The sequence below is a fragment of the Mya arenaria genome, chromosome 12 (genome assembly GCF_026914265.1).
Source record: "Mya arenaria isolate MELC-2E11 chromosome 12, ASM2691426v1".
In the NCBI taxonomy this organism is placed as follows: domain Eukaryota; kingdom Metazoa; phylum Mollusca; class Bivalvia; order Myida; family Myidae; genus Mya; species Mya arenaria.
In genome coordinates, this window is record NC_069133.1 from 22,938,648 (window position 1) to 23,000,820 (window position 62,173).

The 62,173-nt window shown below is 35.2% G+C and overlaps 7 protein-coding genes across 7 annotated transcripts; 3 read left to right on the plus strand and 4 right to left on the minus strand.

Annotated features, from left to right (window-relative positions):
* Nucleotides 1–369: 369 nt before the first annotated feature.
* On the minus strand, nucleotides 370–3,410 carry LOC128210557 (uncharacterized). The gene is made up of 3 exons (XM_052914907.1): nucleotides 3,329–3,410; nucleotides 2,339–2,516; nucleotides 370–517 (listed from the first exon to the last, which is right to left on the minus strand). Exons 1-3 carry the CDS (start codon nucleotides 3,408–3,410, stop codon nucleotides 370–372), a joined length of 408 nt encoding a protein of 135 aa, XP_052770867.1.
* Nucleotides 3,411–15,050: 11,640 nt separating this feature from the next.
* On the minus strand, nucleotides 15,051–24,599 carry LOC128210252 (short-chain dehydrogenase/reductase 3-like). The gene is made up of 7 exons (XM_052914471.1): nucleotides 24,166–24,599; nucleotides 22,727–22,849; nucleotides 21,756–21,896; nucleotides 20,268–20,397; nucleotides 19,549–19,657; nucleotides 18,362–18,487; nucleotides 15,051–17,815 (listed from the first exon to the last, which is right to left on the minus strand). The coding sequence occupies exons 1-7, from the start codon at nucleotides 24,364–24,366 to the stop codon at nucleotides 17,728–17,730; spliced, it is 918 nt and encodes a 305-aa protein (XP_052770431.1). The 5' UTR covers nucleotides 24,367–24,599; the 3' UTR covers nucleotides 15,051–17,727.
* A 4,535-nt stretch (nucleotides 24,600–29,134) lies between these two features.
* On the plus strand, nucleotides 29,135–31,776 carry LOC128210558 (zinc finger protein 30-like). Its single transcript, XM_052914908.1, has 3 exons — nucleotides 29,135–29,545; nucleotides 29,895–30,896; nucleotides 31,168–31,776. Exons 1-3 carry the CDS (start codon nucleotides 29,135–29,137, stop codon nucleotides 31,774–31,776), a joined length of 2,022 nt encoding a protein of 673 aa, XP_052770868.1.
* A 2,352-nt stretch (nucleotides 31,777–34,128) lies between these two features.
* On the plus strand, nucleotides 34,129–41,476 carry LOC128211000 (perlucin-like protein). The gene is made up of 6 exons (XM_052915366.1): nucleotides 34,129–34,270; nucleotides 37,188–37,324; nucleotides 37,908–38,004; nucleotides 38,473–38,578; nucleotides 39,410–39,547; nucleotides 41,357–41,476. The coding sequence occupies exons 1-6, from the start codon at nucleotides 34,252–34,254 to the stop codon at nucleotides 41,391–41,393; spliced, it is 534 nt and encodes a 177-aa protein (XP_052771326.1). The 5' UTR covers nucleotides 34,129–34,251; the 3' UTR covers nucleotides 41,394–41,476.
* Nucleotides 41,477–42,792: 1,316 nt separating this feature from the next.
* Nucleotides 42,793–44,495, plus strand: LOC128210559 (uncharacterized). The gene is made up of 4 exons (XM_052914909.1): nucleotides 42,793–43,074; nucleotides 43,308–43,504; nucleotides 43,723–44,084; nucleotides 44,434–44,495. Exons 1-4 carry the CDS (start codon nucleotides 42,937–42,939, stop codon nucleotides 44,493–44,495), a joined length of 759 nt encoding a protein of 252 aa, XP_052770869.1. The 5' UTR covers nucleotides 42,793–42,936.
* A 2,808-nt stretch (nucleotides 44,496–47,303) lies between these two features.
* LOC128210560 (uncharacterized) lies at nucleotides 47,304–49,037 on the minus strand. Its single transcript, XM_052914910.1, has 3 exons — nucleotides 48,621–49,037; nucleotides 48,117–48,280; nucleotides 47,304–47,644 (listed from the first exon to the last, which is right to left on the minus strand). The coding sequence occupies exons 1-3, from the start codon at nucleotides 49,035–49,037 to the stop codon at nucleotides 47,317–47,319; spliced, it is 909 nt and encodes a 302-aa protein (XP_052770870.1). The 3' UTR covers nucleotides 47,304–47,316.
* Nucleotides 49,038–55,040: 6,003 nt separating this feature from the next.
* LOC128212159 (alpha-(1,3)-fucosyltransferase fut-6-like) lies at nucleotides 55,041–58,957 on the minus strand. Its single transcript, XM_052917455.1, has one exon. The coding sequence runs from the start codon at nucleotides 58,886–58,888 to the stop codon at nucleotides 57,587–57,589; it is 1,302 nt and encodes a 433-aa protein (XP_052773415.1). The 5' UTR covers nucleotides 58,889–58,957; the 3' UTR covers nucleotides 55,041–57,586.
* Nucleotides 58,958–62,173: the final 3,216 nt, after the last annotated feature.

Genomic DNA, 62,173 nt, shown 5'->3' on the forward strand with positions numbered 1-62,173 from the left:
GGTCCGCCTGCTGCCGCTCATCCGATACACACTCCCTGCGTCAGATTTTGCGTCGACAATGTATCAGCCAATGAGGTTGTATTCTAAGTCAGTTAGATGACATGAAGTGAATTCTTAATGATTAAGAAGGACTCGTTCGCTAAGTTACGCCGACCATTCTTAACCAATAAGTATTCAATTCAAGTCATGTAGCTTTTACATAAAAAATAATTATTTAAGTATAAGCTGAAAAATAAACTGTTGATATGTAATGGAATTTTATTATTTTCCTCGTCTATCGCCTTGGTTAATTTTCTTATGGTTCATATCACAGCACAATGAACAGATAATAAATAAATAGCTGTATAATATTGATCCAGTCTGTTTCGGTTAGCCGCGGCAGCAGCAGAAGTTCGGTCCACAATAGGATCCCTCACAGCTGTTGTACCGGTAAATCCGGCCACTCTGCTGTCCAGTAACGCCGGATGGTAGCGAAGTTTGGGGAGTGTATACATGAAGAGAGTTGAAACAAGTCAAGCTAAAACAAAAAGAAAGAACAAATTGACTTTCAAGAACACTGTTTACAAAATATCGTACAGTGGTTAGTACATACCCTTGTACCGCACACGTATTTAAACGTTTGTTTTTAAATTATGGGTAACTGTTAAGCATTTTTATACGGTATTGCAAATTATATTGATTACTGATATTGTTTTGGATTTAAATGTGTACCGCTATATTATCGCTTTTAAACCTTCTTTTCTATAAGGCTTGTTGTAATGTCAATAAAGGTTGTAAACAAGTGTTCACTTATATTCCATGCTTAACGAAATAAGACTAGTCGCAATGTCAACCAAGGTTGTTGGCAGGTGTACACTTATATTCCATGTTAAACAAAATTAGGCTCATTGCAATGTCAGCCAATGGTGTAAGGAAGAGTACACTTCTATTCCACGTTAAACCAAGGGTGTAAGCAAGTGTACACTTATATTCCATGCTAAACGAAATTAGGCTTATTGCAATGTCAGCCAAGGGTGAAAACAAGTGTACACTTATATACCATGCTAAACAAAATAAGGCTTGTTGCAATGTCAACCAACGGTGTAAGCAGATGTACACTTACTAGTATATTCCATGCTTAACAAAATAAGGCTCGTTGCAATGTCAACCAACAGTGTAAGGAAGTGTACATTTATATTCCATGCTAAACGAAATGAGGATTGTTGCAATGTCAGCCAAGGGTGTAAGGAAGTGTACACTGCTATTCCATGCTAAACGAAATAAGGATTGTTGCAATGTCAGCCAAGGGTGTAAGGAAGTGTACATTTATATTCCATGCTAAACGAAATAAGGATTGTTGCAATGTCAGCCAAGGGTGTAAGGAAGTGTACACTGCTTTTCCATGCTAAACGAAATAAGGATTGTTGGAATGCCAGCTAAGGGTGTAAGGAAGCGTACATTGCTATTCTATGCTAAACGATATAAGGTTTGTTGCAGTGCCAGCCAACGGTGTATGGAAGTGTACACTTCTATTCCATGCGAAACGAAATAAGACTTGTTGCAATGTCAACCAAGGGTGTAAGGAAGTGTACACTTCTACTCCATTTGAAACGAAATAAGGCTTGTTGCAATGTCAACCAAGGGTGTAAGGAAGTGTACACTTCTACTCCATTTGAAACGAAATAAGGCTTGTTGCAATGTCAACCAAAAAAGTAAGGAAGTTTACACTTATATTCCATGCTAAACGAAATAAGACTTTACCATGAACAATTTTGTTAGTTAACATTCTTTATTTGTTTTTTTATTTCTTCATTCTAGATGGAGACCTAGAAGTGTAATCAAAGTAGTGAGTATGCGTCTGACACTAATTACTTGCAAAAAGTTATATAACGACCACTGTTTAACACATTATTGTAACATAACAACTTCAGCCCTTAAACGAGGATCCTTCAAAAAGTTAAGTTAAAATGTTAATAACAAACAAATCCCAATAGATTCACAAATTCGATTTTATATAACCCAATAATGTCCCCTGTAATGGAAGCATTTCTGTAATCCTACTAGTCATCTATCAGAGACTAAGAGTGGTATTCCATTGATCTACTTTTATAGGGGGTTGTAGTCAAGGAGGGTGGAGGTGTTCAAACATGGAACGCCTTGCTTAGAACCGATAAATGTATCATGTTTAATGTTTTGTGACCGAAATAGACATCTGAGAGTTTAAGAAAAGGACAACAACTTTTGAAAAAGGACAAACTTTGTTCCTTTTCTAACTTTGAGCCAAAACTACAAGATTCCGTCTTTGCTTTGTGCATATATTTATCAAACATATTCAAAACACTTCAAACTAAAAACGTACTTTAGAGTTGTGCAGACTACTTCACACGGCACGATCATGTTGGAGCATGCGCGCCGAACGGCGTACACATGCGCACTGCTGGTGTCCAATAACGCGGTACATGTGGACTGAGCCATCTGGTCGCGGTAGTCATAAGCAACACCGTATTGGTCATCCGGGCCGTGCGATACCTCACAGCCTGAATAAATACAAAAACTTCATGTTTTATATTAGTTTGCACACGAAAATATAATGTTTTTAACCTATGTTGATTTCTATACCAAATATCTTAATAGATATAGTTTAATCGCGGACAAACCGATAACGATATAACTGTCCAGTCTAAATTAAAACTGAATAAAACCACTTGATTGTACCTTATGCTTTGATGGAGAGTATGCAAACCATGACTAAAACGTGTTTTGGTAGAAGGATCTAAAATTGTCAACCCAAATGATTTTTGGAAACACACACTATTAATTCTATAAAGACTTGGTATACAAAACAATCATTGTAATAATACTATCATTGAATTGTTTGAAAATGTTAACGAAAACTCAACAAATTGAAATATGTCCGGTTATTCCTTCGTTTTAAGATACAAAAATTGCAATCTTACGGACCTGCATATTGCACAGTGTTACATGGCCGTCGCTCTGTTTCATTTTGTTTGACGACATTGTCTTCAAATAGTAGCCTCGTTCTGGTTTGGGTGCGTCCATTATCTACGTCACTTTCACTACACTTGAATGTGCATGCGCTCCACGCCGACCAAGATCCCCATTGCCTCATAACATTGATAAGCAAATCTGGTGTTGAAAGTAGATATCATTTGAACATTGTAAGGCATACGTCTACATTTAACATTGAAACGTCTAAAAAGTAGCAGAATTTCTGTCTATCTGAAATACATTATTATATATACTGGTATTGTATTTTGAATAATTGATAGAGATGAAATCTACTTCGTCATTGTAATTTCAATGGAAGAGCATTGAAAGAAACGTTTACCATCGATTATTTGTTGTTGTCTGGATATTGTCTCTTGAAGGGATTTCTGTGTCGTTTCAAGAATAGCTATTCGTTCAACCATCTGCGTTAATTAGATTTTCTACTATGCGGGCGCATGGCTTCAATGATTTCATGTATACACCAGAGTGCAATTAGAAGCATACGGATAAATAAAAACGATATTCACTAACACTCGCAGTACTTATTAAACGCTGTTCCTGTGAATGTGTTACAAAACAGTTACTTCACCGACAAAACAAGCGACTTAAGATATTCAACGTTTTCCTTGATTACTATATTAATATGATATGGAGCGAAACAGTAACTTTACAAACAACCATCGTGACTGAACGTATTCAATGCTGTCCTTGATAATATGGTGCAAAACAGTAACTTTACAAACAATTCTCGTGACTGAAAGTATTCAATGCTGTCCTTGATAATATGTTGTAAAACAGTCACATTACAAACAACCCTCGAGACTGAAAGTATTCAACTTTGTCATTGATAATAAGGTGCAAAACAGTAACTTTACAAGCTATCCTCGTAACTCAAAGTATCCAACGCTGTCCTTAATAATTTGATGCAAAATAGTAACTTTACAAACAACCTTCGTGAAGGAAAGTATTCAACGCTGTCCTTGATAATATAATTATGGCAAAACAGTTACTTTACAAACAATCCTCGTGACTGAAAGTTTTCAATGCCGTCCTTGATAATATGGGACAATACAGTCAATTTAAAACTACCCGCGTGACTGAACGTATTCAATGTTGTCCTTAATAAAATAGGTGCAAAACAGTACCCTTTGCTGCTAACTCAATATTTGAGAGAGAAATATGTCGCCAGTTTTCAAATTTTTCTAGGTATCCTTTTTATATAATAGCGAAAATACACTTTGTTTTTGAGTAAAAGATAATTCACCTTTTTCATAACTCTAATTTAAAATAACTAGGTCTTCAATGAAATGCCAAAACGTTTGATAAAACTCTACCGTAAGACCATCGAATCCAGGACTTTTGTTGAGTTTCATATCATTAAGTACTCTTGTAGCTTCTTCATAAGAAATTTCTCCCTCACAATTATCGGCTATACAGTAACTTTACAAACAACCCTCATGACTGAAAGTATTCAACGCTGTCCTTGATAATATGGTGCAAAACAGTAACTTTACAAACAACCCTCGTGACTGAGAGTAGTAATGTTAAATAGACTAAATGTTGATCTTACTTATGGTTTGCATTGTCAAAATGTATTCAATTGTACTGTGATGCTTGTCGAGAATAAATGTGAGTAAAGCTTATGCAATCTAAAGTTATTACATTTGGTGACGAGGATAGTGGAAAATGGCTGTGTACCGAAGAATAAAAGAATTTACCTCTGGAAGAAGATTGGAATGAGTACAATGAAGGATTAGATTATTATTTTATTGCAAATAACATTACTGATGCGGACAATAAGAAAGCGATTTAAGTATTAGTGGTTGGTGCAAAAACATACAAACTGGTGTACAATTTAATACGCCAGTCAAACCAAGTGACAAATCTTTTGCTGAATTAAAAGAACTTGTTTAGAAACATCATCATCCTAAAACATCAGAAATAGTACAGAGGTTTAAGCTTAACAATCGTGCTCGAAAAAGTGGGGAAACTGTATCAAACTATGTGACAGAATTACGTAAATTGTCGGGGGATTGCAAATTTGGAGAGACACTAGAAGGGATGCTTCGTGATTGACTTGTGTGTGGCAATAATGAGGACAGGGTGCAGCGGAGATTAATTTCAGAACCAAAGTTGGACTATAAAAGGGCTTTGGAGATTGCGACAAGCTTAGAACTTGCGGTAAAAAGTGCTGACACTTCATATGCCCACCGTCGATTGTACCGATTGTCAAAGGTGATAAATCAATCAGAATATGCGGTGATTATATATACAATATACGGGGTGGAAGACGTGGATATCCCAGTGGAAGTTGGATGTAGAGACATTCCATCACAGTCAGTGTGGAAAATGCTGGGAGCTGTGGGCATCAGGGACGATTCAGAAAGACCGAAGTCCACGATCTTGGGAGAGCTGCAGAGAGAGAGCGTCCAGTTGGCTCTGGCTACGAAGCTGTGAACCAACTTGGAAGCCAAGGTAGACGGGGTAGTGACTGATCACCACTACCTGCCCCGCCAACTAGAGGGTGTACCGAGATAATAAACCAAACATATTACTTTTAGAACCAAAATTGGACATTAATTAAAAAAGCTTTAGAGACTGCGACAAGCATGGAACTTGCGACAAAAAGTGTTGTCACTTTACATGCCCAGCGCCGATTGTACCGTTTGTCAAAGGTGATAACTCAATCAAAATATGTGGCGATTACATAGTAACAACAAATCAGTGTTCACAGTTGGACAATTATCCAATTCTCCAAATTACAGATTTGTATGCTACGATTAATTGAGGGAAAAAAAAATTTCAATTTGGTACTGTTTAGGGATTTTCCAACGTAGCATGGAAAATATGCTACAGGGACTGCCGCATGTTGTTATGATAGTTTACGACATTTTAGTCGCAGGACGTACACGCAAAGAACATTTGCAAAATCTGGAATGTATGTTAGACCGGTTACAGAGGCATGGTGTCAGGCTGAACCGAAGTGTGTCTTCTTAGCAAACGAGGTTATCTATCTGGGGCATGGCTCACAGAAAAAGGAGTTGCACCCCTACCAGGACGGGTAAAGGCTTTACAGGAAATGCCAGCACCAAGCAACAAGAAACAGTTATAAAGTTATCTGCATATGATTAACTTTTATCATATTTTTCTCAAGAACATATCAAAGATTTTGACGCCATTACATGCGCTACTTGTAGAATGGGCAGCATGGCATTGGGCGAGAACGAAAGCCAGGCAACCTACAATCAAAGAAGCTGTTGGCATCTTTGTTAGCTCATTTTGACCCTAAACACAGCTACTGTTGGCCTGTGGCGCATCGCCATATGGAGTTGCAGCGGTTTTGTGGCACAATAACTAGAACGGTTCCGAGAGAACGATCGCGTATGCTTCTCGAACTCTAACAGATGCAGATAATAGCTAGTCAGTTATTGAAAAGGAGGCATTAACAATAGTATTTACTATTTAGAGTGAAAAGGTTTCACCAATATTTGTATGGAAACAAATTTGCGTTGCTTTCGTACCATAAACCGCTACTGGGTTTACTGAAGGAAAACAAACAAATTCCAACAACGGTAGCCGCAAGAATATAGCGATGGGCATTGACGTTGGCAGGTTACGAGTATGTTTTGCGGTGCAAGGCAGGACCAAGCATTTTCAATGTTGATGATCTAAGTCGATTGCCGAGACATAAAGATGTTTCCAACCACCATGATGAAACGTCGGTTATATCACAACAGGTCAGGCTATGGACACAACGAGATCCGGTTATGTCAAAAGTTGTTGTGTTTCTGCAAAAAGGATGGCAGGGGAAATTTCTAAATACGGATTTTATACCCTATTTTGCAGTTAGAAAGAATTTAAGCATGCATGATGGGTGCATTCTTCGAGGAAATCGTGTAATTACACCTCCACATGGACATAAAACAATGTTGGACACGTTGCACGAAGGACATCCAGAGGCAAACAGGATGAAATCCTTAGCCAGAATGTATGTATTGTGGCCTTTAATGGACACTGAAATTGAAAATCATGTGAAATACTGTCAGTCATGTCAGACAAACAGAAGCGAAATTGCATTCAAGGGAATAGCCGCAACGACCTTGGGTGAGACTGCATGTTGACTATGTAGGTCCATTCATGAGGAAAATCTTTTTGGTCATAAGCGATGCTCATTCGAAGTGGATCGATGCATTCAATACGACCAAAGCGACTTCAGCAGTGACAAATTAACAATTACAAAGGGCATTTGCTTCATATAGACTATGCCAGCAGCTGGTCACAGACAATGGAAGTGCATTCACTAGTTCAGATTTTGACCACTTCATGAAAAAGAAAGGCATAAAGCACATTCGAGTTTCGAGTTACCACGCAGCGAGCAATTGTCTGGGAGAGCGAGCTGTATGGATAATCAAAAATAGTTTTAAGAAGCAACGTCATTTGACTATTCGGCAAACGTTGATAAAGGTGTTACTAACGTATCGACTTATACCGCAAATCACACTTGGCGTGAGCCCGAGTTAACTCCTTTATGGAAGAAAATTAAGTTCAAGGTTAGATTTAGTGATGCCAAACTTCACTGAAAAAGTTCAAAATAAACAAACAAATATGAAAAACTATCACGATGCACATGCAAAAGGCACACGGTTTCAAACTGGAGAAAAGGTTGTTGTGTGGGAAAGTGTTAAAAAGTCATGGACACAGGTGACAGATTTTGATCAAACAGGCCCAGTTTTCTATGAAATTGAAGTCAATGATGGTCGTTTTAAAAAACAACAACATGTGGATCATTTATGTTTTTCATAAATTGACAGAATGTGGTACATGCTTTTTTTTTAATTTATAACCATGTATTTATGTGGATATGTCTATTATGCAAGTGAATGATTGTTTGAAAGAATCAATATTACTTTGTATATCTACTAAATGTTTAATTTTGGAAATTTGAAAGACTATTTTCACTCAAAAAGCTAATCTAGGACAGTGGGTTATTGTTTTTTATGTATATTTATATAGTGTTTGACATTTTAATCAGTCAACAACCGCATTAACTTGATAACGTTCTGTTGTTGGAGTATAAATGCTAAACTGGGAAACCATTATGCGGTTATTTAAAACGGGTTACTCAGCTGAGACAGCGACAAATTATCTTTTAATATTGTAAAGTGTATTATCGGCCACATACTAACTTGTATTGACAATTCTAGGCCTGCCTTGTGCAAATTATTTATGTGCCGATGTTGGGACCATCTGGTGTCAAGCCTATGTAATATTTATTTTGCATTAACACAGAACAGACGACATTCGCTTCTTACATTTCGCCCAAACAGTATGACGAGAATACGCCTTCCTAAATCGGGAGCGACTGAGTCGAAAGGGTTAAAATGAATTCAAACACAAATAACACCAAATAGGATAATGTTCAATCTTGGCTATCTACGGCGGGTTTTCCGGCCTGTTAACTCATCATCACCAAACTAGCTTGGAAGACGCATACTGTCAGATACAATACGCATACGTGTATACGTAGCAAATGCTGTAACTCAGACTCTAAACGGGCTAGACACCAGATGATAACATTGCAAGAAGTAAAGAAAATTGTCAAAATCTTACATAAAATTGATATCGTTGTGTACAAACGAGTGGATCTTACTTACTGATGTATCACATCGATGTATCTCACGCAGCTTTTGCGTATTTTTGCAATTCAAAAATTTACAGGGGTTGTCAACCACGTAAATCACAGTCAATTTTAAATAGCGTCAGTTTATGTATCTATACTAATTACGTGCCTTTCACATGCCAAATATACACACATTATGCGCCAACTTAAAACAGGTTACTCAGCTGAGAGTTGAATAGTAATTAGTAGTGTTATTTATGTATTTTCGTTCTGCAATTTATATGGATTATCTTTTGTTGAGTGATGTATAAACACTTACTTTGTAAGTTCTTTCTCTGTGTCTGTTTTTTTTAAGTAATACGTTTAATTTCAATCTTTTAATACAATGCAGTTTCAAAACTGGTGTTAAATGCTTTGAACACTTTCCATTTTGTCAGGTTTACGAAAACTATAATTTTGAACACTAATGTCAGATAATTAGAGTCTCCACTTGTTAGGTTTACAAAAACTTCAATTTCGAAAACTGGTGATAGATTATTAGAGTCTCCACTTGTCAGGTTTACAAAAACTTCAATTTCGAAAACTGGTGATAGATAATTAGAGTCTCCACTTGTTAGGTTTACAAACTTCAATTTCGAAAACTGGTGATAGATTATTAGAGTCTCCACTTGTCAGGTTTACAAAAACTTCAATTTCGAAAACTGGTGATAGATTATTAGAGTCTCCACTTGTTAGGTTTACAAAAACTTCAATTTCGAAAACTGGTGATAGATTATTAGTCTCCACTTGTTAGGTTTACAAAAACTTCAATTTCGAAAACTGGTGATAGATTATTAGAGTCTCCACTTGTCAGGTTTACAAAAACTTCAATTTCGAAAACTGGTGATAGATTATTAGAGTCTCCACTTGTTAGGTTTACAAAAACTTCAATTTCGAAAACTGGTGATAGATTATTAGAGTCTCCACTTGTTAGGTTTACAAAAACTTCAATTTCGAAAACTGGTGATAGATTATTAGAGTCTCCACTTGTCAGGTTTACAAAAACTTCAATTTCAAAAACTGGTGATAGATTATTAGTCTCCACTTGTTAGTTTACAAAAACTTCAATTTCGAAAACTGGTGATAGATTATTAGAGTCTCCACTTGTCAGGTTTACAAAAACTTCAATTTCGAAAACTGGTGATAGATTATTAGAGTCTCCACTTGTCAGGTTTACAAAAACTTCAATTGTGAACACATTCTGTGTTCCGAAGCTTAACACTTTGCCTTTAAATGTGTTCTAAGTGTTCAATATCTGTTGAATGCAATTTGAACGCGTTCGGTGTTAATTCATAAAACACATGGAGTGTTCAATTGTAAACACTGGGATGTTAAATGTTGTTAACGCGATGTTCATTTATTGAACAGAAGTGTTAATGTTTAGAACATCCTTTCAACGCAAAGACGCGTCCAATATCCGTTGCATTTGGGTGTTCAAATCATGTTCCAAAAATTAGCACTTGAATTTGCAGAGTGAACGGACGCGGTGATGGACGCTTATCCATATACCCTCCTAGGGATAACAAGTACTAAAAACAGTGTGTGTAAATCACGTGATAAATTACGTCATGTATGTTTCGTTTGAAGGCAACAATTTGCTTAAAATAAAGACTTAAAACCTAGAAAACTTTTCTATTTCTTCACAATTTTATATGAAATAACGAGATATGCCGCTTAAAATCCCACGCTTTCGTTTGATTACCGGAGTTTGATAATGTAATTATTTTCCTCAAACTCTTCGACAAACCTGTTTAAAAATATTGTTGCGACAGTGCTCCATCAGGCGGCGGTTTTGTGAAAAGGTTTGTCGGAGTGTTTTATGAAACTAAACTCTCAATCAAACTCTGGTAAAAGACTGTAGATGGGGCTCCGTAAGCGGCATAGGCTGAGCTATTTTTCATTTGAAATTGAGAAAAAAAGTTATCTTTGTTTAAAGACTTCACTCAAAGCAAAATATTGCCTTCCGGCGAACCATTTATAACGCCATTTATCACGTGGTATACATACACTGAAAAAGTATAGTAAACTTACCTTCAATGATATATCCTGCCACGTGCATGGACTCGGCTCCAAACTTTGGCCAAACCCAACACTTACAAGTCCCATGACTATCAATGTATACGTCCACATTACGAACTATGGTAATAATGGTATGCGCCTATTATAGTTTAATAATGATCTCACATATAAATCCAGCTTTCAAAATAATTCCCGTGGTAAGTATATGTTCTTGACTCATATTTAAAACAGTTGCTACAGTTAGCACGTAAGGGCTGTAACGTCTGAGCAGGTGCTCAAAACTGCATGGTGAAACATAAAAGACATACACCATACAGCCTATCAAATCAGTGCATGTTCACTAAAGAATAATTAATTCATTAATTTATGAGTTAATTAACGAGTTGAATAAAGCAGTTGCAAGCGTTGTTTTTTTTGCTTTTTGTAATAGCTGTTAGTTGGCTAATTTCTACCATATCGTGTTTTCGCATTTTGGCGGCGAAAGGACGAAAACGCGAAAATCCGCCACATGTCGAATGGAAAATGGACCAAATGCAAACGAAATCGGTTCGCCACTTGCCGAATTTTCGAAAGCATACTTTAGTATATTTCCAATAGATGTTTTCAATTTGTTTTGCAATAATGCAATGAAACCTACACCGATAAGTCCAGTCGACAAAACTTAACATATAAACCTTGTTTAGGGGCACAAGGTACGGACCTTAACTGGCCTTTAATTCTATATCTCAGTTGGGCTGGTATTCAATAGTGGTCATAATTGTACCTTTGACCGATGTAGCTAATCGGATTACTTGTTATTAATTTAATAACTGACCAATAGAGTGAATGACGTCAGTGATGTATGACCATAAGATTAACTTAATTTGAATACCTTTTAACAATAAATAAACACTTGACAAACCAATCATGTGCTACAAATCGAAGCACGCAGTATAATGATCACGTCTCATATGAACTAAATAGAGTATCCCTGCACACATGTTTTGAAATTTGTTTGAAGGCTTTACAAAAGTCGACGAAAAATGCAGATTTTAATATCATGATGCAATTTTTTAACCCGTTATATGAACTGTACTACCACTTTATTCATAACCGTCGTAGGAAATCGAAGGCAGTAAAGCTAAGACCTTGCCTTAGCCCTCTTCTTCTCGTCTCGGGTGATGCTGCTTTAAATCCGCTTCCCATACGGATCTTGCAGGCGAGCTGTCGCCAGCAGCCACAGACATGCTACTGGGAAGTATGCCAATTGTGGTGGCATATTAAATGCGCTAACATAACACCAATAACTTACTCAGAACTTGATCAATCCACATGTCTATGGCTTTGCAGAGACTGTGATGGTTTTGACATTTCATTTTTTTAGGATAGTATTACTTCTGGCCAACAAAATAGTAGTCATGTGCAAGATAATGAAAGCATGTTTGATATATTTTAAACACTCACTAACGCTAGAAGTAAACACCCAAATACATTTCTTTGTGGATATCTAAATATAAACAGTAACAGGTATAAATTCTCTCATGTAAAGGATTTGTTACAGAAAAATACAATAAGACTTTTTATTTATATCAGAAACTAAAATAGATGATTCCTTTGTTGATGCACAATTCAAAATTATCACCTTTTTAGAGCAGACAGATCAGCGTACGGTGGAGCTGTTCTTGCGTATTTACGTTCAGATTTGGCCGCGGACGGTTGGAAACAGATGGCGTTTAACGTGTTTGAATCTGTATGTATTTGAAGATGCACTCTTTCTCTCAGTAAGATTTACCACAATTAATAATATTGTTTAAACATACCAAACGGAATGAATGAATGTCGTAAATAATGGTTCTTATGAAGGATACCGAGTTTAATTTGAAAGAAATGAGCATAAACACGGTATATCTACCTTAGGAGACTATAGCAGACTACAGTAAAGTATTTAGCACTCACCAATCATTTAATATTGTTGCGCTTTCTACCATTAAATACAAGTTTATAATCTTGTAATCAGTAATTGATATTTTCCATAAATGCATTATTAATTTAGTAGTTAAATGTTTATCACTCAAAATTTAAGTTTGTTATACATGATTATGTATTGATTTTGAATAAGAGTGTCACATTAAGTGATTGTAAATGGTAGTAAATGGCTCATTTCAAGACGTTATAAACCACCATCTGCAATAGAATCTGACTGTTATAATGACTTTATTAAAACCATGGCCAAATTACTGTAAGTTATGAAAACTTTGTATTTCATGGAGATCTTAATTATGATATGCAACAGGTAGATAAATGTTAAAACCTCTTGGAAAACTATGATATTTTTGACCTGACCAACATGGTTAAGGAACCTAAGTGTTTTAAATCGGAACCAAGTCTTATTGATGTTATTTTAACCAACATGCCTGATAAATATGTACAAACTTTAAGTTTTAACTGTGGTCTTAGCGATTTTCATAACTTGTTATTTTTGTTTGTCTTGTGTTGTTGAACTCTGATGTTCCTCGAAGTAGGTCTTAATGGATTTCAAAGATACGATGCAGTCATTGTTTGAAACAATAAACATCACACACAGTCTGCCTTATAAAATAAAAGGTTTAAAACTGTGTGATCACAGAGTTTCATAATAAAAAGCATCATTGTACAAAAACTGGGAACAAATAAAGAAAACATTATTAAAAATAAAAGCGCCATGCATTAGCTAATTTTTCCTTCCAATGATTTGAAAATGTAAAATATTTGAAGAAAATGAAGTCACATGCCAAAACACTCCGTGTCAGCCAAAAAAGGTTTTAAAAAAAACATGAATTAGAAAAAGCTTCATAAAATCAAAGGACTGAAAGCTTAGTTATGTAAAGATACTTGATTCAACCCTATATTTTGTTTCAGAAATTCATCTTCAAAAACTAGAAGGCAAGTGCTCTTCAAAATATTGCCTTTATATCCACGGTTTAAATAAAGTCCAAGTAATGCATTGAGTCTATCTGCCCAACTACCTGATGGAAACATTTTCAATTTTACGATTTTTCTTTAAAACATCTCCATAAAAATCGAGATGAGCAATACTATTAGCAATCAGCGATTTAAGACTACTATTGTACTTTGATACGAGATTATAATGACCATTAACAAATATTGAGAAAGTTTTCCTTAATTTATAATATCTGAAACCCTGTTTTAGAAGTTTTTTCCGTCATAAGTTTACTGCGAGAGCTAATTGTTTTTACATCTGTACATATTCTAGCAGATCTTATCAACTGTGCAATAAAACACCATATGATGGTGAACTAGGAACATCTCCATCTAAAGAAGGGTAATTATTTTAAAATTAAAAATCATCGTGTTTATCCTTATAAAAAAGATAATTAATCAGTTTTGGGAGTAGGTTAATTATTAATATTCCAAGCTTTGAACAATTATGTTACAAAAGCTGCGAATATTAATACTATGATGTTGTTGTTTCCTGAAATAATCGTAATTAAGAGTAATTATGTTTACATATGCTGCAAATACTAATACGCTGTTGTTTTTCTGACATAATCGTAAACAAGAGTTAATGATTCAACATTTAATCAAACGAAAGTTAAAATCCTCATTTTTCAAATCATTCATAATTGTGAAGAGAGCATGCAAACCATGAAGACATTTTAGTTGTGTTTTATCGTTGATATCGATCATTGTTATCAGTGATTAAATCAAACGACGAAAGCATATTCAGACTGACTTAGGATTAAATACTTGATTTCTACTCCCTTTAATCCTTCTCCCAAAAGTTTCGGGATTTTTTTAAAAAGATCAAGCAAGAACAACAACATAAAGCATTTATAAATTGTACTTCTTTACTGAAACAAAAACAATAACAATCATGTTTTCATTTTTACCCTTCAGCTTAAACAATAAATTGTTGATAAAAAAAACGAATATTGAAGTTTTTATAGGGGTTCCATACATGCCATAAAAACAGTAATGGAAATACAATGTGGAAAGGACCATTGAACCACATGTTTGTGTATCATATATAACACTAAAATAACGTATATACAGTCGAACCCTTTTGGATCGAACTCGCTTGGCTCGAATTCCTCGTTGGCTCGAACTGTATGTAAAGGACCGATTTCTATATACTGAAGGCAAGCATTCCCGGCTGGGTATATTTTTTCAAGGCTTCAGGTATTTTCACCGGTCCCTTGGAGTTCGAGCCAATGCGGTGCGACTGTATATTTTAAGCCACAAATAAAAAAGAACCATGTTACTGCATTATTTCTTAAAAGTGACAAAATTGAGAAACAATAAAATTACATAATCAATTTTCCATACACAATTTCCAATAATCAAGTTTTGGAAATCAGAATATTAATAATAAAATATTAATAATAAAATTTAAAAAAGACCATCATGATTTTAATAAAGTCTTTAAATCAATTTATTTTCATTCTTATTGCATGAAGTGACAGTCTATTGAAAATAAAACAACAAACATGAAATTTATAAAAACATACATATGAACATCTCGATTAAAATATAGTATGCACCAACCGAGTTCAGCTGCTTACAATAAACAAGCATTAAACAATGAAACCTGCAATGCCACAACAAACAAAATACAGTAAAACTGCGATCGCTCGAGGACGCCGGGGTCCGAGCTAAAACCTGCACTTGCAAACTGAATTGGTAATAAAACAAGTGCTCCGCCGTTTTTCGATCATAATACTTTAAACTTCATTTATTTTACAATGATTGTAATGAAATTTATATAAACGTGTGCTAAGTCACTCTCATTGGCACGATTTTATGCAGAAGTGTGAACTTGTGTTGTGGGAATACCGGAGAAACGGCTATTAGATTAAACTTTTTTTGTTTTACAACGTTTGTGATGAGATTTATATTATCTTGTGCTTAGTCACACCTGTTGCCACGAAGTTACGTGGGAGTGTTGTCTTGTGTTGGGGGGGAAACCGAAGTACCCATAAAACCCCCACTTGTCAGCCTTGGTGACGACCAACCAACCTCACACCAGGCCGCCTTCATGAGAAGCAAGCTCTATTCATTGTGCTAACCAGGGCTGGTATTCAATATTGATCTAAGAACGATGTAGCTAATCAGATTTCTTGTAATTAATTAATGACCAATAGAGTGAATGAAGTCAGTGATGTATGGCCATTAGATGTACTTAAGTTGTATATTGAATACCATCCCTAACGGGTGGGTATCACCTGATGGCGAAGGTAAATATGCTTATCCTCTCCCCCACCCCTGACACTGATGAATATGTTAACTGTCATAGCACACATGTGAATAACAGATTCATGTTTATATGTTTGAGCTGTAAATGAGTTGAAGCCAACAATAAAGCTTTTTTTGACAACACCGAGGATATGACAATAGCATGTATATTTTTTTCTCAGAAAAACATGGTTATACAATTTGCTCTTAGATCAGGAGAAAATAAAAAATATATACTAAAATATGTTCAATAGACTGCACATATACATCTGACATGTTCAGACTCTATACCAAAAACAATGAGACATCAGTATCACCAAAATAAGCTGACCTTCTGCTCAAGGTCAGCCAATATATTGCAAAAAATAAAAGCAATGTTAAAATTACAACCATGCAAAAATATATAATAATTTCATCTGATTTAGAGTGATATTTTAAGTTAATACTAAATACTTGCATTTAATTCTTACAAATATCATCTTTAAGTAAGGTTTATCTGTACTTAGGAACCATGCCAACTTATTTTAATCCTGGGCTGTATTCAAAATAAATATCATCTTTTTCCGTAGACATGACTCAGTGATTCGTTTCAGTGTATTGTTCAGTTATTTTTACAGTCCAATCAAAACACTCATATCCTTAGATATACCTCAGTGATTCCGTTCAGTTTATTAGGCAGTTATTTTTACAGTCCAATCTAAACACACAGTTTCTACTCTAAAATTTAAGTTAAAGTCTGATATTGAATACGGACCTCGTAGCTTAAAACCCAATATATATATAGATAATTTTAAAATACATGTATTGCACAAATGGGGAAAAACATCTTGATTATTCAAACACAAGGTTAATCAATACACCATATTAACATTGTACAAAATACACCAGCAACTATTACAGAACAACAATTGGGACAACTTAATTAAACTATTCTCTTATTGCAAAAGAGCATGTCTTGTGGTCCTTAAACACAAGCACAATATTTATAACACAATATTTAGTATCCAAGTTAAACAGTGCGAGCAGTGTATTTGTTGTTTTCAAAGGCTTTGATTCTAAAATAAAAGGCATCTTACCAGATGCCAAAGAATAATACCAAATAAAACTGAAAATTGGCAAAGTAAAAGTGCATAGTAATATTTTAAAATACAGAATATGACGAGACTTAATCACATGGACAGAACTACTTGCATACTTGAACACAATTATAATTATCAAAAATATAAACTGCAATTCTTCAATAGTCTAACCCTAAACCAGAATATCAAACCGAATACATTGCAGTTCAGATTTTGTTGGCATATCTGCAATTATGCCTTGGGTAATTAACAAGTACATAACAAAAAAGCATGGCCAAGATGCAAAAAGGTCTGACTGGTTTCAGAATTGTGCAGCATAGAATTTTCGATCACAATGTTCTGAAATGGGGCAGACTGGTTAAGGAATTGTGCCCTAAAAAGAATTCCATCCTAATGTTTTGAAATGGGGCAGGCTGGTTTAAGAATTGTGTCCTTTAACGATTCCCATCATAATGTTGCGCACGGGGGTAGACTGGTATAGGAATCGTGTCTGTAAGGTTTTCCATCATAATGTTCCCAAATGGGGCAGACTGGTTTAGGAAGTATGCCCTATAAAGTTGTCCATGATAATGTTCCAAAATGGGACAGACTGGTTTAGCAAGTGTGCCCTATAAAGTTGTCCATCATAATGTTATGAAATGGGGCAGACTGGTTTAGCAACTGTGCCCTATAAAGTTGTCCATGATAATGTTCCCAAATGGGACAGACTGGTTTAAAAAGTGTGCCCTATAAAGTTTTCCATCAAAATGTTCCAAAATAGGGCAGACTGGTTTAGGAATTGTGTCCTTTAAAGTTTTCCATCAATCTATGGAGCCCGAGGAACTTGTAACAAGGCACCATGCAGGCTACTGGGAGGACACTGAAATATATAGAGAAGGAAGTCATGGTACTATTTGTCAATCGATTTCACAGGTGTTAGTCTGTATACTCAAAATTGCCATACAATAGTACTACAAGCATAAACATCTACCTGTAAGTTGTTCATGCTCATTTCAATTGGCATGGAAAATGTCCTATATTTTTTAAACAAATTTTTGGTTCAGGTTATTTTTGTGATATGTAAGTTGTTATTTAAATAATTTGTATTTAATAAACAATACATTCTAAAAAAAATTAAAAGAATTTTAATGTGTAGAATTGAATGCATTAAGTTTTATACTGTATGGCACAAATAAAATTAAATGGAAGGGTATTATGCAGATTCCCATGTTAATATTTCAGTATGGAATTAGATAGCTTGTGTTTGAAATACTTCAATTTTGAAATAGCTCTCCTGATATTGTTCAGCATTATCCTAGGTCAAAATATTTGCATATATCTATATATAAACTCAACAACCTGTGAATTCCACTATTGACATGCATACAATGCATTTTATTTTTTTCAAATTGTTTACAAAACATACCTTCTGAGAAACAGAACCAGGTGGAAGTAAGCAGGCAGAACAACCTGCCGTTTGCCGTACTGGATGGCTGACAACGTCTCCCGAATGACGCAAGCCTCTGTCAGTGGTGGAAACAGCTTCGGAAATCTGGAGTACGGGAAAGAAAAATCACTTATTGCTTTTTAAGGTGACTAGAATACAACCTTGATTTAAAACCAATGAAATAGCAGATAGGCGATAATTAAAAACTAACTTTCGCAGGTGTTTAAAGGTCCGCCAACTGCCACTCATCAGAGACACAATCCCTGCATCAGATTTTGCTTTTGACAATTTGTCAGCCAATAAACTTATGTTCTAAATCAGTTGGATGACCTGAATTAAATCTTAATGATTAAGAAGGGCGTGTTCACTATGCTCACTATAGCTATTCTTAATCATTAAGATTTTAATTCATGTCATCTTACTATTACCTGGTATAATTTTATAAGTGATAAATCATGCATATAAAATCCTCATGAATTTTCACCGATATAGTATTTTAAGATAATCCATCTATCATAAATACAAAAAACTTCTACTCGTTGAGTTTCATTTTGTAGTTACAAAATGTTCAGTTTAAATATTTTAAAGTTTTCACCGAGCAATTTTTAAAATCAACATAATCTTATTTATGTAACAAATTTATAAAATTGTTATATTAACAATTTATCATAGTAAAAAAAGTTTTTATTATCTCCCTTAAATTTACCTCTTCATAATAGTAGCATCATTATGGTGTTATTCAAAAATGTTATTTATTCATGCAAAAATACTATAATGGTTAATGAGTTGGAAAATACTTCGAGATAACCAACATTCGATATAACCAAAATACAAACATGTCTAACTTAACCCAAATTATTCGAAAAGAAGTTTGACATAACCGAAACATCGAGATAACCGAATTTGACATAACTGAAAAATCGAGATAACAGAGTTTGACATAACCAAAACATCAAGATAACTGAGTTTGACATAAATGAAACATCGACATAACAGAGTTTGACATAACTGAAACATCGACATAGCAGAGTTTGACATAATGAGTTTCGACTTTATGACATTCTTACCACAATTATACAAAATGCTATTTATGAATTTCAAAAATGTTGTCTTATATGTTCGAAAGAGGAACTTTTAGAATCAAAGTATGAGCTGTATTCCACTACCTGACCGTCATCCCAGCAAACATGTCGTTCTGGACCTGGTAGGGATGGACAGTGGTCATCATGATCCCCGGATACATGGACAACTCTCGGCGTACGGTCTCCATTAAACCTGATATAGTCATAGTAATTCAATTAGAAATTTCATGACTTCCTATCATTTGTTTTAAATCTGTTATTTAAGTATAGCCAGCATCAGTATATAATATTTGAGACAAATAGAATTCAGCGAATTGGATGTGCAGCCTGTAGGGAGGGCACATCATTTCAAAAGGGTCATAACTAGAGGGACAATGGTGGTCTGAAGGTTATCAAATTTAGTCAAGATACTATGCCAATCATCATTTGTGCCAAGTTTTATAAAGATTGATGATGAAATGAGTTTGAGAGCATGATGCCGCAGAAGCAGATGAGGACACACAAACTAGTATTTTTATGTTAGTTATATAAGTCTTATCTAATTAAAGTTGAAACTCGCTATGTCAAACTCTGTTATGTAAATGTTCTGGTTATATCGAACTTTTTTCGATTTTTTGGGTAAGGCTATACACCTTTTGTATTTCGGTTATATCGAATGTTCGTTATCTCGAAATATTCCCAAAGGTCCCAACGTCCTTGACATTTGCGAGTTTTGACTGTAGTACTGTAAAAGCTGTAGACATGTAAACATTATTTTTTTCATCACAAAGAATGTAAAACATTCTGATAAATAAATAATTTACCAGTGAGGGCAAACTTTGTGGTGGAGTAATCCCCCAGTCCTTTCAATCCCATCAGCCCAAGTACGGAGTTTATGCATACAATGTGTCCAGACCCCTGTTCTATCATGGGTGGAAGAAAGGCTTTAATTGTCTGAAATACATGTATATGATGTTACACAGTATTTAAAAAAAAGGAAGTGGTTTCTTAGTAATGTGTAAACTTTATAATAAGCCTAATATAAAACAGTCTCAAAATTAAAACCTTAAAACTTTTCAATAAACATTTATTTCTAAACTAAAACAATATTACATTTTACAAAATAAGTTTAAATAAATTGCTTTGAATAAACAGAATTGTAAAAAAAAACAAATTTGTTATGCTGACCTAGAATTGACATATTTGACACTAAGGCAGTGCTTACCCAGAATTAAGCAAGGATGTTGACTTTAAAGCAGTGCTTAACCAGAATTAAGCAAGAATGTTGACTTTAAAGCAGTGCTTAACCAGAATTAAGCAAGGATGTTTACTTTAAAGCAGTGCTTAACCAGAATAAAGCAAGGGTTTTTACTTTAAAGCAGTGCTTACCCAGAATTAAGCATGGGTGTTGACTTTAAAGCAGCGCTTACCCAGAATTAAGCATGGGTGTTGACTTTAAAGCAGCGCTTATCCAGAATAAAGCAAAGGTGTTGACTGTAAAGCAGTGCTTACCCAGAATGAAGAAAAATAGTTGACTTTAAAGGAGTGTTTATACAGAATAAAGCAATGGAAATGCCTATAAAGCAGTGCTTAACCAGAATTAAGCAAGGGTGTTGACTTTAAAGCAGTGCTTAACCAGAATTAAGCAAGGGTGTTGACTTTAAAGCAGTGCTTAACCAGAATTAAGCAAGGGTGTTGACTTTAAGCCAGTGCTTACCCAGAATTAGTTTATACTTTATTTATTTGACAAATAACATACAAACAATGAAACATACATACATTATATGTATAGAAATGAAATACATCACAATGTTTTCGAAGATTAGAAAACAAGATATAACTTAAATTAAATCTGCTCCTCTACTTAGATAAAGTGCATAAAAAACAGATGAGACATAGCATATGCTACGTTGACAAAAGCATATTTTTTTCTTCTTAATATTATCTAAAAATGATAAGAAATAAAAATGTTGGTCGTACACCGATGAAGGGGTAGGCGTGTTCAGCCCAATATGTCAAGAAGGGTTGGTCTTCATTTGTTGTTTGTTGCTGCTCATTGCTAACCGAACCGCTTAGAGGCAGTTATGTATGATTGCACAAGTGAAATAATTACTTTGTTTTGCTCAAATGGAAGAGTTTAATTTCCGTAGAGAAGATTTTACACAGAATTAAGCAAGGGTGAGTGCTTACCCAGAATTAAGCAAGGATGATGACTTTAAAGCAGTGCTTACCCAGAATTAAGCAAGGATAATTACCTTAAAGCAGTTCTTATCAAGAATTAGGGAAGATGGTTGACTTTAGGCAATGTTTACCCAGAATTGAGCAAGAGTGTTGACTTTAAGGCAGTGCTGAAGTTCATGGGGGTTGAGCTCCAGAATGGCTTTACCACACACTGTGCCGGCATTGTTCACAAGCAGTGTCACATTGCCCACCTCCCTCTGTACCGCTGCAGCCTGGTATCAATAATGACAATGAAATGGTGTCTTGACAAGATTTGCAGAATAAATCATGAACAAAAATTGTATTCTAAATTCAAGGCTGTGCTCAAAATATTTGAATTATTTTCCATAAGAAATGTAATAGGAGATTTGAATAATAAATCAACTGACCACCTTTTTTAAATCCCGAGAGATAAATATGGCTATCATCTATGTGATGTTTATATATATGGGGTTTTTTTATTACTGTCAGTTTATTACAAATACATAATTAATTTAGTCATACAGTTGAAATGTTATCCTTAAAAATCAATATTCACAAATGCCATAGAGTTAGCCTTTGATTATATGATATATGAATTACAATTTTTCAATCATTATTTTAAAGCTGTCAGGGCTCTATTATTATTAAGAATAAGATGGGATTTCCATAAGACAAATGCCTATAGTGCACAGTTTCAGTAGCAGTGTTTATTAAAAAGTATCTCAAAATACAGCATCCAAAAACTTTTTTGAAAAAGGGTGAAAGGCTAAAAATGGTCAAATTTAGACTGAATGGAATGCAAAGTTTCAACTTACAGCTCCTTTCAATATGTTTTTGCAATGTAATGTTCAAAGATATCTTTTTTTTCATTTTTCACCATTAAATATAACAGAAAAGTACTAACTTAGAGCAAAAACAAGACAAACTCCAAAATACACTTGATTCAAAAGGGTCACAGAGCTAATCTGAGAATGAGTTTGCGCTCCAAATCATGACCCTCTCCCTGAATACATAAGACTTCACCAGTTATTCTTTCACTGAATCATTTATGATAACTTCTGTAGCTACAGTTAGGTCATACCTGTGTATATACTTGCTCCCTTAAGCTGACATCGCACTGGTAGAAGGAGGCCTCAACACCCTTGGCCTGGATGTCCCGACTAGTTAGCTCCAGCCAATCTCTGTCTCTACCCCAAAGGATTATCTGTATTTTAAATGCAGAAAGAATATAAATATCATGTATTGTAAAGACTACCTCTGAAATTCTATCATTGATTTGGCAACTTTTTTTTTATAAAAATCTATTTTTAAATGGGAAGGCCAAAGCCATTGAAAAAATTCACTGCAGTGTTTGGAATGAAGTAGTCCATATGGACATATACCCACATAAACGCTAGGAGTGTTTTAACATTTTTTTTTGGTATTGGCACATCCTTTGCATCCATATCCCTAGTCACTAACTCACTGGTCAATGCAATGCAGCACCTTTGGTCTCAATATTTACAATATCAGTAGCTTTACTTTAATACATGTCTGTGAGAGCATGCTTAATCTAAAGAAATAGATGTTCAAAACATTCTTCTAATCTCTGAAGGAATTATTTGCCATATGAAATATTTTTAAAAATCTGTTCACATTCAATCATTTGTTTCATTACAATGCATCTATGTTGGGTGTGTGATAACTCTGGTAGTCGGGGTAAACAAGACATAACATATTTATTTGATGGCCTCAGTTCCAAATGTGGAAGCTACAACATCCCATGTATTCAGTAGCAACGATTTTAGTATTTAATCTTAGTAATTTTGATTTTTTACAAAATGCCACAGTTGAAAATTTTGTAGTTACAATTTCTGAAGATTCGGCATTTTTGCTTCTCAGTGAGATGTCCAATCATTGGTCGACATTTTGATCACATGATGCAACAGCATGTTTTCATTGGACTATTTACTTGGCATATTGCATTTAGATGCAGCTTGCACTCATGAATTTAATGATGTGAGACCATTGTTATTACTTTCGTGCTAAATATTATTCATAATGACCTAAGCAATATCCCCTTGGGCACTTCCAACAGCCTAGCTGTTGAGGTAGCTTTTGTGGCACTGCGGTTGTGGTGTCGGCTGTAGGTCTCTGTAAGGGATACGCTCTTCCTTTCAGAATAATGGTGTCAGAAGTAATTTGTTAGCGCCTGAATGTAATGGGGCGGTATCGGGTGGTAACGGAACCTGTACAGGTCTGAACATCAAGGTTTAGGGGGTTCCGGTCCGGTCCCCCAAAAAAGGTAAAAAAGTGGAGAGTGTAGAATCAGCCATATAGGGAACTTCCAACAGCCTCACTGTTAAGCTAGCTTTTATGACAATGCGGTTGCGATGTCGGCTGTAGGTTGTAAGGTACAGGGTTCAAACCCCCATTGGGCATACACTATTTCTTTCACAATACAAGTTTTACCAGCTGTTGATACAATTTAATTAATTTTGATAACTGTTAACAGAGACATGTACAGCTAATAACACCTACATGTTTTGGTCGATGAGCAGCAAGTGCGAGAGACAGCTTCCTTCCAATGCCCTTGCCGCCTCCAGTGACCAAAATAATTTCGCCACTGAGGCATTTCTTCTTTGCAAATAAATATCTAAATATACCATGACATGTCTCATAAAATATCATAAACGTCAATCGTATTGCATCGAATGTGACTTTGCATAATGCTACTAACATATTTTATTTTAAAAGCAGATAGTTTCGGTGTCATTGCGATGTGTTCTGTAGTATTTTTTTTTTTGGTTTGTTGACATTTGTACAGCCGCTTATGCTCTTGGATTTAAGATGCATTAATTGTACAAGGTGTGCTTAACTAGAAAATACCGACATTTAATTTATAATTTGATATTTTGTCTAGCGTAAATACAAGATTTGTCCTTTTTAACAAGTAAGAGAAATACGCAGTATAAGTATAAATTTATTTCATGCTGCCAATGATGTAAGAACAATTTTATTTTAACCGAAAGAAATATTATCGGAACGTAAATGCTTTTTCCCGTACCCTTCCGTAGTTTTATGCCTATCGGTTAAAATATCATTTGCTTTATGCCAAAGCCCAAACTTCGCGTTGTGGTTTCTTCCCTTTTTTCACTGATGGAATGTTGGAGGTAGGTCAAACACCTTATGGGAATGTAGAAATCAGCAGATTTAAAGGAACAGTGTGGGATAAATCTCTTGGATCACCAGAAAGTTTGTCCAACCTCATGGATCCATCTAGCGTCAGTTATGTACAGTAAAATAAATGTACAATTTGGTTAGTCGAATATATTAAGACACGTTAAAATGAATAATAGAATAAGATCTTCTACCCCTAGCACGTACACTTTTCCTTTGTTATTGTTCGCTCTGGTGAATTGACCTAGTGCAGTGTTATTCTCGGAGTTTGGTAACATAACCATGCTGCAGAATTACACGAGCATAATTCTCGAGCTCACTAACCATGAATTATCCCAGAGTGTATTTGCCGGTAAAGATAACTGGCCATCGACAATTTTGAGATACCGGACAAGAACGTGTTTCCGTTCATGTTACTAGTGCTGGAATATAAGCATGATTTTCCGCTACAAATGAAATAATCCGACCCGAGGGCACGTGGTAAAGTCGGAACCGGCTCTTGCCGAGCTACCGGCTTCGCAACAGTGCCCTATGGTCGGATTATTTTATGGATGTGAAATTCGTCTTGCATACCGTACTAGTGTTTCCGGTCATATGACCAGTGCTGCAATATTCGATCTTCCAAACTGACCCAACCAACCACCCTCAACCTCCATGGAAGATGAGTCACTCGCACCACCATGATGCTTGAAACTATTTGAATGAGCATTGTTATGATATTAAGTTAAAGAAAGTTTTAAACGTGAAATTCAGATGTATAATTATTTGATAAAAACACTTTACAAACTATTTGGCGTCAACAGTGATTTCATATTACTGCGCATAATTGACGTCAGTAAACAATGACGCGCGCGCGTTTTGGTGAATTGTACAAAAACAACAGTTATTTGAACTTATTTCTCACGTCAAATATGATAACATTTGAAAGCGAAGACTGGGTATGAAAGAATACGTCATGTTTCCGGTTCGGACGGGAAAACCCGACCCCTGGGCACGCTGCGCTCTAAGTATAACTTAGCAAGCTAAGTCTTATTTCATACAATGAAAAAAAGTAATGCATTTATTATAATCAATTTTATTTTTATTAGAGAAAGAACTATTGCCCGGAACACTTGTGTTGGTACACGTGTGTATTTTCTGTAGTACAAAGTTAAACTTGATGAATTCTAAAGGTATTACAAGGACAATCCCGCCATGTTTTATTGCAGTATTCATAAAACATTTATGGTGTCTGGTGCTTTCTGTTCTTTTAACCTCATTATATTTCAATGGGAGTGTCACTTACACCGTATTTGTTATATCATATGTATACATGTAGTAATTTTGGTTGTCTGTTTAACTTTTTTATATCATTCCCCTAGAAATAATCCTTACGTCCATTTAACTAATTTTTCTCCCTTCTGTTATATATAATAAAATGAATAATACTGTAGAGCTAGTTTAAACTTTACGATACGGTAGTGTATATCAGTATAATATATAATGTTAAACATTATACAATGTTCAAAACATATTTAAACATACAACGAATGGAGAACGTATACATCTAACAAATATATTTGTTATATTTTATAAAAAAATAATAAGTTAACCTCAGCACACTTTTTTGTGTTAAAGTGTCATGATTATTTTTTTTTTTTTAACTTTTAACGGAATTTATTTTTACGAATATCATAATCAGCTATTTTATACCTTGTTAAATCAAGTTTTTTTAAGTATTTATACAAATGAAATAAGTGACATAAACTTGTTACGCTTAAGATTTTTTGAGAAATTTGGCCCATATCCATAAATCATGTTATTAAACCACAAGTGTACATTGGTATGTTTTCACGACAGAAAACAAACCAAAGTTTACATGAGCGCAGTCACCTTATACTCCTAAATTTAGTGTGTTTTTTTTATCCCCGTGGAACTTTAGTTTCCACAAATCTAGAAGTCTGGGAAAAGTATTGTACTGTCACCTTGCCATTCTTGCTGTAATCATTGATATTAAATTGTCCGAAATGCTTTAATAAAAGGTGTTGATTAAGAGTAATCTGGGATTATAAACAAACAGGCGGCTTGATTATGTTTCCCTTTGTTGAGATAATTAATGCCCATTAGCATATACCTAACTGATGAATTGGTATTAATTGGATGGTGATAATTGTGAGACATCTCCAACATCTAATAGCTGTGCCATCCGAAAAGAGAGTAGTCTTTCTGATGTCAAAGGTGTTCGTGTATATGTACAATGTAATTTTTCGAAACTTCACAATATTACTGACTGTTTGTATGATATCAGAGGAATAGATTGAAACATTGTGTTCCAGAATTATACAGGTATATATTTTACTCGTTTTTAAATTCAATACGTAACATCATGTAAAAATAATAACAGCAGTGTTTTAGGATAGGTAGACGATTTTGGGTTGAATTGGTACTCTTGGGAAAAAAACTGACATAAATTACCTGAATGTTTTTATCTGATTTAAATGTCAGAGTATATAAAACATGAATTTAGAAAAAAAATGTATCTTTTGTAAGTTTAACTTTGAGAAACCTCAGATTGATTTAACTCTAAAATAATTAAATAGGGAAAAATAACCAAATAAAAAGCACATATGTATAAATTTGATGAAAAATAGAGGCTTTTAAAAATATTGGTGGTTAAAAAAAAAATATATATATATATATATTAATAAACTTTATGAATATGGCCCCTTTAAGTATGTATTAGTTTTTATTTTAGTATTGTAATGATATGCGATACTTTTCACTTTTGTGGTCTCAATATAGCGTACAATAATTTCCTGGCTACTTGTGCAAAAGTGTCTGAAAGGCTAATAGTCTATAACAACAAACTAGTAATCATAACAATTTGCACCCTCAGTAGCATATGGAAGTTTAGTATCTGTATGGGCCCGGTGGCGGAACTAGCACGGCGCGTGCTGACATTTATTACCCTGCACGCGAGGTGTCAGATGGCACACTTTCCGTATAGTAGCACATCCGGCTACTGGTGACATCTTGTTTACACAATTATAGATAGTATATATCCGAATGATGACATTTTTCTTTTCAAGTGTTTTTAAGTGTCTTGGAAATTTCTTCCACATTTCATTAGGAAGACTTTGTTTGAATAGGACAGATTGGATTGGATAACTATTCGTTGGAGATTGTAGAAAAGTATGTTCAACATGGTTTTAATGATAATGATTATAGTACATTAATAATAAAAACGGATAACAATTCTATGCTCTTAATAATAATAATAATGTTTTAATATTTAATATTATTATTTTAATATTTAATATTTAATATTTAATATTTAATAATAATAATAATAATAATATAAAATCATCTCGAAAAAATTAAATTAATGAATTAACAAAATATATATACGCTTATAATGAAAATAAAAATAAAACCGAACATGTAAACAAAATGTATGATATAAGATTTGACCATTTACACAGAAATCTTAGCCGGCGGCTTATTGTTCATGGCCAAAGGAATAATTAACACCCTCTTTTGCCAATTAACTTTGAACTTGACATAATTGACACATTAATTACCCGGAATGCATAGCTAAAATTATAATTAAAGCTTTTCAAATCTTTTTTACTAATTTTGATTTTACATGTAGATACATTCGCCGATAACATTCAGCGAGCTTTGTAAAACTTTTTTATTATACTGAGAAATCCTTAAGGACATCAAATAGCTGATGACAGTCAAATTATCTTGTAAAATTGTAAAATGACACCCATGTATTTTTATGACATTGATCTTATACAGCGATTTAATTAGATAATAGTTTACATTGTATATTAAAGGAATAAAACATCTCAATATATATCCAGTCCCACTATTTCGAGTGGAAACATCACAGCATCCAGTTCACTCAAGACGCGTAATAAACGTAGGTTTTGTGATCCAAAATAAGAATTAATAAAATAAACTGCGATTTCATTATGTACAAACATGGATTTTATATCATTATATATCAATGTATTTTATTGCGGTATAAATCAAAGTTTTTATTTATTTAATATCGACTAGACATCTTAACTTAGAGGAACTAATAAAATAAACCGCGATTGCATTTCGTGTTAACACGAATTTTATATATCAATGTTTTTACTGCGGTACTAATTAAAGTCTCTTTTTCAAATAAATATCGAATACTATGACTAAATTCACATGTAAATCTTAAGAAAACATCAAGAATTTTGCTTTATTGCGGAAGTGGACGGGTATGAAAGGTGAACAATTAGTTAATGTGAAATTGATTAAGGTTTATTTTCTTTCAGCACGATACAGTTTCTCATCTTCATCTGTTACCATGGTGATTGCGGATATCGACCAATCAGGTGCGTCCCAGGGGGAAAGGCCCGGGCCCATTATCTCACGTCTTGACCCGGAGCGCGCGGCTGGCGACTCTTATCTGTGCATTGCGGGTAATGACAGCTGTTCCGATGATGATACACGGCCTCTGGATTTAGACATTGTCGACAGTTCATTACCTCTTGGATTTTTGTCATCTGATTTCGCGACTAGTGAAAACGGTGACTCTGTCGATTTCAACGCAGAAGAAGGGAGCGAGGCGGCCATGTTCACGTGTCCACAATGTGGGGAGCGAGCTAAGGACCGCGAGGGGATTTTCCGGCATGTGCGGGAGCGTCACCAGCGTCACAGCACCGCCCCAAGACGGAAGTTCCGCTGTGACGAGTGTATGAGGTCATTTAAAACAATGGTAAGACCTTTTTTGATGAGGTTTTTGTTATCCGTTAAGAAATACATGGATGTAATGTATTGAATTTACAAAAAAATGATTGTACTTTATAAAATAAGTCACTGTAAATTACTGACTAAAAGCCAGGAACCTATTAAGAGTATTTTCGACGACGACGACTCTGATGATGATAATGATGATGACGTTATCAGTCAATGTTTATGATACATGTATGTCATAGACAGAAAAATGACAGACATCATATGATTTTCCGTTTCTACAACATGAAATAATTCCAATTCAATTTGCCAATCTCTTTCAGACTGTGTTTTTTAGCGACAAAATTACACTTATATATTTTCATTCACAGACTGCTCTTCGAAACCACGCGAGAACTCACTCATCCTACTTCAGCTTCTCTGCGGAAACAGCTGCCTTGCTGTCGGCGAGCTACAACACTTCCGGTATGGGCGGCCTGAATGACACGCTGACGGTGACGGACACCACGTTCACCATCATGGACGCCTCCACGTCCACCGTTAACGCTTCCATGATCCGCTCCCCCCTCACCGACAGCGCGCTCAACGACGATCTTAACGTGACGTTGACCGATTCACCGAAGCACGAACAGGAAACGAAGCCTACAGACGGAGCGGGATTGACCGAGCGACGCAGGTCGTTGCGTTCGTCCACATCTAGGAGATGTAGCGGCATCCCCGTGGCTCTGACTAGACGCATGTCAGTGAGTTCTGGCTTGTTAGAAGCGAGAACCGTTAATTCTAACACTAATAATTGTGACAATGGGGCTGAGAGGCGTCAATCTGTTGGACTTTTTAAATCTCCACCTAGTGCAAAACACACACCAAACTTCACCACAGTTTCGAAAATGATTGTGAGACCCCGGACTCCTTTAAGTATAACACAGTGCAGAACTCCAATGAGAAGTCGAACTCCTGTGTCCGAGGCTAGAACACATGTAATCGAGGCTAGAACACCTGTCCGACTGAGGTCGAGACAGAACACACCCGTAGGCATCAGAAGCACTCCGAAACTTGGAAAGTCCACGCCTCTTAAAGCTGGAAAGACTCCAAAGAGCCAGAAAAGCACACCTAAAACACCAAAGACACCAAAAACTCCAAATGGCAACAAGCTCACACCGTGTAGCCGTAAGGATGTCCTCTGCAACGCGAAAACACCAACAGTTAAGTGTCCGAAGACCACAAACGGCACGAGGTTCGCGTGCGTAAAGTGCGGGAAATGCTTCGTGGACCAAGCGAAGCTCGAGGTCCATTTCGCCGTGCACGCACGAGAGACGCCTGAGAAATGTGGTATCCCCAGACAGACGCTGAAACGGACGCTGCTTAAGTCGAAGGTAAGTTTATTCTACTACATTGAAAATTTTCGGCTCTTTAACAATGACATGGTTTGTTTAGCGAGTTTTCATTTTAACTGTCAAAGTAGTGCATACAAGTCATATTCTTTGTAAAACAAAGTATAACACTGTCGACATCAAGGCGTTTTGGTAGACTTATTTAAATATGGTATGAGTGATATAAGATATACTGTTACAATACAGGTAGTGAATACTGCTTTAGTAGCCGTCATCGTTCAGGGTTTCTAAACGCGTCTATTACGTATTGCAGGCAGCCGCCGCTTCACCAGCGAAGATGGGATCAGAGCAGATCGCCATGAACCAGTTCAGCTGCAGCAAGTGCGGGCGCAGCTACGACAGTCAACACTTCCTGGAGGCGCACATGAAGATCCACGATGCGGAGGCGCCCCACGCATGCCCGTCCTGCGACAAGCGCTTCCGGTTCTTGTCATCGCTGAAGGCGCACAGTTTCGTGCACCTCGGAGAGGACACACCTGTAAAAAAGATCGAGGAAAATAATGTATATTCAGATGGATTGAAACATGACAACGTTGAAATCGCCAACGCGGTCTCTGTCAGCGGGAAGCTAGCAACGATGAACATTTTCTCAATTCTGATGGGTGACAGTTTGGAGCCGAGCGATTCTATGGACACTGACGCGCCGTTTGCGTGCAAATCTTGTGACTTCAAAACCATATCTCCCGCGGAGCTGTTACGTCACATGAAGACGCATTCACGTGTTGGGAAGTACACGTGCGCCACGTGCTCAAAGTCGTTCCGTGTACAGAGCAACCTAAGAACTCATGAGAAGGTACATTCCATACACAGATTGCGACAAATCCTCGTGGACAACAGCGCCAAACGGACCGTGCGCACGTGAAAAAGGACGCTCTAATAATGCACATATTTGCATACCAATGTGTAGTGCTGGACTGGATTGTATTTTATTTTGTTGAATTGTTGTTTCTTAGACCTATAACTTACATGTTTGTTACTGTCGGATTATCATCCGGTTTCTTGTTAAATAAGACAGTGTTTTGCAATTTTCATGGCTGTACCTTATTTTCCAGACGGCATAATTGATTATAATTTGTCCGGGCTCCAATTAAAATCTCCATGTTTGACGATCTATCATCTTATATGATCCTTTATTGATATTGTAATTTGATTGTAAAGCCGTTACTGCTTATTTAATTAATCTTAAACTAATCTTGTACACATAGATGATAAAATTGTTTATTTTAAATAATCCGTTTGTATACTAATATTTGTGTTCTTATTTATTTTTTGATACTTTTACTAATGAAATAAATACTTGAAAAAACAACGGTATTATTCTGTTATTTGATTAAACTGGCTGGTGCAATCGGAACACTCTCGGATGTTATCCAACGTCTAAGCTAACCGGAGATTGCCGATTAATTATGATTAAAGCTCGTATAGCCCTTTCTGTCGTATATTGTTGTTTTTAAAAGAATAAAACATAATGGTTTGACCATTCAGAACTCCTCTAACATTTTTATCGAAAACAACCTCGGATTTATGACGGTACATCAGTAGAAGTAGTTCGGTTTTTTTTTAATTATATCATTAATTAGAGGTAGTGTTTTAGCTTGTATTTATTGATCTAAGCTGAAATTGATTGCCTTTGACGGGTATTATTGCAAACATAATTAAGGTTCCAAAGAGTTAAGTCATTAAGTTTCAAATTTAATAACTGCTAAATTAAATTACTACGCGATCTACTTGCAGCGTTCTTAAAAAGACCCGATTCCTGACATTGTAAACCGTCCATATAACATCCGAGGTTTTTTCGATAAAAATGACCGAGGAGCTCCGAATGTGATTTGACTACCTCGTGTAGTCGGAAAGTCTCGGCTATAATCCAACATCCGAACTAACCGGAGATGGCCGATTATTTACGATCGAACATCGTGTAGCTCTTTCTGTCGTAATGTAGCATAACGATTTTACTAGGTGGTGAAGTCGGTTCAATCTAGGCTTTTATCATGATTATCCAACGTCTGAAATCACCGGAGGTGGCCGATTACGATTATGATTGTAGATGGTCTTCTTTCATATAGAATAAAACATAACGTGATTTGCACCAGTGCTGAAAAACACGTTTTTTCATTTTACGAAAACAAATGTAAATAAGGGGACATTAGTTAGCTGCAGGAGACATTGCGTCGAAAATATTTTGTGTTCGAATTAAAAGTTTGTCAAACAGGACAACAGTATTCTTTTAAATCGCTGTACATGTATAACTATTTTGCTAATATCAGCAGTCCATCGTTATTGAAAAGCTACGAAGTCACCAATCTGCAACAATACCTTCAAATTACGAGACACCCCCAAAACCCAAATTATGAGATCTCCAAACTGCGAGACCTCCAGAATAATTCAAGATTCAACTTTCAGTCGAACCCCGATGGCTCGAACTCGCTTGGCTCGATTTCATCGATGGCTCGAACTGGATGTAAAGGACCGATTTCTTTAAACTAAATGTAAGAGTTCCCGCTTGGCTTTAATTTTCCGAGGCTCGATGTATTTTCGCCGGTTCCAAAGAGTTCGAACCTTATTACAGGATAGATATAATACATTCAATTAAACATAGATACAACGATAACATGATAGCTTTGAAATCTCAGATATGAAAAAAAGAACTTATAATCAATATTTTAACTTTGCATTAGATACTTTTACATTACACTAACATTTCACTTACACTTCACAGTGAGGATGGACTAACAACTAATTAGTAAATATTTATATTTGTCATGATGAAAGCTAGATTTATTTTAAGATATATTATGGAATGCAAAATAGCTCAAATGGAAACCTTTAATAAAGATCATGAAACAATATTTACAATGTTATGACTGCGTTCAAATGCTTTACAAATTAAGCTGAACGGAATAATTTCCTATCTTTCATAAGATATCTTGAATAATGCGCCTCAGCAGCACCTACGGAATCAGTTGTTCAAAGTGAATGGTTTGTGATTTCAAAAACAGGTTGAACATGCTGGATCTACTTTGTTTACATTTTCCTCATATTGTTTGTAGTTTTTCGCCGAATGAGGTCTCTTGCTGGTAACGTTATGTAATGTTTAGTACACAACGGTGTAATTTTCTTCCCATATGTGGTATTGGCGGGTGTTAAGCACTAAAATCAGTGTTATTTCGCGTGCAGTTTGATCAATTGATCACCGATACATATATAGGAATTTAATATTTAGTTGTCTCTGACCTACTCCAACAGTGACTTAAATTATGTTCCATTGGACACAATTCGAACAAGCAGTGCAAGTGTCTCTTATCTTGACCTAAGATTGGGGAATTCACTGGTCGCAATGTTTACACTTTTTGTGTGTAAGTACAAACTTTTGATTACTGTTTGACTTGATTTTAATATACTGAAGATAATAACAAACCTGATTTATTAATGATGATAGATTTTGAAAAAGCCGTCGATTCGTTGTCTTTAAGTCAGTTGTATTGAAAACCACAACTTTATCATGGCCTTCAAAGTTAAACTTTGATCCTATGTTTAGACAATGGATTTCTTTGTTCCTCAGTAATACAGAAACTGCTGAGCAGATGAATGGTTTTCTTTCATAGTTCTTTAAAATTTGTAGTGGATGTAGACAAGGCGACCCGATAAGCCCATTTAGTTTTATTTTGTGTGCCGAAATTGTATCAATTAAAATGAGAAATTGTTACTCTATCAAGAGCATTACAGTTGGTAATGTTGAATATAAATTATCACAATTTGCAGATGACCTTTTTAGTCGCTAGATGGATCCGGTGTATCAACAAATGCTACCTTAGACTTGTTACATATTTTTTTTTTTTTTTACAAAATTAAAGTGACACTCTTATTCAAAATTATTGCATACACGTGTATAACAAAGAACAATTTTGACTGATATACCTTTAACTACTTACTAAATAATGCATTTATGGAAAATATTGATTACTGATAACAAGATTGTAACCGTGTATTTAATAGCAGAAAGCGCAAAAAATATTAAATGATTGGTGAATGCTAAAAGATTTACTGTGGTTTACTATAGTCTCATAAGGTAGAAATACCGTGATTTGTGCTCATTTCTTTCAAATTAAACTTGGTATCCTTCACAAGAACCATTGTTTTCGACATTTATTCATCCTTTTTAATAAATATAAACAACTTTATTAATTTTGGTTATCTTATTTGGGAATAAGAGTGCATCTTTAACTTAGACTCTCTTAATATTGATAGGTTCCCTAAAATATATCGCACGGTTGATCAAGACAAAATATAAATCAACATGGGGAACTACACAATTTAAATGATTAGGTTTGATATTTAATGAACGATGGAAATAAATGTTACATGCAAAATAGAAAATGCGAAGAAGTGTATGTTATTGGAAGAAGAAGAAAGTTAACTCTAGTTGAAAAGATCACTGTCCAGTCATCGTTACTTCCCCTTTTTACACACCTGTTAACCGTACCCCATTAGATTAGGCTGTTAGTCAAGAATTATTAAGTTGGGGTCTAAAATGATAGCTGTTATAGAAAACTCTAGCCATGTCAAGGAATATGTTATATATTGATAACTCCTTGTAAGGCGCTTAACCCACCCAAAAAAAATTCTGAATGTTTATTTAAAAAAAATAAAAAATATAAATTTGGATTGATATATTTCCGGGAGTATTTTGTATTTATGTTGATAAGTTACCAACTGATAAAGTTGAATATGTACTTGACACGCCTTTGTTGTATAATCATAATATGAATATTGATAATAAAGGTGTCTTTGACAGAAGTCTTCATAATAAAGGAATACGTTATATATGAGATATTGCTTATGAAAGAAATATATTTGTAACAAAGAGAGCCTTACAGAATTGAACAAGGACATATATTTTATTTATGTTTCATAAAGACTTAATAAGAGTTGTTATTAACTACATAAAAAAAGTGTAAATTTTCTTTAAATGAAAATGAAAACACTCTTGTTGAAAGCAATGGAAGTAAATCAGTTTACATTGTACTTATAAATAAAATTGAGACCCCAACTTATCAAGCTAAATTGAACAATTTATTCGAGGATGTTGATCTGAGAAATATTTATGGATTGGTATTTCACGGTATAACTAGGGATACTTATATCATAGATCAATCTCATTAAAATCAGATCCCCAATACACGCTTCACGACGTTACGCTACGTACATAACGTAATATTTACACCTCAACTTCCATTCCTTAAATATGTTCGGATCGTAAATCATTGCATAACAATATACATGAAAGCTATTGATCTTGTTATTGGTTGTCTTGTGTCTGCAGGTCCCGTAAAATATAGATCACCATTTTTAAAAGTGTTAGTTTATTATATTTTAAATATAATGGTACCAGAAGTGTTTCAATTTTACGTTTTAAAGTGATTTCAAGTGGTTGATCTTTTCCCGCGTTTTTGTGACGTCATTTGAAAAAAATGTTTCCGGTTATAGTCGGGTCGTTCTATTTACAGAATGGGTAAGAACGGATTACTTAAAGGTTTTCTTAAATGAAATGAAGAATTTTTTTAACAATTCCTGAATGAAATAATGAACTATTGGTGTAAATATAAGGAATGAATTGCGGGGTTGATGTCATTATCGGGGATATGAACGCAATTGTGTTGGTCAAAGTACGTGTGGAGTCCTTCGGACTCCACACACATTGACCAACCCAATTGCGTTCATAACCCGATAATGACATCAACCCCGCAATTCATTCCTTAAATGAAATGAAGTGAACGTCACGATATGATTTTAATGAGATTGATCATAGATTGACATTAAAGCTTTTAAGGGACTAGACACCAGACAATTGCAAGTAAAAAGAAAATTGTCTATAACTTACATAAAATTGACAGCGTTGTATACAACGCATTGAATCTTCCTTACTTATGTATCACAGCTCTTACGACACCTGCGCATTTTTGCGCATTTTTCCAATTCGTGATTTACTGGGGTCGCCTAGCACGTAAATCCCAGTAAGTGTTAAAATAGCGGCGTCGGTTTATTTATCTGTACGCATGAACATATATTTTTTAAACTAGGAAACCATTATCATGCATTATGCAATATTCTTAAACGGGGAAACACAGATGAGACAGCAACGTGATTGTTGCGTTTATTATTTTAATCATGTATAATGGTGTATAATCGTCCTCATACTACCTCGCGTTGACAATACTACGATTGTTTTGAGGAAAAAGGTAAAAAGACCTAATCAAATGAAATAATCTCTAGTCATGCTGGTGTTTCCGGTGTTTGCACATGCGCAAGGCGAATGTCCGTTGTCTCATTGCCCGGATGGATGGGTTACGTTCCGGGGCTCGTGCTATTACATCAGCGATAACGTCAGCGTCGACTGGACAGAGGCCGGGGTGAGAAGTTTAAAAATAACATGATATTATATGAGGTGGTATTCAAAATACGACGTAAGTCAATCTTATGTCATACATCATTGACTCCATTAATTTTTATCGAGCAATCCGATTAGCTACATCGTTCTTAGATCCAATTAAAACCGGTATTGAATACCGCTCATGGTGTATGTTTTTCGCCATTTCATATTTTCGCTTCGCATCTTAGCATATTTTCGTCGTTTCGCCACGCAACTTGGCGTTTTTTCCTATTGCGTTATATTTGCAGAAATCAGCCATACTAAAAACCTCACAAATGATGCATCGCTTATGTTTTAATTATGGCCGATAATGTCCACAAGTTAACAGTTAACAGCATTTCGATATATATGTGAACAATGTTGTGAACACTCGGAACCTTGAAAAATCGAAGTAAGCAATGACGTCTTTCATTATTCTATGTTTACATGGAATTCATACAGGTTGCATACTTTAATCGGGGTTTTCACTTTGAATTGAAATGAATCGTGCGGTTAAAATGCAAATTCAAGTGAGAATATGAAGCAACATTAATGTTTCAATTTTTATTTTTTATTTTCACCAGCACCACTGTCAGTTACACCACGCGGATCTGGTTGTCATAGAAACGAAGGAAGAGGACATGTTTATCCGCTCTCAGCTCGAGAGGATGTACAGACTATGTGAGTTCGGACTTATCTAACTCTTTACTGACTTAACACACTTAAGATCCCTTAGGATACAATTAAGATGCAATTAAGATACACTTAAGATACACTGAAGATCACTTAGGATTCACTGAAGATCACTAAGGATTAACGACTTGTAGCAGCACATGTGCGACGGTGATTTATCAAACCCCACGCAGCGTTTCTTCCCGTACAATATGAACAGTGTAAGGGAAATCACGTCACCATAGATACATATTCTTGAAATATCATATCACTTAAGGTTTTAAATCATCTTCAATGCCCCTAATCAAAACATGTCACTGAATTTTAATTTTAAAAAAAAATATCCAAAAAGAAAAAGAAAACATATTGTGTATACATTTAAAATCCAGCCAACCTCGTTGATGGTGGCAGAGATCTATTCTGCTTGTCAGGGGAGATCACTGCGTAGGAGATGACAACAGTGTTGTGTATTTTCAGCCAACCAGCATGCCGGGGAGGAGTTTTGGTTGGCGGCCAATGACCAGATGGTGGAGGGGGTGTGGACGTGGTATACCAACGACACACCCCTGGAGTACACTGGCTGGTCTGTCGTCAAGTACAGTCCGATGAGGCTTATATTTTCTTTTGTAATTATTGATAAATGTTGTGAGGTTATGACCATACACACAATTCAAGTTCCCTCAGTAGACTCATACTCCAGTAAACTCATGTTTCACACGTTCTAAGGCGATAATCCCATCATTTATCAATAAAGCTACATTTTGATGCGTGTGAGGTATGTGTGTTGTGTTTGTATTTTGTGTACGTCATGTTTATACGTTGGTTTCTCTGGTTAATGGTCGTTCTGGTATTTACTCTAACAATATGTCTCCAAACAGGTGTCATTTTTTTACTATTGGGCTTGTCCAAAAACTTTCCAGTAAAAGTGTTAACCTCTCTAACTATAAGATATCACAGGGTGTGAGGACGTGGTACAAAAACGACACGCCCCTAAATGGTCCATTTAAGATTCATATGCTTCAGTCATATGTATACTTTTTCATTTTGCCTTTTTTTCTCAAAAAACGTCAACTATTTTCGGGACAGTCGCTCTACCATCTACAATCAAAGCACTAAAGTTACAGAGTTGGGGAGTGTCAACTTTGTACGTCAACTAGCTAGTCATAGGTTGTTTTTGGTTTTTGGACAAACCGATTTTCCAAAAGCCCTATATAATATAAGGGGCATGCTGAATTATCGGCTTACTTTCGCGCGTGTTCACAATGTTTGGAAACATGATGAAGTCATTTTGAGTGTCTTTATGTTATGAATTTAATCAGAAAAAGTGTTGATAAAATTGGAACATGCATGGAAACTTTTCTATTGTTTTAGTTTTTTCATTATTTAATATTTGAAATAAAGAACTTCAATGCAGGTATCCTGGACAGCCCGGAAGTGAGGGAGACGAGGACTGTGCGGTGATCGCCAGCCGTCCCGACAACGGGAATCTCGTGTTTAACGGATGGCACGACGCTCCATGCGCAGCCCGTCACCATCCCATATGTGAAATAAGGTAGGGAATAATTAAACGCGTGTAAAACAAGGGAGCTAAGGTAGGAGTTCACAATATAAGACAAAGAAAGGGTTCACAATGTAAGATAAAGAAGAGGTTCACACTATGTGAGATAGCGTAACGGGTTCCCTATTAGACTATGTTAGATAAGATATCGATTGAAATATGTGCGATAATGTTGGGTTTCACACTTTGTGAGACAATGTTAGAGTTAACAATATGTGAAATAAGGTTAGTGTTCACAATATATGTGAGCCAAGTGTTCACAATATGTGAGATAATGTAGGAGTTCACAAAATGTGAGATAAGGTTAGCGTTCACAATGTTGGAGATAGTGTTTGAGTTTGCAATATGTCAGATAAGGTTAATGCTCACAATATTTGAGATAATGTATGAGTTTACAATATGCGAGACAAGTTTATGGTTCACAATATTTGAACCAAGGTTAGGGATCACAATATGTGAGACAAGGTAATGGTTCTCAATATTTAGGATAATGTAGGAGTTCACAATATGTGAGATAAGGTTATGGTTCACAATATTTGAGATAATGTAGGAATTCACAAAATGTGAGATAAGTTATGTGAGACAATGTAGGAGTTCACAATATGTGAGATAAGTATAGGGTTCACAATATTTGAGATATTACAAGAGATCACACAATGTACGATAAGGTTGGGGCTCACAATATTTGAACTAATGTAGGGGTGCATTATATGTGAGATAAAGTAAACGTTTACAATATTTGAGATAATGTAGGAGTTCACAATATGATAGATACGGTTAGGGATCACAATATTTGGAATACTGTTCGAGTTTAAAATATGTGAGACAAGGTTAGAGTTCACAATATGTGAGACAATGTTAGAGTTCACAATATGTGAGATAAGGTTAGAGTTCACAATATGTGAGATAAGGTTAGAGTTCACAATATGTGAGATAAGGTTAGAGTTCACAATATGTGAGATAAGGTTAGAGTTCACAATATGTGAGACAAGCTTAGAGTTCACACCATTTGAGATACTGTAGGAGTTGACAATATGTGAGATAATGTTAGGGTTCACACTATTTGAGAAAATGTAGGAGTTCATAATAAGTGAGATAAGGTTAGAGTTCACAATATGTGAGACAAGGTTAGAGTTCACAATATGTGAGACAAGGTTAGAGTTAACAACATTTGAGATAATGTAGGAGTTGACAATATGTGAGATAATATTAGGGTTCACACTATTTGAGATAATGTAGGAGTTCATAATAAGTGAGATAAGGTTATAGTTGACACTATGTGAGAAAAGGTTAGAGTTCACAATATGTGAGATAATGTAGGAGTTCTTAATATGTGAGATAATGTTAGTATTCACAGTATGTGAGATAATGTAGGAGTTCCCAATATGTGAGATAAGGACGGGAATCATAATATGTTTTATAAGGTAGAGGTTCATAATATGGAAGGTACTGTTTGGGTTTAATATAACAGATATAAAGTATAGATTCGTATGTGTGGTAACGTAAGGTGTTTGAAATATGTGAGACAAGGTATTGATGACTTAACATTTTAGATAAGATTAAGCTTTGTTCAGTTGAAGGCTTATAGGCAATCTCGATGGCTTGAAATGCAGGTTATAATCCAAATTGAGTTAAACAAACATTGTTTATGTTTAATGACGAACATTGTACTTACAAGCATTCAATATTGAAATACATTAAACTTAAAGACATGTAAATACAATTTGTAGATTACTCCTAAGCTACAAATGCTTTATTATATGTTTGACCTTTAAGGGTATCATGTATGATTTGCAATTTCAGTTCCGGGCAGTATGAGCCAGGCGTTGTTGGCAAATGAACATATAACGACCGAACAGAAACTACCATTACTCTTCATTGTTCCTTTCAAACACGCAAATAAATGTGTGTTTTTTTTATTTTGACCAATATAGTTATGTTGCTAACTTTCAATAGCTGAAATGGAGAAGTTAGTCGACCAAGTAAATGCTTTCAGCAACAAATGCGAACAGTTGTGTGATTGGAGTGGTTACAAATTCAACATTGGTCTTTATTGAATCTAAGATTGGTGTAGCTAATCGGATAAAGTGGCATAAATGACCAACCTTTTAAATGAATGCGGTCATTGGCGCATGACTTTAAGATTGACTTAAGTAACATATTAAATACCACTCGCTCGATATACATTCTTTCGTCCTCAATATTGTAATACGTAAACAAAACATATGGAAAACGGAAATAAAATCCGTATTACACACTGTATTTTCTTATTCCGTAACACACTATAGACCAATACGCATGCGCAGATCTACTCCGCATTCCTACGCTAAAGAAATAGGGCGTTTTTTGTCAAAGGCATATGTAAAAAAAACTAAACCTATTTTTATTTGAAAAATACTTAAAAGGTTTGCAATGAAATAAATACTACGTTAGTCGGTTGGCCTATGGGGTTGCATTTCTTCTCGTTGCTTGCGTAAAGATACATTGCACTCGGTATTCGGTCTCGTGCGGTATGAACTTTACGCGAGTACCTCGAAATGACCCTCCACAGTTCAACAGACTAACATAATAGTCCCCATATAAAGTTTCCGTCTATATTTTTGTTCATAGTTACCAAGATCTATCTACTGGCCAACAGTCTGCAGGCAAACACCAGTAAATAACAACAAAAACTGATCCTATTGATGACAATTTGGTAGAAACACAGAAAAGAAATTGAAGAAGCAGTTTGTATTTTTAGACGTACATCAACTAAGCAAAAATAGGAAAAAGTGCTTACTGTGAAATGTCAGGTATACGCTTATCTTGCATAAATGGCTACAAATAGAAGTTTCCATGTGTTCTGAACATATGCTTTAGAAAGAAAACACACTATTGGCCGATTGCCGAAAACTTTGCTTATGAAGTATGATGGAAACACTTGCGATCTGCAGTGTTTCTAATTAGATTTTAAGCAGTTGTTTCAGCTGAACTTGTTTTATTTAAATATATAAATATATCAACTATTTCATGTTCAAAAATAAACAATGATGTCGTTAGTCACGTAGTTAACTAAAACAAAGTTCTGCACAATCGGCCCTTTATTATTGTCCTTTCCGATAACTCGATTATCTTTCCCTGAATACTCTTCAAGTGGGCATGCGCAAAAAGCGGAAATTTACTTCCGGGGACTACACAAACCAGGAAGTAAACAGCAACAAGTGAAAATGGAAAGTAAAGATTCAAAACTAATAAAGAAAACGGGCAGGAAAACCCCTAAGTACTGTTGTATTTGTAAAGGAATTTACAGAGGAAAGGTTATTGATGGGAGAAAAGTGTCATTGCACCGTTTTCCTCAGAACAAACGTTTAAAACGTGTGTGGGTGCAGCGATGTAAAACGGTCATGAGATCGTTCCAGTGGAATGAACACAGACGATTGTGTAGTGAGCATTTTGTTGGCTTCAGAGGACCTTCATTCCAGCATACACTTCCATCTATGTTTCCAACTGAGACTGGTGCTACCAAAACCTTCCAGCCAACGGTATTTTTTATTTCTTATATTAGTTTAAGTTCTTCCTTACATGCACCTCAAAATGAATTATGTTATATCAACGGTGCTTAAAAACAATGTCACAGCACTTATTTGTAAATTTTGTAATTTAAGAAATGATTAAAGAATTGTTTTCAAATACAGCCTGGAAAAATGTGTACCATATAGCCTGGCAGATTTTGTACTAAAACATTTATCTTATACAGTTTCATTTGCAATTTCAGCTCCTTGATGAAGACGTAGGTGATGATGATGATGGTGATACGGTCAATGACGATTTAGACCTAGAACTGTCAAATGATGATAGTATACAGCCACAACTGTCATTTGTATCCCCTTCCGGGCATGCCATTGATACCTCTGTCCACCTGCATGATTACTGCATGGGACCAGTACTACAGCCACAGAATCAGTCCTTTAGGTATTGTTCAATATATATATATATTGCTTCTTGTGCTATGAAATCGATCTGATAAGTTAATTACTTCTGATCATTTTTCTTCATTCTTTAACAAAAATAGGAAAATTTAAGTGTTTGTAAATGTTTAAGGCCAAAAAAACAAACATTTGGTTAGGGTTACCAGACTGTACATGTAAGATGTGGTAAATGGGTACATGATCAATTTGTATATGTTTCAGATGTTGTGACACACAGACTGAGAACAACTGTGCAGTGATGGAAGTACAAACTGAAGAAAGTTTCCTGGGAAAAACAGCAGACTTCAGTTCACAAACAGAACATTCTACTAGAGACTTTGGTGTACAATGTCAGCTACCTATGCTCACATATGATGACGTAAAATACAATGACGATTTGGTCAGTTTTTACACCGGAATCCCTAATCGAGTTGTGTTTGAAGCTTTGTTTGATGAAATCAAGGATGAAGCTGAAGTGCGGACATCAAGGCGGAAACTTAACTATAAAGATTCAGATGGAGGACGGCCAAGAACTCTAAGTGTTCTGGATGAATTTTTCATGGTGCTGATGCGCCTACGTCTAGGTCTGTTATTTGAAGATCTAGGTACTAGGTTTTGCATATCCACTTCACAATGTAGTGACATTGTTGAAAGATGGATCAACTATTTACATGTACAATTATCCTTTCTTGTTCAATGGCCATCTCGTGAGGTAGTGAAAAATAACATGCCTGAACAATTTAAAGAGAAATATTCTAACACTAGAATTATTATCGACTGCACTGAAATTTACAGTGAAACATCCAGTTCTCTTTCTTTGAAAAGTTTAATGTACAGTGATTACAAGTCTCACATGACTCATAAGATTTTGGTGGGTATAAGCCCAAATGGTGTTGTAACTTTTGTTTCTGACTGTTGGGTGGGCTGTACCAGTGACAAGAAACTCACAGAAAAATGTGGACTCTTGGACTTGCTTGAAGAAGGAGACGCCATAATGGTTGATAAGGGTTTCACTATTACAGACCTTACTACTCCAAGAGGCATTCATCTCATTATTCCACCATTTAAACAGAAAGGAAAACAATTCTCTAAACGTGAGGTTCTCCTTACAAAAGATATTGCAAGTTTACGAATACATGTTGAAAGGCAAATGGAGAGAATCAAGAACTTTCGAATATTGCATGGCAATATTCCTATAACACAGTCAAGGAGAATTTCTAAAGTGTTCAAAATATGCACATATTTGACAAATCTATGGCCACCACTTGTTCAATAATAACTCATGTGTCAATGAAAGCGTTTGTATATATCAAGCATTAGATTTAGGGATAAAAACTTGTATACTTCTAACTAGAACAATGAAATTACAATTTTGTTTTAAAATCATTTTTTCGAGCAAGTTATATGATAACATATGAGATTACACATTTGATTCAGGTTTGACAAAAATGGATAAGGAAATATGCTCATGTGAATGGATTTCAAGATTTGATTTGAAACATGTATGCATTAACTGATCAATTTATTGATATAATTTTTTGTTTGTGAAACATCTGCTTTGTATTTTGTGGTTTTATTATTTGTAACATTTCTAAGAATAAAAGTCAAAGATCACTTATTAAGTTTGGCTCTGAAATGAGTTTTTTTTTATTTGCCATGTGTAATTGATCTACCACGTACTTCAAATCATTAGTATTGAATTGCTTAAAGGATTTTTCAGTATGAACCATTTTCATATCAGTTTCATAATTGAACTAAGTGGAAATAAGAATAGGCAAGAGTGCCATAGATCAAACTGAAATGCCCGACAAATGTTAACTTTAAGATACATTAGATTAAAAAAACTAGCCCCATGCTAAATATGTCCCAATGTTTAAAGGGACTGTACACCAGATTGGCACCAATAAAGTTTTTTTCTGTAACAAATCTCAGGACAAATTATTTAATAAAATGTTTTACTCTTCTGATATGATAATGGTAAAGAAATACCAAAATGTAAAAGAAAATTGAGCTATGGATTGAACTAGTGTCACCAAAATAGCTGTCCAGTGTTGTATCCACTTTGCTACGAAGGCTTATCCGAAACCATATGAATGCTTAAGCTAATATACCTTACTTGGTTATATCCCATGATATCATCAACTAGCAAATCACGCATAAGAATGAATTCTACTAGGTATACATACCCAGTAAAAAAAAATTAATGGAGAAATATGGAAAAAATAATGCGAAAATAAATTAATTGTATACTACGGTATGTGGTACTTCAGTTAGTTAGTTTCAATGCATTGTACACATTGATACCAAGTTTATGTCAGTTTTTGACAAGTTTCTTTTTTTTTTTCGATATTTCATCACACGGTGTATAGCCCCTTTAAGTTTTGCACCCTGCAAACATAAGAAAGTAACACTCATTTGTTGTTTTTAATTAGCAAGTCAGAAAAGGAGAACAACTCGACAGTCTTGAGTTATGGGCCGTGCAGTAGCTACATGCAAACCAATATTCAATTGAACATCTTCAATTGTTTTAGAGTAAAACTCAGCTACTTCTTTAAACAATGGCAATATAAACGCTATCACTATCCTGCACACAAAATGCAATAATAACACACTTGAAAGGTTAAACATATGTCCATTTATTAAGCTCAGAAATACATCCCTGAAAACTAGATAAATGGAAAGGAAAAGTAGAAAAGGTCAAACATAAAACAAGGAAATAATTAAAGTAGATTTACAGCATCGCATAATCACAATATGTTGACAAAAGTACACATACTTTCAAAATACTGCCCAAAATTTAGATTTACAACTTTTTTATTCATGGTTTCAAATTATAGTAACAATACAGTCATTTTGGAGTTTCATTTTGAATATAGTTATGAAAATAACTGAAAGCAAACAAGATATTCACATAAATTGCCATTATTGATCATTCAAATGTACATGTATAAACAACACATAACTAGACGATGTACAAATCAATTGAACAGACTCATTCCCCTTTTAACACGTTGTGCGTACAGTTCAGGAATGTATGATTCAAGGCAAAATCTGTCAAGTTGACACAACATTTTCAGCCAAAATGATTCACAAAATGCAATTCTCTGTATAGAAAGACCTACACATGTCCAAACTACAAAATCACACCATTTCCTCCCGGTGATTCCCATCTGCCCTTGGACCTGGTAGTAATATTTGTGTGTTTCCTTGAGTAACACCTTGCCATTCTCTAACTGACAAAAAAAATCATTGTCTTCACAGCATTCCTCAGGCGTTTGCATCCTCCATTTCTTAGAGGCAGGACACTTAATCTCAACCAGACCAACACTTTCTGTACAATGTGAACAGAACACAAGCCCATCTGGACTGGCACCAAGGTAGGGTCTGTCGGCACATACAACTAGACCACTGTCTTTAACTGCTAGTCCTTTGTGGTCAGTTTGCATTGCTTTCGCATACATTCTCTTTGCAGCCTTCTCATGTTTAATTCCATATTCTGTGTACTTGCTTGTGAAATTGGAATACAACATCTGCCGCAGGAGTCCGTCAGGTTCAGTTGATTCTTTCCTACGACAGATGCTGCCAAAGTTTGAAGCTGTTAGGCGTTCTTTTCTGGCCTCTTGCCATTTCCCACTTTTTTGGCCCCTTGTTAAGATTTCAGTTAATTGAATTTCTTCAGCGCTTTGCTTCAAAGAGTCAAAATGATCCAAAAACACTGTCTTACTAGAACTGTCCCTCAAGTTTACACTATCATGGTAGTTGAATGGCACAGAATGTAACACAGGGAGATCTGGTTCATTTTCAGTTGTTTCAATTTCAAAGTTTTTTTAACCAGCCTACATTCAACTTCGAACCAACCAGTTTCTGCCTAAATCTGTCAATGTTAACAGTGCATCCATTGATAGAGTTCAGTTCATGGTTTTTGTTTACAGAAACTTTACGTACTGACACGTTGTACAGTTTCTTCTTTGAGAACATAAGATCTTCAGATTTCCTAGGCGACAGCTTACGTTTCCGTGGTGCAGACAGCATGCTGAAGTTGTTCCAGGCACAGGGTTTGGATGTTGGAGCAAGGGTTTTTTTACGCGTCAGGTCTTCAAGTCCATACAGCAGGGCACCAATATGGTTGCAGCATTCACCTTCACTAGATGAAAATAAAAAAATTCATTTACATGTGTGCCTTTTTACTTGTTATACTTACATGTATATTCCAAAACATTAAAGTTTGAAAATGGAGGTGAATACACAGTATTTTACACTTAGTATTTCCTGGTAGGCCATGAACATACAAAACACAAACAGTGCCATAAGTAAACACCAACACGGTGAAGGGAGTTCATTGAATCAATACATAAGCTCGCCTGTTCTTTCATTCAGAAAAAAATAGCAAAACTCAGCTAACCATGAAAGCCAAAATTATGACAGTTATAACATGTGCTTTTTTGTCTCTTGTAACAAGTGTACCAAGTTTGATAAGAAGATATGAAATAGTTTGAAGAATGCCCCAAGTTTAAGTATTTGATAATACTGACAAAATAGCCTAGCGTGTGTGGGTTTGACACCTTTCATCAATGCAGATCAGAGACTTTGATTTATCACAAATTAATTCAACTTACCCAGCTGGACAGTTGCAGAACGCGGAGTGTATGCAGCCAGTCACTTTCGACAGAAGGATCCAGGGTTGGTACTCTGGTGACTTTCTTTTGTCTGCAGTTGGAAATGATGGCAGCACGGAAGCTTGAACATAACAGTGGCTGCACTCTTCGCTTATGAGATGGACCTGAAGAATAAATTATAAATAATATTTTAATTTAAATGACAATAAATAAACAACATACATCATAGAACATATGAAAATTGTACAAAATACATTATTTTTTTTAAAATTAAGATAAGTATATAGTCAGTGTGGTTCGACACATACATGTGCTTGCATCCACCACACCCCCCTTAATTGTGGCTAGCCCCGCCTACATAAAAATGTTGAGTACATTTTTCACACCAAATTATTTTTATGTCCAAGTCAAAATAGTCCCCTTGAGCTAATTATATAACTAGATGAAGTAAACATGGCAGAAAAAACAGCCTCAGACTTATTATAAACTCACTATTTGACATACCTCAACTTTCTGTACATGTCCGTCCACATAATAAGTCCTCGCCTTCAATTGACGTTTCGAGTCTCTTTTCAGTACAATGTAGTTGTATATATCCTTTTCCTCTACAGCAGGAAACAGATCAATAGTGGACTTCCATGCCTTCAGTGTTGATGGCGGTGGAAGACCCTCGCCACATGGGAGGATAAAGCGTTCGGTTGCTCTTCTCTCTCTTTCTTCCCGATCTCTCTCCTCCAGCACGCGTTTGTCAGTTATAGAAAGTCTATATGCGCCTTTTATCCTCTCAATCAATTCGCATTTAAGACCTGATACATTCAATTTCCGGTTCGCAAGGTATCTTTTCAAATCGACGACCTTAAATGGTGTCAACTCATTGTTATTCATACACGCCCCAGTGATCTCATTGTCTACGTCGGCCATCTTGCAAAATGTATTCCCCGGAAGTAGGAAATGGAGTAGCCTCCCTTAGAAATCAGGGGAAGTAACCAAGTTATCGGAAAGGACAATACTCAAAGCCTGCAGCAAACCTAAAGCAAGTTGCATGTCCTGAATGGATCTCGGAGATGGCTTATCAGCGGCTGCTTTTTTTTAGAAAAACACGTCAGATATCTTACCTAATTTTAAGAGAAGAATCTTATTGTTTGTATTGAACTATAAAATTAATTGGCTAAATGGAATCACTCAGGTATAATTAAAGAATAAGTATAACAACTTTGATAAATACGCCCAAGCCCTCGACTTTTGTCTTCATAGGATCCATGTTCGAGTATGAGGGCAGAACCGTTCAGTAAACATGAATAACTCACAATTATGTGATCGCAAACATGGTCGTACATAACTCGAATACAGAAGTAAAGAACTGAGTCCGTATTCACAAACGTTGAACAACTGAATTCTTAAATGTTTCAAAATACCTAAACATGTATTTACCTTTACTGACTTTCTACCCCTTCATACAGGCGTCAACACAAAACAGAACATATATAGGATCTGACACGAGTTGTCATGTAATACAAGATTTTATTAAACGAGTTCATGAAAATTGTTAGTAAGCGGGCCTCTGGCGAGCTTACTAACAACTTTCATGGACGAGTTTAATAAAATTCTTGAATTAAATGACAACTCGTGTCAGATCTTTTTTATCACATGCTTAAAACGGTGTTTTACCAATTAAGTTCCACTTTCTGAACCGATTGTTTGACAGCCAAAGTACTCAGAGTAGAATGTCAACGATGCGCCATATAAATTGTTCCAAATTAAAATGACAAAAGTAACTAGCAGTTATCAAGTTTTAAAATCTGATAAAGCGCTTAACAAGTCACAAATATAAAAATGTGTAGTAAAATATCCAACAACATGAATAACGAACGATTTTAACCAAAAAAACCCAATAAGTACACAATTTGATGACGTCACACTCAGAGTACATGCATTTACGCGGTTTATGTGACCTACATCGGTCTGTCAAGCTTTACTGTGTGCACGGATTTAAGTTATTCGCTGTCGCTTTCTACGATGATTTTGCAGCGTTTTCTTGGTGTACATGGTGTTTCACAACATGCAGATAATAACGGCGAAACCTTACTCTGTACTGCATGGATGTTGATGTTGAAAACGTTAATTTCCACCAGGAATGTTTCCAGAGAACATGATGTTCTAGCCGCCATGGGATTAGCTAAAGAACTTCAGCGAACACGTTATATATTACCTTTTTGGATGTGTTCGCTGAAGAGAACGCCGTATCCAAACCCTACCAGAATTCGTGACATTTTTATGTCACGCTGTTGGTTCACTTGTATGCATTGTACAGACAAAATAGCTGTATCCTTAGGTAAATGAAGCAAAATGTAGTTCACAAACTCATTTTCAAAACCAAAAAACGCTTTAAAGATAGTTGATTTAGCATTTTAATAAATCCTATTACAAGCATTCCTTATCTAGGTCATAGTTGTGTTCAAATTTAATCACGTGACACCAAGATTTTCAGAAAATACCCATGTGAACTAGTGTTTATTTTGCTGTTATTTTTTATATTTCGAATAATTAATAAATAACTAATAACAAATTTGGAATAAATAAATAGTTTTTACTTATCAAAAGGTATTTACAGCCTTACTGCAATTGGATTCAACTAAATGAACAATGTGAATCCGATGCTAAATATAGAATCCATCGACGTCATCATGGTCATGTGATTGCATTGCATCATCACACTCAATTGATTCTGGTTGACTTTACTATGGGGGTTACGCCATAACGTTAATGTGTTGTAAACATGAAAAAAATAAATATCAACATTAAAGTTATGGAAGCCAGAACTACCATGGGATGTGTCATGAGATGTCTGTGCTGCGGAATTCGTATTTGTGTTTTCGGTAACCGACAGCTGTTTAAATTGGCAAGCAAATGGCATTGATTGCATATTGCTTGTGTTGGTCAAGATGGAGATGTTTGAAATGTTCTTGTGGTGTTTGTCACTATTGTGGCTGTATTTGTTGACTGACTGGATATTTCTGTGACTAGTAATCTGGATTATCTGGTTGGCGGAACATTGTTATCAGAAAGTTTTTGTACAAGATGCTTTCTTGCACTATGATTCGTTAGCCATTTATCTCCCGGAATTCTTACAGCTTCATTATTACGGTAAGTATTTGTTGGCATTTAAACCATTTTGTTTACAAACAATGCGGAGGGATATCTAGGTTCCGTGTGATTAGTCTGGCCAATAGAAATGTCTGATAGGTTATCTTACACATGTGTAAGATAAAAATATTCGTAATGGGTATATTACACGGAAAACAAGGGTAAGCATGTGATAAAAGTTTATTTCGACTTACGCAACAAAGCACCCTTGGAGTGACTTTATTCATTAGTTCTTTTATTTACTTAATAAGAGTAAAGCTACTTAGTTCATAACAAGCATTGCAGAAAACTTCGGCTATCTAGAGTTAGCAATTGATTCATATCTCATCTAACGAGACTAACGATTTTTCAGTGAAGAACAGTACACAGTCTTGAAACGTTATGTTGAACATTTCAAAATTTACCTCAAATGCAGATTGTGAAAGTGCTACAGCTACATGTGTTTTTAAAAGTATTAATATATGATCTTTAGGAAGTTTGTTTGAATGGTAATGTACCAGGCAGTGCTGGTGCTAGCTCCGGTGGTGTTGTCGTTACCTACGGCAGCCGTGAGCACCAAACTGCAGCAGGAAAACACACGTTAGTTTCATTTCAGTTTCATTAAAGCCGGATGTTAATGATAAAACGTGGGAAAAATCATCCCATGGACAAAACATCCCATGCTATTTTAACTAGGTAAACAGAAATACAAAAGATCCCACATCGTTTTGTCAGGGTGGACAAAACATTTTGAAAGGGTGATCATAAAATTCTATACTTTAAATCTCTTTACATGACTTTCGAACATGATGTTTTTGGTAGCGAATGGAAACAAACCATAGAAATGAGTGTTAATCGTGCTTTAAAAAGACTCGTATTTGACCCAGTCAAAAAGAACAAATTTCGGCCAGGAAACGTGTACAGTCGAGTAATAGCCAGAAAGTTTGGGAAATAGGAATTTAAAAATGAATCACAAAACAACATGCACAGAACTGCCATAGTTGCCGAGAAAATACGAAACATTGTTGATTGATTCAACAGATTTATTTGTAAACATTGCCTCCTAAGCCACAATCTGTTTGATAACTTTTTTATCTTTAAAGTTAATATACCAAATTAAGATGTCAATCAAAGAATGAGTTTCAAATAAAGAGAGGGCCTACATGTTACAAGAGAGTTCTCATCGCCCGTTTATCTTTGTTTTCTTGACGCACCTTGGACCTTCAACCGGTAGTGGCACGAAAGCCTCTTTTTTAACTGCTGATGTTGAACCAGTACGAATAAACTTCAGAACCGACCGTCGACGGGAACACGATACTAGCACTAATTAAGGAACATGTACACGATCATTGTAAGTCGTGTGAAGTACCGTGGTTTGTACTCAGAGGAACTTCCGGTACTGCAGGGGGATAAGAGTTCGCCTCTACTGTATCTGACTTAATTATCGACGGTTTGATTGATGAATTGGAAGGCAGTCGAAATGGGTTGTGCATTTATGATATCAATATGAGCGCACCAACGCCGTTCCGGATATTACCCGATTACTACATAAATTTGGCTTAGTTGAATATCATTCGTACTATATTGGTACTAGAAAGTTTCCATTCAAATACGCCTGGAAAAGACAACTTAATTATGTGAAAGGTTTTGTCCACCCTGTCAAAATGATATGGGAGGTTTTGTCCACCCTGTCAAAATGATGTAGGAGGTTTTGTCCACCCTGTCAAATTGATGTGGGAAGTTTTGTCCGCCTAGTTAAAATGATGTGGGAAGTCTTGTCCACCCTGTCAAAATGATGTGGGAGGTTTTGGCCACCCTATCAAAATGATGTGGGAGTTTTGTCCATGGGAGGTTTTGTCCACCCTGCCAAAATGATGTGGGAGGTTGTGTCCATGTGAGGTTTTGTCCACCCTGTCAGAATGCAGTGGAAGGTTGTGTCCATGGGAGCGTTTGTCCACCCTGTCAAAATGCAGTGGAAGGTTGTGTCCATGGGAGGGTTTGTCCACCCTATCAAAATGATGTGGAAGGTTGTCCACGGGAAGTTTTGTCCACCGTGTCAAAATGAAGTGGGAGGTTTTGTCCACCCTGTCAAAATGATGTGGGAGGATTTGATCAATGTGACAAAATGATATGGGAAGTTGTGTCCACCGTGTCAAAATGATGTTAAAGGTTGTGTCCATGGGAGGTTTTGTCCTCCGTGTCAAAATTAAGTGGGAGGTTTTGTCCACCGTGTCAAAATGTAGTGGGAGGTTTTGTCCACCGTGTCAAAATGAAGTGGGAGGTTTTGTCCACCGTGTCAAAATCATGTGGGAGGTTTTGTTCACTGTGTCAAAATGATATGGGAAGTTTTGTCCAACGTGTCAAAATGATGTTGGAGGTTTTGTCCACCGTGTCAAAATGATATGGAAGGTTATGTCCGCGTAGTCAAAATGATGTGGGAGGTTTTGTACGCGTAGTCAAATGATGTGGGAGGTTTATTTCACTGTGTCAAAATGATGTGGAAAGTTCTGTCCACCGTGTCAAAATGATGCGGGAGGTTGTGTCCACCTTGTCAAAATGATGAGGGATGTTTTGTCCACCTTGTCAAAATGACATGAGAGGTTTTGCCCACCTAGTCCAAAATTACATGGGAGGTTTTGTCCAGCGTAGGTTTTGCCCTACACTCTCCTGGATTTGTTCATTATAAGTGTTAAAAGTAAAACAATTTTTATTCCTTAATATGTATACATGATGGAATCTCATCATATTTAGGGTATCTAGATGTGATATGAAATTTATTGATACTTAGCTCTAATTGCAAAATTAGTACCAAGGCAAATTAGTGACCTTTAACCAACCATCTGATGATCTTATCATGTTGAATGGCTTGCAAATTGCATATCAAGGAGATTTATCCTTCAATTAATCAAACATTTGGGTCTTGCGTTAGAATATTCTGTATGTTTCTGTAAATAAATTACATTTTCATACTTTACCATTAAGATTCTATTTTTCATGCAGTTCAGTCAACAGAGTTAGGATTGAAGGTAAACTGGAAGATGTCACAAATCAAAAAGAAAGTCAAAATATCCATATTATTGCAAAGTACTTTAAGTGTACATGTAGAAATATTTAAAAAATGAACACTAAAATTGTTTGATGTATATTTAAGTGCAATGATATACATCTGACTTTAACTTTGTAATAGACTTACTATATCATTATTTAAAATTTAGGTAGAACTACAGAAAAATGGAGATGGCCCATGTGTAAATGTACAGTGTGAATGTGCCATAGCCCTGAATGTGTGCTGTGGACATGACTTCTTGGAAAAAAATACTTAAATATAGATGTGTGTAAAAATGAGAAAAACGATGATGACATGATCTTTTTAAATAACGTTATTTAGCTATCTACACATCGCCCAACGACCATGATTAAAGTTGGTCCTTTAATGTTGAATAGAAACGAATGGTTCTACATTGAATATGAAGAGAATCATGTGTGCCAAAATAATTATTTTGTCATTCTTGCTGAATCGACTTACAAGACGTCGTTCCACAACTAACTGTTTGTTCACATTTAATCATTCTTTAGTTTTCTTCAGCAGACAGACAGACAGACAGACTGACAGACAGATAGACAGAAATGTTTATTGCCGTAAACATGCTATAAATAGTTTATCGAAATAACAAGTATAAGCATTAATATAAATAGTTAGTATTGTCACAACAAATTTCATAATACTTAAAATATCAATACGATGTTATTTATATAAGATTTTTTTAACAGAAATATAATGTAAACGTTTTTTTTGATAACAATTGTTCGATAAACTTGTACATACTTGGGTTTCTAATAATACTATGATTTTATCAAAACAATTTCAGATGAAGGCTCAACAAAACAAACAGCACTATTTGCTTTGTTAATATATGACAGTGGGCAATGATCAGACCACTCACTAAGTGTGTCAATACAACGAAAAAACCCGTCTGTCAGTAACAGATATTTGAATACGCTAAAGCATGACTGACTCATAAATGTGAATGACACAGTAGTGTGATCTGGGATATTCGCAAAGAACTTGATTTACAAACGGCAATACATTTTAAACCGGACTGATTTTAAACATGTACATCAGTAAATCTAGACAATGTTAAATTAGGCTTTATAGTCTTCATTTATTCCATAGTTGTTGTGTTTCATAACACTCCAAGTATAAATATTCAATAGATTCAACTTCTGTTAATATTCAATGATATGAACACCATCCAGGCAGTAACTTTTCAGTCCTTGGAATAAAACTATTGTAAAATATAGCACTGGTGCTGCAAACCAACTGTGTAAGGTGTATACAGTATTAAATTTTTAATTAGTAGCCTTTTTGTTAATGTTTCTTTTCCTACCTAAATATAAAAGTTTTGAAGAAAGAAATCCCTCCTCCTACGAGCATATTCAATCATGGCGGTACGTGAAACAAACAATAAAATAAAAGGCCTTAAAACACACATTCATAAGGTCACAAATCACTACTTAACTTGCATAGGTATAGTATTATTTCGAGCAGATATACTCAGTACAATTAGACACCCTATTACTTTTGATGTCGAAAATATCTTTAATTAGGTCAGCGGTCAATATAGCAATAAAACAACATTGAGATTGATTATTTTTTAATCATGTAGCAAAATTTAGTTTTGAACAACTGATGATATTTTGGATCACACACGCATGTTATCAAATCAACCTAAAACTAAAATTCTAAAATCAACGACGCATATATCTACCCAAATTATTTTTGAAAGTTTAACATCGCTTACGCATAGAATGTATACAATGGTTTCTATTCTCTTTTGTGGAATAGCTTGCCATTGTGAAAATAACCTTAACAATACAGGTGTATGTTGTAATCGATCGCGCTGGTATTTTAAATGTCTATTTTACCGCAATCAAATTATTAAACGAGTAAACAATAACATACGTTGGAAACTTTCACAAATAATCAACAATGATGTAATGCTAATAATGTTTTACATGTTTGCTGAAAGGGTTCAGTAGAGTATATTTTACATAAATTTAACATGTTTACCCTCATTCAAGATCTCTGAAGCGTGAATCAAGATCGGTGTCATATTAAAATTAATAAACGGGCAGTCGAAAACGCGACTACTACTTCAATTTCAGCTTGTTTCAAACTAAAGAAATAGGAATCATTTTTTCAGCGTTTATAAACAGATTTGTTTCACTGTCTGTAAGAACGATACCCAAAATGTTCAAATTAAAATGTTTTCATCAATAGGTAAAATTTCATCCCAAAAATGAGCTTGGTCAAAACAAATATTCCAACAATGAAGCCTTTAATTTATTTTTATATACGAATTTATTTATTAATAAAATTTAAAGAAGACCTCATTGTTATACTTATAATAATGAAATAAATAAAATTAAATTATGCCTTGACCAAAGTTCACAAAAGAAGTTGTATCAGTTGGAATGTACATCAACGTTATATGGTTATCTTCCCCCAATATTGATCAATTAACTACTTAAGTCAATCTCAACGCATTTTACCATATAACACCAAAAGTTATTAAAATCGTATATGTTTTAACATCTTTAAATGCGCATTTCATCATAGACTATGTTGAATAAAACCTTTGGTTTCAAAAGGGAAAATATTCCACAGACAAAATATTGTTTGAGCATAATCCATTATTTTTTAACAATTGCTCTATATGCAAGTATATGTTTGCTCTAGAATTATTTTATTTCTGAAATATTGACAATATTTTTATCAACATATTCAATTAAATAAGAATGATTTCAAAAAGAATGAAAACATGCAAAAAATGAATAAAATTGTGCTTTTATGTGGTAAAATGAGTTAGGTACGAGATTGAGATTTTGATTTTTTTGTGATATTGGGCCAAACTTTGTCAAATAATAGCCGTATCAATATGTTTTTGTTTTATTTCTGTCATCAGTGTCTTCATATAATTGAAACTGACACGTGTGTTTTAATTTCAAAAAAAGTCAATATCACGTCCAAAGTCTCAATCTTAAATGTTGGAACAATACTGAATTTAGGACAAGTACTTGTTTAAGTGCAGACGTGATTGTATTGAAATGATATGTTGCATTTAGAGTATTTGTAATTACATTTTGTTATGGTCTTTATATCAAATACATGTAGTAAGCACAATTCATTTACCCAGCTAAAATATTGGATTTAAAAATGTGTTTCTATATGAGCACAAAATTCATGCAATCTGAAATGCAGTCTTGGTTTTGGGGCATACTGTTCATTTGAGGGCTTTGTGCAATGCTATTGTATCTTTAATCATTTCAAAATATGTATTGTTCGGTCAGCTACAAAGAAACGTTTTATGGACATCAACAAACCTATTCACTTTTATATCTACTGATACATCCTTCGCAAGCCAGCATTGATCATTCTGTAAATGATCCGCAATGTTTTCATACGAGTTCTTGTAAAGGTTTACTTTGTTCAATTTTTCACACAAATCACAAAATCCGTACTGGGAACCAAATGTGTCAGGGATACTTTTATAAGTGTCTTTGCGTTTCATCATATCCATATACTTGTTTTTGTCATTTCCCAACTCAATTAAATAGTTTGCAAGATCCTGTATTGTTTCAAAGTTGCCAGCATTTACATACGTTCCTGTAGGTAAAATCGTATCATAATCTGCACCACCTCTGACCACTAGAATAAGATCATCGTTGTATCGATCAAAGAATTTTTCCGTAACATAATCCTTACAAAAAGTGTTCTCCAAAGCTAGATAGAATTTATGTCTCTGTAACGCCTCCTGCGTTTTGTTAGTGTCCAGTTTTCCCTGACCACAGGATCCGTATGTGTTGACTTTCAATCCATGTTTCTGAAGTTCATACACAAAAGCATCCCGGCCACTTTCAGCTTTGCAGTCACCCACCATCCAAAATGCAACGTCTGTTTTCATATTATAAATAGCACTGTAGTCTTTATGCTGAGGTGAATATTTGGTCGCCAAACTTCCATACGGTATGAATACATCTGAATCGAAGCGATAAGTCATTGTCCAATTGAAGGTATTTAACCATGTTTTTGACTTAAAGTTTTGAGCATTAATTTTCAAAGGTGGTTCGTGGTTAAGGTACACCCATACTTGATTAGGGTCACGTTCAGCTCTACTGATGGGTGGATCTTTATCAATTCCAAAGGCCGCGTGATAATAATATACAACTGCAGATACGTTTTTCCATTGGGCATGCTTATTTGTTGCTTTGCAGTTATTATAGAAGCAATTTGATAGCCACTTATTGACCGCACGTTCCGTCGCGAAGGGTTGCTCTTTGTAGAGCAGTATGTCAATGATCTTGTTTGGAATACTGGTAGACTGTATTTTCGTGAAACTTGTATTTGTTTTATGCTTAGAGTAGAAGTTAATTGGAATATCAAACAAAGATGTAACCTTTCCGAGTATCTTGCTTTTTTCGGGCACCGATTGTCCTAGATCCCTTTTTCCAGTACACAACAAAGCCCGGTTTAAATCGACCTTTTTGTACGTCAAATAAAACGGTATTTCTTCTGACAGAACAATCATCATCACAATAAAAATAGCAATCACAACGAAACACAGTTTTGTTCCAACTTTAATATCCATAACGACAGTATTGAAACTAAGGTTAGCGAAGAAACAAACTCCACTGTTTACCGAATACTCCAGATTTATGACAGCCTTTACATAGCAGTATACTCCAATAAAACAGGAAATAAATTGTTTAAATTTCCGTCAGGTGAATTGGTACATATTTAAGATTTAATCAACAAGCCATTAAAAGGAAAGCTCGGTTTATTAATATTTTATATTTGCTTATCCTCTCACTAACCGTTCGAGAGGGTTAAACGCAGACGGCGATCTAAACATCACTGGGTAAAACGCAGAACAAGTAGAAGTTTTTTGGATCCATCCGGATAAACAGTGTTCACTTTGTTCTTTTACAAGATTCATTGAGTGACATAATATTATTGCATTTCAATTCTATAACTGGACTGACAATATCAGAATGTTAAGGTTTGGCTGGTGAGACCAGAGAAGCAGACGAGGGTTGTTGTATTTTGAATAACCTAGACGATATCACAAAATTGGTGGCTAATGTTAGACAAATGCGGATTTGATTTGTGAAGGAACTTGGTTAAAACAAGTCATAGTTTGCCCTCATGATTTAATTCCTTTATCCAAATGTAATTAAATAGAAAAAATCCTGACTGAATGCTTTGCTTTTTTGCTACAGCTGTTTATCTAGAGAGTTTGCAGCATGCAGCTTGACAAAATGAGGGTTTCACTGTGGTACATATGAGCGTTTGGAATGGATTGCAAACAGATCTGTCCAATATTGTCATTCATGACCCAAATGAAATATGGAAGTATCCAGAATACATTGCGTTCACGCAAATGCAATTTAACTCTATCGAATGCTTTATACTAATGGGCAGAAAGCGTGCATGCACGTTGAAGCCCTCTGAACCCGGTTCAAACATCTAAATAATGGATGGACAGATACTACCAGTGAATTTGTCAATGACCACATTATGACACAGGTTGAATCAAACATATATAATTTACAGTGACACCATAGTATGGAACGCTTTTGTGCAACATTGCACAACAAGTACGCATGATACTCCGATCTTTGCTTTAATTGATTAACAAGATTGCGAAGTATTTAGATATAGATCCGTATTTCCTTATACTTCAACTTTGACTCCGTATCAATAACAAAGGTATACGGTGTAAAATACTTAGGTGCAACTCTTGATCCGCATTTTTATAAGATTTTATGGAATTAAGAATTCAGTCTGTTTTTTATTTCTTAATTTGAAATACATCGAAGGAAAGTAGTCTATTATTATACTTTGTTGAGTGTATGTAAAATTTCAATTAAATGATAAGAAAATTGCAGATGTGGTTGTATTTGTGTTTTCACTATTCAAAATAAGGCTTTACGTTTACCTATGATTACATAATAATTATATTTTAGTTGAAACTATGAACAAGTTTAATTTATCCCATTGTTGCTGTGTTTCATAACACCCCCAGTATAAATATGTAAAATATTTAATTGCTGTTAATATTTAATGATATGAACAGCATCCAGGTAAACAAAAATCAGTGACTGTAACAAAACTATTGCTAAATACAGCACTGGTGCTAAGATTCCATTGGGTTAGGGGTATACAAGATTAAATTCTTAATAAGTCGCTTATTAGTAAACGTTTATTTTCCTACCTAAAAATAAAACAAGTTTTTAATTTCTCACTCCTCTTACGAGCATATTTGATCCTGGCGGTTCGTTTAACAAACAATCAAAATTAAAAGCCTTGCAAGATACATTTTAAAGGTCACAAACCATCACACAACTTGCATATATATATATATATATATATATATATATCTACTTAGGGCATTAAGGAGACCGTATGTATTTTACGGCATTAAGGAGACAATTTGTATATTTTTTGTTTTATACTTTATTTTGCTTTTTTGTTGATAATTTAGTATTGAAATGATCATTTATTATGTGTACAAGATTTAGGCTTCTTAAATCAATTAACAAAAAATATACGTAATTTGCGGTCTCCTTAATAATTTGTAAGTATGTTGCAGGTTTTAAGGGGACAGGTATATATGTCGAAGGGTTTATGGAGACCAGTGTATATATTATATTATTTTTGAGGCATTAAGGGGACCATCCATATTTTATGGCATTAGGGGGACAAATTATATATATCTTACTTTTGACAGTGAAGGCTCCCGTAACCTTAAGAGACAACTTTGTAATAGTATTTTTATATAATTGTGTGTAATAAATCCACAAACAATGACCGGTCGAAACGGGAGGACTGCAAATTTCATAGGATATTCATCGGAAATCTTTTACAGACCATCTCATTCATTAAATGAAATTCAGCTTCAGTCACTTGGTATGTGTACCGTTTGATAAACAAAAAATATAATGGCCAGGGGCGGATCCAGGAATTGTCGTTAGAAGGGGGCGTTACTAAGGGGCGTTTGCAGGAGGATTGAGGGTTACTTAGTCAAGAAATTTTTAACAATTTGTAGTCGGAAATGATGCATTATGTGCGTATTTATTTTTTTCTCACATATTGACACAAAAAGTAAACTTGGACGATTTTAAAGACGATTGCGCCCCCTTCTCAATCCGCTAGTGAATGGTGACTTAATATTTGATATATTATGGTTAAATAGAACTTTCAGTTGAATTATATAGAAACTGTAAATGCTAAATACAAGTTCTGTGCTTGTAAAAACAATAAAAGTTTCGTCTGCACAGGAATGTGTCTGTTAACGCTTGAACAGTTAGCTCATGATAAAAGAACATTGTTCATTGGGTTCATTGTGACCCATGGAAGTTTTATTTATTAAATTCCAACTTCCCCTTAAATTTTACTTGCCTAAACTTTAACCGAAGTCAATCAGGGGCCATAACTTGTATTATGGAGTTATGTAACCTCATTGGCTGATGGTCCTGAACAATTGTGTGAAGTGTTAAGTCAATTGAATGAAGGGTATAGAACGCCTTAACCAATAGGCTACGGAGACGGTTTTAATGCATGTACTCAATTGCAGATTCAGGGGGGGGGGGTGATGGGGGGTAGGGGGGGATCGGTCCCAGCGCGCGCGCCGTCCCCCACCCCTTTGAATCGTCCGTTTATAATACGTTCTCAGTCAATATCGGGAAAAAATACAATATTAAGATAAAAATGCACTATTTCGGACTATAAATTAGGGGAGTCTAACCCCCACCCCGGTCCAACATTTTAAGCCATTCAATTTCTGTTCTGAGGGAGGGGCGGATGTGGAAAGATTAAGCCCATGAGTTTCACGTACCCCTTCTTAAGTCAATTCCTGGATCTGCCACTGATA

Excerpts from the sequence above, each read along its gene's own strand:
- LOC128210557 (XM_052914907.1), bottom strand. The coding sequence starts at position 3,410 with ATGGTTGAACGAATAGCTATTCTTGAAACGACACAGAAATCCCTTCAA. Across the intron at positions 2,517-3,328 it reads ACAACAACAAATAATCGATG|GCTGTGAGGTATCGCACGGC; the intron begins GTAAACGTTTCT and ends GTATTTATTCAG. Across the intron at positions 518-2,338 it reads GTAGTCTGCACAACTCTAAA|CTTGACTTGTTTCAACTCTC; the intron begins GTACGTTTTTAG and ends TTTTTGTTTTAG.
- LOC128210252 (XM_052914471.1), bottom strand. The coding sequence starts at position 24,366 with ATGTTAGTAGCATTATGCAAAGTCACATTCGATGCAATACGATTGACG. Across the intron at positions 21,897-22,726 it reads GGGAGCAAGTATATACACAG|GCTGCAGCGGTACAGAGGGA; the intron begins GTATGACCTAAC and ends TATTGATACCAG. Across the intron at positions 17,816-18,361 it reads CTGGTTCTGTTTCTCAGAAG|TGTCCTCCCAGTAGCCTGCA; the intron begins GTATGTTTTGTA and ends TATATATTTCAG.
- LOC128210558 (XM_052914908.1), top strand. The coding sequence starts at position 29,135 with ATGGTGATTGCGGATATCGACCAATCAGGTGCGTCCCAGGGGGAAAGG. Across the intron at positions 29,546-29,894 it reads TGAGGTCATTTAAAACAATG|ACTGCTCTTCGAAACCACGC; the intron begins GTAAGACCTTTT and ends TTTCATTCACAG. Across the intron at positions 30,897-31,167 it reads GGACGCTGCTTAAGTCGAAG|GCAGCCGCCGCTTCACCAGC; the intron begins GTAAGTTTATTC and ends TACGTATTGCAG.
- LOC128211000 (XM_052915366.1), top strand. Across the intron at positions 37,325-37,907 it reads TCGACTGGACAGAGGCCGGG|CACCACTGTCAGTTACACCA; the intron begins GTGAGAAGTTTA and ends TATTTTCACCAG. Across the intron at positions 39,548-41,356 it reads CATCCCATATGTGAAATAAG|TTCCGGGCAGTATGAGCCAG; the intron begins GTAGGGAATAAT and ends TTGCAATTTCAG.
- LOC128210559 (XM_052914909.1), top strand. The coding sequence starts at position 42,937 with ATGAGATCGTTCCAGTGGAATGAACACAGACGATTGTGTAGTGAGCAT. Across the intron at positions 43,075-43,307 it reads CCAAAACCTTCCAGCCAACG|CTCCTTGATGAAGACGTAGG; the intron begins GTATTTTTTATT and ends TTGCAATTTCAG. Across the intron at positions 44,085-44,433 it reads GCTGATGCGCCTACGTCTAG|TGACAAGAAACTCACAGAAA; the intron begins GTCTGTTATTTG and ends GGGCTGTACCAG.
- LOC128210560 (XM_052914910.1), bottom strand. The coding sequence starts at position 49,037 with ATGGCCGACGTAGACAATGAGATCACTGGGGCGTGTATGAATAACAAT. Across the intron at positions 48,281-48,620 it reads GACATGTACAGAAAGTTGAG|GTCCATCTCATAAGCGAAGA; the intron begins GTATGTCAAATA and ends TTTATTCTTCAG. Across the intron at positions 47,645-48,116 it reads TTCTGCAACTGTCCAGCTGG|TGAAGGTGAATGCTGCAACC; the intron begins GTAAGTTGAATT and ends ATTTTCATCTAG.
- LOC128212159 (XM_052917455.1), bottom strand. The coding sequence starts at position 58,888 with ATGGATATTAAAGTTGGAACAAAACTGTGTTTCGTTGTGATTGCTATT.